Source organism: Solanum dulcamara, chromosome 6, assembly GCF_947179165.1.
Source record: "Solanum dulcamara chromosome 6, daSolDulc1.2, whole genome shotgun sequence".
NCBI lineage: Eukaryota > Viridiplantae > Streptophyta > Magnoliopsida > Solanales > Solanaceae > Solanum > Solanum dulcamara.
In genome coordinates, this window is record NC_077242.1 from 5,298,944 (window position 1) to 5,370,045 (window position 71,102).

At 35.4% G+C, this 71,102-nt stretch overlaps 7 protein-coding genes across 10 annotated transcripts in view; 5 read left to right on the forward strand and 2 right to left on the reverse strand.

Annotated features, from left to right (window-relative positions):
* The first annotated feature begins 1,155 nt into the window (after positions 1–1,155).
* LOC129891883 (protein SYM1) lies at positions 1,156–5,358 on the forward strand. Of its 2 annotated transcripts, none has more exons than XM_055967358.1 (6): positions 1,156–1,472; positions 3,375–3,530; positions 3,654–3,786; positions 3,875–3,914; positions 4,782–4,901; positions 4,981–5,358. In XM_055967358.1, exons 1-5 carry the CDS (start codon positions 1,182–1,184, stop codon positions 4,867–4,869), a joined length of 708 nt encoding a protein of 235 aa, XP_055823333.1. In that variant the 5' UTR covers positions 1,156–1,181; the 3' UTR covers positions 4,870–4,901; positions 4,981–5,358. The 2 variants fall into 2 exon arrangements, with proteins under 2 accessions (XP_055823333.1, XP_055823334.1); XM_055967359.1 differs by having other exon boundaries at positions 5,016–5,358.
* A 905-nt stretch (positions 5,359–6,263) lies between these two features.
* Positions 6,264–7,736, forward strand: LOC129891882 (uncharacterized). Of its 2 annotated transcripts, none has more exons than XM_055967356.1 (3): positions 6,264–6,673; positions 6,782–6,858; positions 6,927–7,736. In XM_055967356.1, the coding sequence occupies exons 1-3, from the start codon at positions 6,533–6,535 to the stop codon at positions 7,585–7,587; spliced, it is 879 nt and encodes a 292-aa protein (XP_055823331.1). In that variant the 5' UTR covers positions 6,264–6,532; the 3' UTR covers positions 7,588–7,736. The 2 variants fall into 2 exon arrangements, with proteins under 2 accessions (XP_055823331.1, XP_055823332.1); XM_055967357.1 differs by having other exon boundaries at positions 6,540–6,673; positions 6,765–6,858.
* Positions 7,737–8,839: 1,103 nt separating this feature from the next.
* Positions 8,840–13,419, forward strand: LOC129891234 (ATP-dependent zinc metalloprotease FTSH 2, chloroplastic). 2 transcript variants are annotated; one of them, XM_055966526.1, is made up of 5 exons: positions 8,840–9,034; positions 10,543–11,783; positions 11,859–12,172; positions 12,351–12,591; positions 12,985–13,419. In XM_055966526.1, the coding sequence occupies exons 2-5, from the start codon at positions 10,599–10,601 to the stop codon at positions 13,324–13,326; spliced, it is 2,082 nt and encodes a 693-aa protein (XP_055822501.1). In that variant the 5' UTR covers positions 8,840–9,034; positions 10,543–10,598; the 3' UTR covers positions 13,327–13,419. The 2 variants fall into 2 exon arrangements, with proteins under 2 accessions (XP_055822501.1, XP_055822502.1); XM_055966527.1 differs by having other exon boundaries at positions 10,570–11,783.
* A 562-nt stretch (positions 13,420–13,981) lies between these two features.
* LOC129891235 (pentatricopeptide repeat-containing protein At2g41080) lies at positions 13,982–16,447 on the forward strand. The gene has a single exon (XM_055966528.1). It carries the CDS (start codon positions 14,199–14,201, stop codon positions 16,173–16,175), a length of 1,977 nt encoding a protein of 658 aa, XP_055822503.1. The 5' UTR covers positions 13,982–14,198; the 3' UTR covers positions 16,176–16,447.
* Positions 16,448–16,895: 448 nt separating this feature from the next.
* Positions 16,896–23,784, reverse strand: LOC129891233 (probable alpha,alpha-trehalose-phosphate synthase [UDP-forming] 7). The gene is made up of 4 exons (XM_055966525.1): positions 23,529–23,784; positions 21,205–23,238; positions 20,415–20,688; positions 16,896–17,963 (listed from the first exon to the last, which is right to left on the reverse strand). Exons 2-4 carry the CDS (start codon positions 23,190–23,192, stop codon positions 17,652–17,654), a joined length of 2,574 nt encoding a protein of 857 aa, XP_055822500.1. The 5' UTR covers positions 23,193–23,238; positions 23,529–23,784; the 3' UTR covers positions 16,896–17,651.
* Positions 23,785–33,610: 9,826 nt separating this feature from the next.
* Positions 33,611–43,027, reverse strand: LOC129891236 (probable alpha,alpha-trehalose-phosphate synthase [UDP-forming] 7). The gene is made up of 4 exons (XM_055966529.1): positions 42,714–43,027; positions 40,389–42,422; positions 39,601–39,874; positions 33,611–34,635 (listed from the first exon to the last, which is right to left on the reverse strand). Exons 2-4 carry the CDS (start codon positions 42,374–42,376, stop codon positions 34,324–34,326), a joined length of 2,574 nt encoding a protein of 857 aa, XP_055822504.1. The 5' UTR covers positions 42,377–42,422; positions 42,714–43,027; the 3' UTR covers positions 33,611–34,323.
* A 19,121-nt stretch (positions 43,028–62,148) lies between these two features.
* The window catches only part of LOC129891731 (ras-related protein YPT3), a 9,679-nt gene continuing 725 nt past the window's right edge, over positions 62,149–71,102 (forward strand). Inside the window, exons 1-2 of the mRNA XM_055967187.1 lie at positions 62,149–62,524; positions 71,054–71,102. The exon at positions 71,054–71,102 is cut by the window's right edge and continues 725 nt beyond it. Of these exons, the coding sequence (XP_055823162.1) occupies positions 62,304–62,524; positions 71,054–71,102 (270 nt within the window). The 5' untranslated portion in view covers positions 62,149–62,303. The remainder of the gene's footprint in view (positions 62,525–71,053) is intronic.

Below are 71,102 nucleotides of genomic sequence, written 5' to 3' on the forward strand. Positions count from 1 at the left end.
GTGATGTTTCAAATGTATACGTCCGTAGATGTATCTAGTATAAAATATGTGATGTGTTCAGTGTATTTGTGCATAGATACATGTATTTGGTATCAAAGATATGTTTTAAACAACAATTAGTGTTTGGCCATGCTTTTTAAAAATATTTTTAAGTGTATTTTTTTTTCCAAAAGTGTTTTTAGGCAAAAGCTACTTTTTAAATTTCTAATAAACATCTTCTGCTACTTTCGCGTGAACTTATTTCTCTTCCAGAAACTTAATCAAACACCCCACTTTTAAAAATAAGCACTTTCTAGAATAAATAATCACTTTTGGAAAAAAAAAAAAATTGGCCAAACAAGTTGTAATCTTAAACTTGGTATTTGTTTATCTCATTGCTCAGGTGGCATAAATTAGTCTCAGCATTAATTACATGACTATAATTTGGAAGTAACTTTGTGCGAACCAAACAATTCCTAAAAATCAAAATTTGTTATGTAGTGTAATTAGTTTTAGGGTATTATATGTAATTTTTATGATTAGGGTAAATTGTGTAAAGACCTTTAGTCCATGATGTAATTGCCTAAAAATCAATTTTTTAGATTTACCGATTTATTTTGAACACATGATACTAACAAACTTAAGAAATTTAATTTATAATTTCAAATCATGTTGCATCATTTTTTTTGTTTTGGAGATTAAAAAAAAAATCTTTATGCTTTTCTATGCATAGTATTGAAGAGTAAACTATGCAAATTTTCTACTTTTGACTTAACACTCAATTTGAAGTGAAAAAAACTTCAAACAAACCTCAAACAGTGATAGACTTCAATTGAAAAAGAAAAAAAATATATAAAAAGTTCTGAAAAATGATAACATAATCCAATTGACATTAAACTCGATGGGTCCATCACAAATGAAGCGATACTTATTGCTTATCCATGATCGATATTGCTTATATATTTAAGTATATTTTGCGGTCTATTTTTCTGTTTTGTGGTTTTTATTTTGTACATTTTAGCAAACTTGGAGGATCGAAAATTGTTCAAAATTGTAAATATGGAACCATTTTGTACCTACTCTAAACATAAGGAACCATTTTGTCATTTCTCCTTTTACTATATATTATAATTCCCTATAAGGCGCCTCTCTTTTTTTTTTCCTATCAGAAAGAGAGAGAAGAGAGGAACCAAAAAACAAGAATGGGGTCATTGAGTGGTGGAAATGGAAGTCTATGGGGAATGGGATTTTTCCATTCTCAAGAATGGAATTCTGGAAGAAGAAAAAGAAGTAATGATGGAAAAGAAGGTAATAATGCATCAAAATCGTCACATACAGATTCAGTGGATGCAAATGGTGGAACTGGTTATCGTTTTCCTCTGAAGCAAGCCATGACTGCTAGCTCTCTTGCACTTACCGGTGACACCATAGCTCAGCTTCGTGACCGATGGCTCAAGAACAAAGATAATCTTCCTAACCCACCTCATCCTAAGGTCAATTTTTTTTTAATTTGGTAAAGTAAGGTCATTCTTTTAGTATAATCAAAATTTATCGAATTTTGGAGTTGTGGGGTTGAAATGTTGGTATTTATTGAAAAACCCACTTGAATTTCTTGAACCCATTTTGGGGTTATGGTTGCTGGGAATTTTGGCTTCTTATGAAGGTCATTTTGGTAGTTGTGATATTGTGAATTGTCTCTTTGTTAATTTATAACTTGGTAAATTTTGATTGCTTATATTTTTATCTTACAATGAGTTGTTTAAGAAACTTAGATGAGCTCATATTAAGTGAAATTTTAACTGCTGATGTAACAAAGTTTCGGCTGCTCTGCTTATAATAGTGTTAGTGTAGGACAGATGTGTCAAAATTGAATGATTGACAATGAAGGGAAGAAGAAAGTGGAAAGAAGGGTGGTTACATGGTAAGAGAAGTTTGAATGGGGTGAAATTTATGTACTGAGAGAAGTATGAAGAACTGATTGATATTCCGTGATAAAAGAACAGATTTTGAAGCAATTCACATTAATGTGATTATGGTAAATACGAACTAGTTCTTTTTGGCATAGTCCCTGTTCTTGGTAATCATAAAAACTAAATGTATTCCAAACTAATATTGATAGAATTAGCTTGACACCAATAGTTATGGTCTAAGAGGTAATTAGTGGGATTCAAATGAAAATGATGTAAGAAATGATGGAAAAAGAGGTTTGCCGTCTTAACAAATTTTATGGTCTCAGATGTCATTAAAATGTCATTGCTGTCAAGCAGACTATATCTGTATTGCACATAGATCCTTGTTGCTGTCCAAAAGGTAGTTCATATTTTAGGGATAAAGTATCTCCTTGAGGTGGTCCTTGCATGGAAGCATGAGTGTGGTGTCTCCCTGTGCTTTCAAGAACAGCCAAGCAAAGTGGGAGGCAAGAATTAACAATCTCCAAGTATGTGCCTACTTCCACATATTTTGGTCCATCTTATATTCTGTGCAGTTCCAATGGAACAACTTATTCCTAATCGATAGGAGGCTCCTTAGGCCTGTCTTTTTTTTTTGGCCCTATTGTATTGTGTTTATGGTTATTAGCTCAATCCATATGGGTGCTTATCTAAATTTTGTTTCATGTCTTCTCATCGTGTTGTCTCTGTATTTAAATAGGTTACATATCCTCATTGTCCGACTCTGTTAGACTTACATGACCCAAGGAGTAATTTCAAATGGTATGTAATTTTACCTTAACTAGCCCAATTAAAAAGCTTGAGAAAAAGATTGTTTCTGAGACAACCTTAGCCTCCCCTTTAGCTGGTGCTTTGCTTTAATCTCTCTTTTCGAAGATTAGGGTTCTGTCTATCAGTAGTCTCTTTTAAGGTTTCTAAATTATTTGCTGCTAAGAATTTCCTCTTTGAAGGGCATCAGGCTAAGAATATGTTTGCATAAAATGGTTTACATGCACTCTACTATGGTCAATCTCCTTGCCACGTAGAGTTTGTAATTTAACCAGTCACATGTACTATATATGTGTCTCTTCTGCTTTCCCCCTAATCAGTAACAACACTTAAATTTGTAATTAGGTTATAGCTATTGATCCTCTATAGACAACAGGCTTGAAAACAATGTATTTCTATTGACTTTTGTCTTCCTAAGCACAACATGTGGATGGACTCTTCGGTGTTCACTCTTCCGGTGATTAACTTGTTCCATTATTATATGCTTGCTAATACATCCTAACAGCTAAAGATTTTGCATGTCTTATGACGTACTCAAAGAAAAGAAGATTTTGCATGTTGTATGCTCTCTCATACAATGGCTTCCCTTTGCTATCTGATTCACTGAATTAAGAATGTAACTTTGGGAGTATTTACACACTAATTTGAATTTTGTATTTGACCAAAATGTCGTTTTAGGATTTGATTGGTGCTCTCCTATCTGAGCATGACTGGCTTCGGTCCATCCGGATGGCGTCATATGGATTTTTGTTATATGGTCCTGGTACTTACGCATGGTACTCGTATCTTGACAGATGTATGCCCAAGCAAAGTGTGGAGAATGTATTGGTGAAGGTAGTTTCGCTTCTGAGAAGAACTTCTTTCATAATGAGCTTTACGTAACGATGAAAAAAGAACTACTTTTATATGAGTTTGACCTGTCCCTCTAACCAGTACCTTTAATACTCTTTGTTTCAGGTTTTATTAAACCAAATAGTGCTAGGTCCTGCTGTAATAGCTGTTATCTTTGCCTGGAACAATTTATGGCTGGGGAAACTTTCAGATCTTCCAAACAAGTATCAGAAAGATGCCCTTCCAACTTTATTGTTCGGTAAGCACTTCCATATGACATACCTTTGCTGGTTGCTTTAATTCCTTCTCCCTAGTGAAGTTTGATTTCATTCTTCATTCTCTTGCAGGATTTAGGTTTTGGGTCCCTGTCAGCGTTTTGAACTTTTGGTATGTCTTTTACTACACTCCTTATCCCCTTCCCCAACCTCATCCCAAAAGACTGACAAATATATAATAAAAACTTTTCATGATTTCTGTTAGTCTAGCTGTAATGGAGATCTTATTATTCTCGTAAATGTTTTTCTGAGGTCATAGATGTTACTTTTGCATCATTCGCTTAGATTCTATTGCCCTTGCACACCATTCTCACTACATCAATTAGTATCAATGCCGGAAGTCACACCTAAAAATGCTCCGTTTCTGGAATTGTTTTTAAATTTTTCATCTTTACTGGTGACCAAGACAGTCAATATTTTGGTTGTGTTACAGTGTTTTAAGCTATGATTTAGCACCTACCTTCAATTTTACTGGCTATAAGCTTGTTTTCCGAGATTTTAGTGTTATGCATTTACATTGAGGACTTGTTACTGCTCCTTAGCATCATTAATGCATCTGCATTAGGTATGAACATGCATGTAAGATTATTAATTTCCACGAAGGATATGTCATCAAGTGCAGCCCTATCGCATGATCTCGCAGAACACTTATTTTGTCGTCATTTTGTGCATTGGCAGTTGTAAATTCCCTTAGTAGACTGCTGAAAGGATTTTTATTTGTGGTTTGATGTTACTAATTTTTATTGATCTTTGTCATCAGACAAACTCTTAGCAAAAGGCATATGCAAGTCGCAATTTTCTCCATTTTCATCTATTTTGCTCTGAAAGCTTGCTACAGTTAATTTCAGTTCATTCAGGTTGAATTATGTGGTTATACTAGTAATTTAACAGCTCTTAGCATGAATTATGTGGTTAGACTAGTAACTGAATAGTCTTTTGTATAATGAAATATGACAACTTCTGTGTTAAAAAATCATAGGGCGATTCCTCTTCAAGCTCGTGTTGCTTTCATGTCTATGGCTTCTATATTCTGGAATTTCTGTTTGTCAGCAACTATGAGCAAGTGACTGTCGTCGAAGCGATTGGCAGGGAAGAGCAGGTTAGTGCACACACGTAGCCCAATATTTGAGCTTTTGTATATGTCATGTCATATATCAATTTTAATTTGCTACTTTTAGGATCCCACAATTGGTATAACTGTGTGTCAAAACAGAGAAAATGATGTCTGGAAGCAACGGTTGAAACCATTCTGATTTTCCAAAGGTAGCTTGCACCAGGTTCGACATTGGCTCAGCTCGCACTAACTACATTTGATATGTTATAGAATTTTGTTTCGTCATTGCTACAAGTTCTCCAAGAATATAGTTTTCTTCAGTTTACGACTCTAGTGCTCTCATGAAAGGCATTTGATTGGCTTGTTCGAGCAATTTTTTCGTTAATTTGCTTTCTTTGTCTAATTTTTGGCCTTCTTTTCCCTATACCGAAAGGAAGATTTTGCAGTACACAATTTAAGAGCAAGTGTTGCTACATTTTATATACGAAATCATCATGTCAAATTCTTCTGCTTGTAGAGTGTGTTATTATTATTATCTTTGACAAGCATAATGTCAAAGCCATATGTACTGGTTACGCTTCGATTTTAAACTAGTTGAGCTTGACTATATGAATCGACTGTGATCATAAATTGATTATTCTTACGTTGGTCATCCACCTATTGCAACTCTCAGTCTCCTCTAGCTTCCGTTCTTTACAATTTGATTCCTTTCTCACTTATGACGGTTCTGCTGGACTGGAAAAAGTCACTTAAAGGTGTGTTCGGTATGGAGGAAAATGTTCCTTACGAAAATAAGTTGGTTTCTTATTTATTTTCAGATGTTTTCTAAGTAAGAAGGAAATATTATCCCAAAAACATTTGATATTCAATCCATTCATTTTTACTTGTCTAGTAATGACTTGATACACTCCTTGAGGAGCAATAAATAGAACGACAATTTAACTATATCACCATTTGATAAATTCAATGAAATGTATTGAGAAATGGCTATAGTTAATTAAATAGGTATTAGAAACTAAATGATAAATTATTTCGTGATTTTTCAAACTAGACAAGTAAAAATCGACATCTATTTTTAATATGGTGAATTAGTAAAAGTAGACGTAGGAGTATTAATATAGGCAAACACTATTGGGGTGGGGGTGCGGGTGGATGGTCGGAGTGTGGACGATGGTAGGGATGAGGACTATGGTGGGGGGGAGGTGGGGTGCGTTGGAGCCTGGAGAGAAGGGTGATGCAATGTTATTTATGAAACTTGTTTTTTCTAATGTATTAGGGAGATTATTTTTCTCATTTTTAAATAAAATATTATCCCATAGAAAATATTTTTAAAAAATTTTGACCAACGAGAAAATTCAAAAATGTTTTCCTCCTTATCAAACACGCCCCCAAGTTAAATTATGAAAAGAATCTATGTCCAGAACCAAGTCACTTATACCAACTACACAACTAACAGCCAAGAACAGGATTCTTTGCTTCTCTATTACTTTAATCTGTCACAGACAAGCACCTTTTGATTGGGAAAAAGAATCATATTTCACCTCAAGACACAGTATTATGGCAATTAAAGATAAACTCAAAAGCTACAATAGATCAAATATATTTTCCCATTTATTCTCCCAAATCTTAACTGAAGAAGAATACAGAGAACTAGTAATCAAGAGGAAACTAGAAACATGGGCAGCAGCAGGCCTTATAATTCTACACCATATGAAAATTGGAGCAATGGACAGTGGCATGATCCTAATTCACATGGACCTGAGCACAGATGGCAACCCAGTTTCCCTCGTCCTCCGCCTCCCCGGCAAATCCCTCAGGTATTCTCTACATGAAACATAGATATGCATGTTAATTTAAATCCTGAATCCGACTCTAAAGAGAGATCCTATAATTGATTTGATTTTGAAGTGTTTTGTGTTGCACAGAATCCTAGACGTGTCGTTCATGATCCATGGTTGCCTGTAACAGATGGACCATTTCCAGTACCTCACGGTGCAACTAGGTAAACGTTTTATTCTATCTATTTTTTTGTCAAAATCCAAGATTGATCATTTCAAGAACCACTTGCAGTTATCCATATCGAGGCCAACCACGACGTAGGCTACCTCATGCTCCTGTTCGTGTTCTAGTCCATAACGATGATCTAACACAACATGAACCATATCCGAGACCAAGCCAACTTCCATTTGATTCTCCTCCTCCTCTATGGTTTATGCAGAACAGTGAAACGTCGAGGGATGAATCCAAATTGAGCCCAAATGAGCAAAAGGAAACCTTGAATAAGCTCAAGAAAGAAATCTACAATCCTGTACAATCAAAAGTTGCAAAACAAGTAGGACTTTACTTTAGAGGCTTGAATAATATTACCACCAACGAATCGAGCAAGGACAAGGATGAGGATGGTAAAAGATGTTCAATTTGCTTGGAAGATTTTGTGCCTAAAGAAATGGTGACAGTTACACCATGTAGACACATGTTCCACGAAGACTGCATCGTTCCATGGGTGAAAAGTCATGGCTCGTGCCCTGTTTGTCGATTTGCTATCTGTGAAAGAATGAAACAGGACACAACAGACTCATCGGCGCCAAGGACTACTATTGCAACAAACACAATGCCAGCACATGAACTGATGATGGAAAGGGACCTGATTTCAATTATGAGTGCATTTGATGAAACTTTTGAATTGGATCAAATTAGATCATTTCTCCTACCAAGATTAACTAGAGGCTAAGTGGGATTGCTTAAGTTTTTTAGGCTAATGTTACTTGCCTTTGGTTTATTCACTTTCTGTTGTAGCAGATTCTACTTGTATGAACACACAATGAGAACATGTATTTGTTCTGTCTTACAAATGAAATATCTTGCTTGAATAAAACAAAATGTCTCTTTCACAGCTTGATGTATGTACATGTTTTGATAAGGTCTAGATTCTAGTAAGTGGAGATTTGTCAAGTTACTTTGCGATTGTTTGTTATCAACTACTTCCTCCGTCTCAATTTACGTGGTACCTTTCGAATTTCAAGATTCAAAGTCTTACTTTAGACTTAACTTTCTCATATATCTTTTAAATATCTTGAATTATGAATTATCCTGATTTATAGTACTTTTTATCTAGTTTTCAAATATGTAAATTTTATTTTAAAAAACTTAAAATATTAGTTATAACCAACCTCTTTCTGTCCTCCTATCCGATAAGCATGTGCTTTCCGTGCTGATCCCGCTCTTAGACTAGAATATAAAGCTTGCCCGATATAACTACTGCTTGAAGTTTAGGTAAATAGACAGAGGATTTCATGTTCAAATTCACGATCAAAATTAAACTGTTTGATTTTTGAAATTCGAATTGTATCTCATAAATTAGGATACAGAGCATATATTGAAACTAGAGTCACTTCTTCATTTGACTATATATAAAAGCAAGTTGTCCATCAAATGTAACAAATCTAATCCTTCTAGAATGATTTATTACCAATTAAAGGTCTGATTAATCATACTAATTAAATTATAGAGACTACTAAACTTAAAAAATTCACCCTACTCTTAAATAAATTCTTTTGGTAGGCAGAGGCAAATCTAAGATTATTTAAAGTTTATGTGTACTGGATTTTAGCTTTTGGAGTTATCGAGTTCTAAATTAATAAATATTGAATAATTTTTTTTCTATAAATAAATACAAAATTTAAATCAAAATTATTGTGTTCTTTGATGTTCAAAGTCAATTAAAAGAATAATCAGTGAGATTAGACATAAAGTTACAGCTCAATAGTTATAATGATTCATGAAGATAAAATTTTATCAATTTATGATGGAGTCAGAATTTTCATCATTTAATTTAGATGGCATGTTGTATTGTATTCTATTGTTTTGATCTTTTGATGAATACAATATTGAAATATATTGTATCGCAATATCAAACGTCAACAATAAATATAGGAAAATGAGAAGAAATGAAGCTTTTCATTATTACGTCAGATTGATGAAAATCTCCCATGAAAATCCAAAAACTTTGCTGAGAAAATATATCTCGGAATCACTCATTGAGATAAAGCCACGTACTCAAATCCCAAACCACATCTGTTCCCTCTAAATTAACCTTACAACCCATCATCTTCTTCCTCATCTTCTCCCTCTCCTTCCTTTCTGTTACTGAGTAATCTTTCCTCTTTCAACTTTATCAGGTACTTTCTCTTACTCTTCTACTATTAGACTAGTATTTGAATGATTTATGTCTTTACTTGAAGTTACTAGCTTCCCTTTTTTGTTTGGCTCACATACTGTTTGTTGAAATGCCTCAGTGAGCGATCCTTTACCTGTAGGCTGTAGTTTGTATATGAAAAAGACACACCCACATCAAGATTTGGTTTAGTTTTCTCTTTACCCACCACCCCACACAAAAATATGCATTTCTTGGCGCGAATCTGGATTAGTTGGGCCCTGAATTGGGTACTGGATACTGGGTGGGAAAACCAAAAAAATAGAGATTTGGGTTAGTTTCTTGAAATGGGGAAAAAGGATTTTTAACTTCAAGGTTGGTTTTGGGTTCGAATTTTTCACATAACAAAGCTTGTGTTTACTTGTCTCACTTTGATATCGTGATACCCAGGTGCCAAGCTTTCATTTTTCTAGAGGAAGTGTTACAATTGGAAATAATTGTTTGTCATGATGCCTCAGTGGATGATCCTTCACCTGTAGGCTGTAGTTTGTATATGAAAAAGACACACCCGCATAAAGTTATGTTTTAGTTTGCTATTTACCTTTGAAAATGGACTTTTTGATGTGAATCTGGATTAGTCAGGCTCCGAAGGGGTACTGGATACTGGGTGGGAAACCAAAAAGAATATAGATTTGGCGTAATTTCTTGAAATGGGGAAAAGGGATTCTTAACTTCAAGGTTAGTTTTAGATTTGAATTTTTGACGTAACAAAGCGCTTGGTTAATGTTGAGGGAAATGATACCCAGGTGCCAAGATAACATTTTTCCAGAGGAAGTGTTGAAATTGGAAATAATCGAAGGTTTAAAATGAGTGATTTTTTACTTTAGGATTGTTCTCATTCACTCTCTTGCAATTGGGCACAATTGAAACTCCAACAAGCATTCAGAATCATGTCTCTTTTTAACTACCTATGAAAATTTGAAGATTTGAGGGTTCTTTTGATATTTTATGGGTTTTGTAAACTTAAATGGAGATTCATGTTTTAAAGTTAACTTCTTTGTATTACTTGTATATAATTAGTTTATATACATGGTAAACCAATAGAGTACAGATGTGTGCAAGTATTGTTATGTATGCTTGCAGTTCCTTATTAATTTTTCGTGTACTTTAAAGAATATGCATGAATAACCTATACCTATGTCAGATCTGTTTGATACAGGTTTCCAAAGTAAATGATCCTTGTAATATAGGTTAACTTCAAAAATCAATTGTGAGGCATTTACATGCCATCAATAAAGGAAACTAGGAGTTTTTTTATTGCTAGATGAAATAAGCTTAAAATGGGTTGCAGAATTGTCATCATTGAGATCAGTGGTACTTGAGATGAAGAACAGAAAAGGGAAAAAGTTGCCATCCCAGTGTTTTCCCAATAATTTTAGAAGTAATTTAAATGGGCATGATGCCAGTCCTTTGCCTGATTGATTTATTTCCTTGTAACTTGCAGTTATCAACTTTATCATGTCTTGTTTGCAGATTTATCATTAGAAGTGAACTGTGCAGGTTCTTGCTTCTTTTCTGAGTGTATCAACATGGCTACTTCATCAGTATGCATAGCAGGAAATGATTTGTCTACCCATAGAACACAGAAAGTTTTTAAGAAGGAAATCTATGGCAGAAAAATTTTATACTCCTCAAATCTTCCATCATCTAGGAAAACATCAAGAGTAGTTGTAAAAGCATCCCTTCAGCAAAGGCCACATGAAGGAAGAAGAGGCTTTCTCAAATTATTACTTGGAAATGTTGGGCTTGGAGTGCCTGCTTTGTTAGGTAATGGGAAAGCCTATGCTGATGAGCAAGGTGTTTCTAACTCAAGGATGTCTTATTCTAGATTTTTGGAATATCTGGACAAGGGTAGGGTGCAAAAAGTAGATTTGTTTGAAAACGGAACCATAGCTATTGTAGAAGCTGTATCTCCAGAATTAGGAAACCGGGTGCAAAGAGTTAGAGTACAACTACCTGGGCTCAGCCAGGAACTCCTTCAAAAGTTCCGGGAAAAGAACATTGATTTTGCTGCTCACAATGCTCAAGAGGACTCAGGTTCTCTCATATTCAACTTAATTGGAAATCTGGCTTTCCCGCTTATTTTGATTGGTGGTCTTTTCCTGCTATCAAGGCGGTCTAACGGAGGAATGGGAGGTCCTGGTGGGCCTGGTAACCCACTAGCATTTGGTCAATCAAAGGCTAAGTTCCAAATGGAGCCAAACACTGGTGTGACATTTGATGATGTTGCTGGTGTAGATGAAGCAAAACAAGATTTTATGGAGGTCGTAGAATTTTTGAAGAAACCTGAGAGATTTACTGCAGTGGGGGCTCGTATTCCAAAAGGTGTTCTTCTTGTTGGTCCTCCTGGTACTGGGAAAACCTTGCTAGCAAAGGCAATTGCTGGTGAAGCGGGTGTTCCATTTTTCTCAATTTCAGGTTCAGAATTCGTTGAGATGTTTGTTGGTGTTGGAGCCTCTCGAGTCCGTGATCTTTTCAAGAAGGCCAAGGAAAATGCTCCCTGCATTGTATTTGTTGATGAAATCGATGCTGTTGGGAGGCAAAGAGGGACTGGAATTGGAGGAGGAAATGATGAAAGGGAACAGACCCTGAACCAATTATTGACTGAAATGGATGGTTTCGAAGGAAATACTGGTATAATAGTTGTTGCGGCAACCAATCGTGCAGATATTCTTGACTCTGCTTTGCTGAGGCCAGGACGATTTGATAGACAGGTAAGCATCCCGTCCTTGCCTCCGTTTTTTAACTGTGAATTTTGCAAGAAACTAAAATTTGAAGCTCTTATGCAGGTATCCGTGGATGTTCCAGACATCAAGGGAAGAACAGAGATCTTAAAGGTTCATGCCGGCAACAAGAAGTTTGATTCAGATGTGTCTCTTGAAGTTATAGCCATGAGGACACCCGGTTTCAGTGGTGCAGATCTTGCTAACCTCTTAAATGAAGCAGCCATTCTTGCAGGTCGACGTGGTAAGACAGCAATCGCATCCAAAGAGATTGATGATTCAATTGATAGGATAGTGGCTGGAATGGAAGGAACAGTGATGACTGATGGCAAGAGCAAGAGTCTGGTGGCATACCACGAAGTTGGACATGCCATCTGTGGGTGAGTGCTGCACTATTAGCTAGTTACTCCTGGCTCCCGATTTGCATCTATCATATAAGCATTTTTTATGACAATGTTTTGAGTTTATTATTGTGTTGTCGTTTTAATTCCCCAGATGTGATTTCAAGAGAATATCCAGGTGAGCCTCTAATGGCACTCTGTGTTCTTTGTCATGCAGAACTCTCACTCCAGGGCATGATGCTGTTCAAAAGGTCACTCTAATCCCACGTGGTCAGGCAAAAGGTTTGACCTGGTTCATTCCTGCAGATGACCCAACCTTAATATCCAAGCAGCAACTCTTTGCTAGAATTGTGGGTGGACTTGGTGGAAGAGCTGCAGAAGAAGTGATCTTTGGTGAACCTGAAGTGACCACTGGTGCTGCTGGTGATTTGCAGCAGATCACTGGTTTGGCAAAACAGGTATACATGTTCACTGCCTTTTTTGTGCTAAGGATTCTGGAACGGAATATGTGTTGAGTTAATCTGTGGATACTAGAAATTCTACAGATTGATTGGTTTGAAATAACCTCTACTCCCCCTTTCCTTCGAAAGATTATAGAGATAATGAGCAATATAGTTATTCCCTCTGGCTATAAAAATATTTATGAAGCATAAAATGAGAAGTCTAAAGTTAAAATTGCTTTCAAATATAGAAACGTGACATTCATTTTGGATAAGACTAACAACAAAATAGTGCCACGTAATTGGAACGGAGCGAGTAGTTTTATCTTCTTTTTTAAGTCTGAAACTTATCATTCTGAAGATCTTGTTCTCAATGACTTAGTTCTGTATAATGACAAACTGTGTATGCAGATGGTTGTCACTTTTGGGATGTCTGAACTTGGCCCATGGTCGCTCATGGACTCTTCAGCCCAAAGTGGTGATGTAATCATGAGAATGATGGCCAGGAACTCTATGTCAGAAAAGCTAGCTGAAGACATTGATGCTGCTGTGAAGAGGCTTTCTGACAGTGCATATGAGATTGCATTGAGCCAAATTCGCAGCAACCGTGAAGCAATTGATAAGATTGTGGAAGTCCTCCTTGAAAAGGAGACGATGACCGGAGATGAATTCCGTGCTATTCTCTCTGAATTTGTGGAAATTCCTGCTGAAAACCGTGTCTCTCCTGCTGTACGTACCCCAGCAGCTGTATAATAGCATGAACATACACTGCAACTTGTACAATTCATATACTTATCCACCTAATTGATCTAGAATATAAATAATATAGATTATAAGAAAGTTAAACGCTTTTGTGCATTTATGTTGGAAGCAATTTTCGCATTGGAAATAGAACTAGTCTTTTCTTGATTGTAATGCCATGAGTTGTTTCCCCTGCTTTGAGCATTGCTCAGTACTCAAACTCCTTTGTCACAACCCACTTCGTCGGGTTAGTTTTTAACATCAGGTACAAATAAGTTCTTACCCTCAAGCCTCACATAGCAACAATACCTAGCGTAGTTCCAAAAGTGGGATCTCGAAAGCCTCACATAGCAATATGACAATATAAAGGAAGATTAAATCCATGGCTTCTCTCAGCATAATGCTACTGTTTGTTACTGTGAAACTAATGTCCCCTCTGCCCAAAAAAAAGAAACCAATATTATCAAGATCACTTACTTCAGGTTTGCATAGCTTCCTTCATTCAGTGAGGAAACCAAGAATATAAGTGATCTGAGAGGAATTACTTCATTAAAGTTGTTCTATTTATCTGCTAAACTATCACTCTTTATATTAAACATACTTCGATGTTGAGTTGTCCTTGTTAACGAGTGAGGACAATATTTGGCCACAGGAGTTCAAAGAATGATCTTTGCAGAAATAACCAGTTGGATTTAGTGTTTGCCTTTCTTAATCAGTATACAAAAATTATTCTACTATTATATACATTTTAATTATACATATATTACACCTCCGACTACAATTTTAAATGATTATGTGAACTACTATTTATGTTAATTCTTTCGGATGATAAACAAATCAACAGACAAACTTATAAAGCTAATGCGAAAAATAAGCTCAAATGAATGGGACGGTCTTGTTTGAGACCTCTGAGATTTCTTCCCCACCTGTCAGCAAACTCTCGGCAGTTCTCGGCAGCCGCCACTGAATTTTCAATCCTATGTTCTCAAGGTTACGTAAAAGAAGCTTTCAACAAATTCTCTTCACTAATATGGGACAACCCATCTCATTTCTCTTACCTTTTACAAGCATGCATCCAAGAAAATTCTTTTTCCCTCACCAAACAGCTTCATTCTCTCATAATAACATCTGGGTGTTTCAGAGACAAATTTGTTTCCAACCACCTGCTCAATACTTACTCGAAATTGGGTCAGCTAGATACTGCAGTTTCACTGTTTGATAAATTGCCTAAAAGAAATGTCATGTCTTTTAACATTTTGATTGGTGGGTATGTCCAAATTGGCGATTTGGATAGTGCCTCTAAGGTGTTTGACGAAATGGGTGAGAGAAATTTGGCTTCTTGGAATGCGATGATTACTGGGTTGACTCAGTTTGAGTTCAATGAGAGGGCGTTGAGTTTGTTTTCGCAAATGTATGGGTTGGGTTACTTGCCTGATGCATTTACTCTTGGAAGTGTTTTAAGAGGCTGTGCTGGCTTGAAGGATTTGGAAAAGGGCAAACAGGTTCATGGTTGTTTATTGAAATTGGGCTTAGGGAGTCATTTTGTCGTTGCGAGTTCGTTGGCACACATGTATATGAGGTCTGGTAGCTTAAGAGAAGGAGAGATTGTGATCATGTGGATGCCAGATCAAACTGTGGCGGCTTGGAATACTCTTATCGCTGGTAGGGCTCAGAATGGGTGTTTTGAGGGTGCATTGGAGCTGTATAATTTGATGAAATTGGCTGGGTTTAGACCAGATAAGATAACATTTGCTAGCGTCATCAGCTCGTGTTCAGAGCTGGCTACAATAGGACAGGGGCAGCAAATTCATTCTGACGTCATAAAAACTGGTGCGATTTCTGTGGTTGCAGTTATTAGTTCCTTGATTAGCATGTATTCAAAATGTGGGTGTTTAGATGAAGCTGAAAAGATTTTCAAGGAAAGGGAGGAAGCTGATATTGTTTTGTGGAGTGCTATGCTTTCTGCGTATGGGTTTCATGGGAGGGGAAAGAATGCTGTTGAGTTGTTTCATCGTCTAGAGCAGGAAGGACTAGCACCTAACCATGTAACTCTCTTGAGTTTGCTCTATGCCTGTAGTCATAGTGGGATGAAGGATGAAGGGCTTGAATTTTTTGACTTGATGGTGGAAAAGTACAATGTGGAGCCTCAACTGGTGCACTATACATGTGTGGTTGACCTCCTAGGGAGAGCAGGCCGTTTGCAGGAGGCTGAAGCTCTTATTAGATCTATGCCTGTGAAGCCAGACGGTATCATATGGAAGACGTTGCTATCAGCCTGCAAAATACACAAAAATGCAGATATGGCTAGAAGTATAGCTGAAGAAGTTTTGAGGAATGATCCTCAGGATTCAGCGTCATATGTGCTCCTTGCCAATGTTCAAGCATCTGCTAAAAGATGGAAGTATGTTTCTGAAGTGAGGAAATCAATGAAGGATAGGGGAGTAAAAAAAGAACCAGGAATAAGCTGGCTGGAGTTGAAGAACCAGGTTCACCACTTTATTATGGGTGATAAATCTCATCCACAATCGGACGAGGTTGATGTATACTTAAAGGAATTGATTGCAGAACTGAAGTTAGAGGGCTATGTTCCTGATACAGGATCTGTTTTGCATGATATGGAACTAGAGGAAAAAGAGTACAACTTGATCCATCACAGTGAAAAACTAGCCATTGCTTTTGCGCTGATGAACACCCCGGAGGGTTTTCCAATTAGGATAATGAAGAATCTACGAATTTGTGGTGATTGTCACATGGCTATTAAGTACATATCCAAGATGAAAAACCGAGAAATTATTGTACGCGATTCCAGTAGGTTTCATCACTTCAAAGATGGCTGTTGTTCTTGTGGAGATTATTGGTGAAAAGATTGCATTTGACAATCTTACTGTAGTTAATAGTCATTCCCCCCTTTTTCACTTAGAAACTGTTTTTGAACCATTATTTCCTCCATTAGTTGTAACATTATGCAAAACTTGAAAGAGATTCACAAAGTTAGTTCACAATTAATTCTTCCATTTATTTCCATTCATAGTGAAAGGCCAATATTTGGGATTTTGTACTGGATTTCTTTAGCTTCCAAATAATTTCAAGTAAATCATCTCTATCTTCACAAGGTACGAATAAGGCATGCATACACTCCACCTTCTTCAGCCCCTACTTGTAAAATTACACGGAGTATGTTGTTATTGTTGTATTCTAACTTTGGACATAATATGAAAACTTGTTTGCGCGCATGTTCATTGCATAGGGAAACTATTAATAATGATAAGCAATTATATATCAAAAAAACAAGACATTTAATGTCCATGACTTACTTTGATGTGTAAATAGCTTTGCTGAGTTGGATATAAGTTTTTCTACTGCAGTGCTTCTACATTCCAGTACTGTATTTTGTTACTGCCTTAGTGCTGGTATTTGCAATAAAATTAATTATAGAAAGAAAATTTAACTCTAATGGATGAAGGGTTCGGTCAACAGGAATGGTAGCCAAGTGCTGATCACAGATACTTAGAATTTGGATTGTGATAAACTTGGTATCAAAGCCACGATAAGTGGCAGAGACCTTTATGAGTAGCAAATACTAGTCTGTAAAATGAAATATCTTGAATTAACTTATATCCACACAAAGCATTTGATAGGACCATCAAAGTGCAAGGAAATCTTCTGAATTCACATCATTAATCTTATACTGTACAGCAAGAAGACTACCAAAACCATTGACTCAATCCAACATAGTTGGTGCTTATTGCCATTCACAGCCATGCCCACTGGACACAATGCTAATCTAAACTAGGTCCACATGCGACCAACTTTAAAAAAGAGAACTTCAATATACTACCAATTCAGGTATCAAGTAGCCACAAAGCAGTCTTCAGTTAAAGCTTTGCCACCACAACTGGTGTAAACAGATTTCCTTAACAGCGAGAACTTCATTTAGTTCCAGCATAATTCAGGAATGATCAAATCTATTTCTCTGCCTCAATTCAGTCTTCCAGAAACCATGTCTATCATCTTTGGCTCGTCCCACCCTTCTTGTGGTTCTCCGATTCTGCATAAATGATAGTCGCCCTCCAGTACTTAATGGTTTCTTCTCAAGAAGCAGTCATAACAATCTGCATTCAATTCTGTGTTTCTCCCCTTCTCATAAATATATTACATCCAGGCTAGTGATCAAAGAATAGAATAATCAGAAAGGAAAGAACGATTGAACAGAATTTGAGATTCCATTTTCTTAAACGTCGAACCCTACTCAAATGGACAATGTGTCGTCTTCAGACCTGGAATATACATTCAGTAGAGAAGGTAACCAAAGCAAACCAAGCATCTGGTAGCTACAATCAGTCGGAGTCCTCAGGTTCATCATCGGAAGTCGCTGGAGTATCAGTGGCATCAGCAAGGGAGTCTAGCATAAGCACCACCTCAGATGTGTCATCCAAGTAATACTTCGCTTTGCTAGGTTTTTGTCCAACTGTGCAAGCAAATACCTTTGTATCATATGAAATAATATTTCTGGACAAAGCATCGCCAATGATTTCAAACATATCTTCATCTGATCTATCATCACCAATGCAAAGCACAAAATCCGCCTGTTTTCCTTTCTCCACTAAAGATGTAAAGACTTTTTCTGCAACTAAACCTTTGGTGACCCCCTAGAATGAAAAGAGAAAATTAAGATATTCAGAACACATGCTACGATCAACACATTGGTGACTGCAACCAATGCTAAAAATACACGTCAAAAAGCATTAAAGAAAAAGATGTATTTGAGATATTCAAGAATTTGACAATAGCCATCAAAATGGCGGAAAAGAAAATGCTATCACTGTTGTAAAAGTTATTACGTTAACAATATATTTTTCTAGACAGGAAATATATGCCAGGTAGTCACTTGTCGCTGGGAAAAGAAATTGCAGCTTTCAACCAATTACTTTAGTAAATACTAAAGGCTCTTAAGTTCACAAATGACCTAAGCATGGATTAATGGCACATTGTTTAAAAATAACATTTTTATTAAAACATATGCCAGGTAGTCACTTGTCGCTGGGCAAGGAAACTGCAGCTTTCAACCAATTACTTTAGTAAATACTAAAGGCTCTTTAGTTTGCAAATGACTTACGCATGGATTAATGGCAGATCGATTAAAAATAGCATTTTTATTTGCTTTGGCGATGGATGTTTTGATGCCGCACATACAAGGGGAGGTGCCTTGGGGCATGTTATTTCCATATGACATGGTACTAATTGACGAGACGCAGAGTTAACGACAGTCTGGAGGTTTGGAGACACCATGGAATCTAAAGGTTTTGGATTGAGTAGAACTAAGGCAAAGTATATGGAATGCAAATTCAGTGTTGCGACTAGTGAAGGTAACGTGAAAGTGAGGTTGGATTCTCAAAGCATCTCCATGAGAAGGAGTTACAAGTACCTTGGGGCTATTAACCAAGATAATGGGGAGATTGACGAGAATGTCACACAAAGCATTGGAAGGGGTTGTTGAAATGGAGGCTAGCATCAGGTGCGTTTTGTGGTAAAAAGGTGCCACCAAGACTTAAAAAGTAGGTTCTAATTTTGTTGTATGGGGCGGAGTGTTACCCAATCAAAAACTCTCATGTCCATAAAATGGAAGTTGCGGAGATGAGAATGTTGAGATGGATGTGTGGGCTTACTAAGAGAGATGGTCAAAAATAAAGATATTTGGGAAAAGGTGGGAGTGGCCTCCTTGTCGGACAAGATGCAGGAGGAGAGGCTTAGATGGTTCAGGTATGACAAGAGCAGTTCCACAAGACACACCGGTGAGGAGGTACGAGGCTGATGTTGGGGCTTGAGAAGAGGTAGAGTAAGGTTGGCCGAAGAGTTCAGGCATGACATGGAAAGTCTTCAACTTACAGAGGACACAACCCTTGATATGAGGGTGCAGAGGTCGAGGATTAGGTAAGAAGGCTAATAGTAGGTGCTCTCGCATTCTGCTTTTCCTTACGAGTAGCATTAGTATAGTATTTAGTATTATTGAGATGGTTCGCATTCTGCTTTTCCTTACAAGTAGCATTAGCATTTGTACAAGTCTTGTGCTTCTTATTATCAAGTTGTTGTTACTGCTTAGTGCTTATGTTTCCATATATGTTGTGTTTATGCTTGCCTTGAATCGATGGTCTATCGGAAACAGCCTCTCTAACTACACAAGGTAGGGTAGGTCTACGTACACTCTACCCTCCGAAAACCCCACTTGTGGGATTACACTAGGTATGTTGTTATTGCTTTTGTTGGACTGAAATAACCTATGCATTTAATATGGAGAATGATAAATATTGAATTACATAATAAGGATAGCTAATGGAGATTTATGCAAGCTTGAAAGCATACCATCAGCACTTAACTAAAAAACGAATATACATCATCTGTATAAGCAATATAACCAACTAGCAACCCAGAAAGCAAATGTCATACTTAGGGCATGTTTGGTATGAAGGAAAATGTTTTCCTAAAAAAAATTCTTACTTATTTTCTAGTGTTAGGTAAGTAAACAAAAATATATGATCTCAAGAACATTTATCTATAATCAAGCAAAACACTTTGAGGGTGGTATGGGGTGGAAAGTGAGGGTTTCAGGGCGGGGGCGGAGGCAGGGAGTGAGATTGTTAGGGGGTGGTGGTTAGAGGTTAGGTGGGTGAGAAGGAGACAACAAACTTGAAATGTTACTTATGAAACTAGTTTTCTCTATTAGGGAAGTCATTTTTCTCATTTTAAATGAACTTGTTTCCCAGAGAAAATGCTTTCCAAAATAACATGACCAACAAAACATAAACACACCCTTAAAGTGGACATCAGCACAATTATTGTAAACAAGCAACCAAAGGATTTATAAGGTTGTATGGTCAACACGATCATATTTCTCATCAAAACACCGATAGCTAATAAAGCTGTATCCAGATTACAGGAAACCAAACACATCCAGGTGTACTGTTTTTGGGAGAGGAGACTCATCAATACGAAAAGGGGTCATTCACTAAGGACGCTAAGTAACATTCCTTAAGTGTAAATCTTGGAATATAAGCAACAAATAAGAATGAAAACATATGGAAATTGGGATAAGTAATACGTGCCTGAGGCTTCACTTCCACAATGTGCTGACCGCTTTTAACGGCAACAGGTTCATTCGCCAAAACACTCTCCAGATGATCAAGCATCTCCTTTGCCTGAGAAAACCCAAATCCAGAATCCGCATCACGATACTGCCACACTATAGCACTTTCCTTTCTTTCTATGCAAGAACCATCTGTAGCGTCTGTATAGGATTGCATCACAGGTTCAGCAAGTTGCATCCAACCAAAATCGGAGGTCTGACTGCATACTTCCCATTTCTGTTCTTGTTCCCATCTGCATTGTCAGAAAACTATAAGTTAGCAAACACAAAAGAGAAAAAGATAGACCTGGCAAACAACCAACCCTAATTCATGCACAATAGAGATTTGAGAAGGCACTGGGATGATTGGATTAATAAATTAAATGGAAGTACTGAAATATGTGAAAGCTGCATAGAATACTATATATAATTCCAACAGCTAAATCAAATGTTAGGGGCCTCCTAAAATGATGAGATAAAAATGACCGATATCACTTTTGCTTCATTGCAAGAAAACTCCTTGTTTTTGCGAATAATGCTATAAATTCTAACACAGAGCAAGTGTTACACCTTTTACCAGAACACTAGACTTTTAGAACCATACAAAAAGTAGATACAGGAAGCAGGAATAGTCCATATTAAGACCACAGCAACTAGAATGACTGATATTTTGGATAATGTAACCAGAAAAACCACTATTCATTTAGACACCAGAATGCAGGTAATATTAATATCGGTTGACATTGTATAGGGAAATAGAAGAAACAGACCTCAAAAAGTAACCATGTTCTGCTGCAAGTCCTAGCTTTCTACAAGGAGAAAACCACTTGGTTAGGCTTTCCCTCCCTCTTCCACTAACAATGAAGACTGTGTTGTTTGGATCACCAGAAATTCTATTCAGGATGGAGATAACATTAGCACTTGGGGACTTAATGATAGAATTCTGCGGCATCACAGTTCCGTCATAGTCCAGGAATATGGCCCTGCTCTTAGATTTAATATAAGCATTCACAATATCATCAATTGACAACTTCCTGAAGTTGGGATCTAGGGAAACAACTCTAAACCCAAAGCCCAAACCAATGCCATAGCATCTTTTTCTGAAGTGATCAGCACAAGTTCTCTCCATATCTTGCAAGAAACTTCTTGACCAATAAGCAACATCGTGGGTGCTGACGTAACGGTAATGTTTCTCATGTCGCAGCTGTTTCTCTTGTTCAGCCATTGATACAGCCTCATTCATTGCCTCGGCAGTTGCTTCAACATTCCATGGGTTGATACGGATTGCCCCACTTAAGGAAGGTGAACACCCTATGAATTCTGACACAACTAGCATGCTCTTGTCGGGTTCGCCTACACCTGAATCTGTTTCTGCACCCGATACACCCTGTCGACAAACAATGTATTCATATGGAGTCAGGTTCATCCCATCTCTAACAGCTGTGACAACAACACATTCAGCAACACTATAATAAGCCATGCGTTCACTGCTTGACACAGGTCTATCAATATAAACTATAGGTTCATATCCAGGCTTGCCAAATTGCTTATTAATTCTCTTGCAGCTTTCCTGTATCTCAGCCTGTATTTCATCTAAATCTATTCCTTTACCCCTCATAGGATTGGCAATCTGAACAAGCACAGCCTGCCCTTGCCACTTGGGATGCTGTTTGAGCATGTGCTCCATCGCTAGAAGCTTTAGGTTGATACCTTTGAAAATATCCAAGTCATCAACTCCAAGCAGAACAGTTTTTCCTTCAAATTGTTGTTTGAGCTCTTTAAACTTCAGCTCTTTATCTGCAATTTTCTTCATAGACTCAATGTGACCCATATGTATCCCTACGGGCATAATCTTGATGCCTACTGTCCTTCCATAGTATTCCAATCCTATATAACCTCTTTTAGACTGGTACTCTAAACCCAACATTCGGCTGCAACACGAAAGGAAATGTCGAGCATAGTCGAAAGTGTGGAATCCAACAAGGTCAGAACATAGCAGAGCCTTAAGTATTTCCTCTCTAACAGGAAGTGTCCTGTAAATCTCGGATGAAGGAAATGGACTGTGAAGGAAAAAACCAATCCTCAATCGATTGAACCGCCTTCTCAAGAAGGTGGGCAACACCATCAAATGATAATCATGAATCCAAACAAAATCATCTTCAGGATTAAGCACCTCAACCACTTTCTGTGAAAACATCTTGTTGGCAGAAACATATGCTTCCCACATAGAACGATCAAAACGGCCTCCGTGGTCAGGTGAAAATGGCAACATGTAGTGAAAAAGTGGCCACAAATGCCTCTTGCAGAATCCCTCATAGTATTTTTCCAGAATATTAGGTGGAAGAAACGTCGGCACACATCTGAATTTATCTAACAGATAGCTAGAAACATCATCCTGTTCAATTGGATCAACATCAACAGATAAAGACCCAACAAACAATACTTCCATATCTTCAGGTAAACCATCCTTAAGTCTCAAAAGCAGTGAATCCTCATTCCAACTAAAGCTCCAGCCTTTATTGTCCGGTCTCCTCTTCGCTTTCAATGGCAACTGATTCGCCACAACAATCATCCGATCACCAGCAAGTGAAGATTGATTATCAGAAGAAACACTAACAGCCTGATCATCATCCAGTTCACATATACTCCCAGGCACTGTCATTACCCGCGACATCCGTCGCCTATCCCTCTCTCTTCCCATTACTGGAAAATTCCCAGATGCCAAATCCAAAAGATTGGTATACGATCTGGACATCATCTTGACAAAGATTCTTGCTATCCTCTAATTGGGTAATTTCACTTTTCTGCAATTATACCAAACAATTCAAGTTTAACAGACCAACCCTAGCTCAAGAACATCAAAATGGGTACATAGAACCTAAAACCAAATCACAGAAAAAAAGGGGCAAAAAACTGCTGATTTTCTTAATCAAACAGAAACCCATGTAACTAACAACATAAGCAAATGATCTTAATCATACCCAGATGAAAATAAACACTCAAAGTGAATCAAGAATCTCAAAAGTTCTACTTTCAAAACAAAACCCATCATATAAAGTACAAAAAAAACCAACATGGGGCACCCAGATTTTACCTCAGAGATTCAAAAAGCAGCAAATCTTGGATCTTTTTCAGTGAAAGACTCGATCTTTAGGGTTTTATAGAGCATAAAAACAAGAAAGATGGGGATTTGTTCTCTCTGTGAAAAGAAAAAAAAGGGTGATCTCCAAATGGATACAAAGAAAGTTGCTGGATTATGAATATCCGAAGAAATTTAAAAAATAAATATTTTTTACATACAAATTGAGTAGTTGTAGCTCTGATCTTGCAAGAAAAAAAAAATTAGATTCTTTTATTGACTCTGACCTAGAAAAATAAATAAATAAAAACGTGCAATGCATACGTGAAAGTATTTTTTGTGTTTTAAAAATCACCAGTTTTTGGATTGTATATTTTCTGTAGCTAAGCCAACCGAAAGGGGCTAAAAAAGGGAAGGGATAAGGATAAAAGAAAAAAAGCTTGAATAAAGGTACAAAAATAATTGAGTAAATTGACATTTTTATTTGTTTTTTTATATGACAGTGTTGTTCGAAACAACTTGAATCAATTATCCTTCATTATTGGGTAGTATCCTAGTCCGTTGAGATCTATCACTTTTCATCAATACAAATATAAATATCCAGGAGATAGTGAGTTGTAAAAATAGTATCTTATAAAAATGTAAAGTAAGATTGTGTAAGATAGACCATTGTAATTTGATTTTTCCTTCGATTTTGTACATAGTAAAAGTTTAATGTACTGGACTGTTCTTGTTTGTAAAATAAATAAATTAAATTGTTTGGTTCAAAATGGCTAAGGTTATTTTGTGATTTTAATTATAAGATTATAACTAAGCCTTCAATATGAGATGGGTAATTTCATTGTTTTAGTTTAGATATTTATATGATTTTAGCTAAAAATTCACAATCAAATATGGATAAATTTAATCCCAGTTTTATATTGGGATAACTCCCGATCCTATTAACCAAACATATAGGGTCGTTTGATGAATAATTTTTGACAAGATTAATAATGATGAAATCAATTAGCGGATATATTTTTATCGGTAGATTTGTGATTTATTAGACTAAAATAGGATATACAAAGTCTAATATAAAATATAAGTTTGGTTTAAACTATATAAAGTAAGACAAATATTTATTTTCAATTTGACTTTGATTTTAAGAGAAGCACAAATGTGTTGTTTTATTGTTTGAACTTTGCATACTAGGAGCAATAAGACTAGGAATGTGGTCATCCAAGATAAGATGGGAGTGGCCTCCATGATGGACAAGATTAGAAAAGTGGAATTGAAACAGGTTGTAAACGTGAAGAAAAGATGTATAAACGCCCTAGTGAAAAAGTGTGAGAGGTTAGATGTAGTAGGCACAAGGAGAGGCGGACATAAGTCGAAAAAGCATTAATGAGAGGTGATTAGACAGGACATAACACAACTTTAAATTTTTATGGACATGACCTTAGATAGCAAGGTGTGAAGGTCTCGTACTATGGTAAAATGTTAATAGGTAGTGAAGTGTTGCCTTACTTTCGAGGGTTCAAGCATGTTGGTGTCTGACTTTGTACTATATGTGTCACGCCCCGAGAGGGTACCCTAGACGTGGCCCGCACTCAGAAGCCATTGTAGGCTCCAAAGCGAACCACTTGGCTTGATCACACATTCATTCATTCAGCGGAAGGCTTAGTTTAAGGGGGGGAAAATCTTAGTGAGCTAACTCAATCAACAATCTCAATCATTCTAATCAGTAACATAGTTTGAAAGAAAACCAATCAAAAGTTAAAGACATCAAAACAAATCAATCATTATCTACTCTATGAAGCCTCTATCACTATCATTTAATGGGTGCCAATGACAGGTCCATGGCTACCTCAAAAGAACTACTAAGCAATGAAAAAAAAATGAATATGATCGCTCCGAAAGTAAGGAGGTCTCACCACTATCAGGAAATAAGTAGATCTTCAACGAAGCACCTGTTGATGATCTCTAATACATGTTCTTGCATCATAAAATGATGCAGGCCCAAATAGACGTCAGTACGTGGAATGTACGAGTATGTAATATAGCAAAATGAAATAACTATTCATCAAAGGTACTCAAGATAGAATGAAACTCACCCAACTCAATATGATATGCAAGTATAAAATATAACAATACTTTAAGAAGGATTCAGTAATATGCAACTTTTTTAAAACATGTCATATACTTTCGTGCACAATCTGGGAGTCACTCTTAATCGACAACAATCTCACCACTTATAAGTAGGTGATGTTCAACGAAACGACGTCGTTGCCACGTCCGTCCAATACTTGCCAAGGTAAAGGACGAATCTATCAATCTGGATCCACCAATCAATCAAGTCTTATCTTTTCAGGACAATAAAATAGAAAAATATCTGACTTTAACGGTTCAATCCTCTCGTACGCTGGCTAAGTAGTTATTGAGTTTTACTCTCACTCAATTCGGCGCTCGATACTACTCCCAAAATTAAATATGCTCATGCAACTTGAGCCAATCAGTTCAAGCAAAACTTTTGACTAGTCTCATTAGACTTTCATCAAGACTCGATCTCGTCTCATTCATTATGCTCTTTCAAATGATTTCAATCCAATCTAATCATTTAGATTCTTTCTAATCAACTCAATCAAATCAACTTATTGTGACTTAGTACTCAATTCTTTTAAATCTTTTTAAGACATGCAATTTCCACTCAAAATAATGCATAGCGAAATCAGGACCAAAACGGTTAAATCTTAAAGATTTTTTCAATTCAACTCGTGCTCGGCCCAGGCTCAAATCATCAAGTTCTTTCAAAAAAATATATTTTCGAAATCAATCACAAGTTATTAAAACTCTGTCTCAAAACCATCATTTATGCTCAAAATATTCATGTTCAAAATAATGAAAACTTTCAAAGACTCCTCAGACTCAACTTATGTGAAAACTCAAACTCTTGTAAAATCAAATATAATCCTCAATTAGGGTTCAAGTGAATGAATACATGAACATGCATCCAAATCAAATACTCAACCCATGAATGACATCAAAACGTATTTAAATAAGTATAAGGAACTCAATAAGACAATAGATGACTCAAGAATTCAATCCAAGAAACTCGAAAACTCCAACTCAACTCGACTCTAATCAATAAAGATAAAGGGGCACGTGGACGAACTCAGTCCAACGTTTATTATCCTTACATACCTTAAAAACTCCACAAATCTTGATGAAAAATCTTAACTTGAAGAAGAACAATCAAAAGACCCTTTCTTGAAATTCTTGGATTTGTTTTCTTGGAAATCCTATGGTTAGGATTTAAGATTTCTCTTATAAATTCATGTGTATATGAAGAAATTTGGGTTGGAAAGCCTGAAATCTATAAGGAAGAACTTACCTTGATGAAGAACCTTGAAAGAGAATCCTAACTTGATGTTTTTCTTGAAAATTCTTTAGGGATAAAGTTTAGGAGTGAATGGGAGGGTTTTTAATGAGGAAAAACTTATTTTAACATGTTTAGGAACATTAAAATAACTCCCAAAGGGTTATAGGATAAAAATACCCTTAAAAAATAAAAGGGGCATCAGTTGGCTTAGGCAGTGGAGTTTGCGTCCTCTCCGCGTTGTGGAGCCATTGCGGACTTCTGTCAAGATAGAGCGTCTACAGTAAAATGGTTATAACTTTTTACTCTTAATTCTAAATGAGGCATGGTGGCGTTGGAAAGAGGACATGTAGATCTTTAATTTGATAGGTCATAGGCCACCTAAATTTAATATACTAATATATATGATCATTTAAAATTGATCCTTATAAAATCTTATATGAAAACTTAATCGGTAAAGGATCTTTCAACTCGGGTTAGTACTAGAGGTTCTTTATGACCATAATTCACCTCTAATACACTTCAAATACTTAGGAATTGATCTTAACTCATATATACAATTAGAATTCATCGAGTTTGAATCTATACGCATACGAAGAATAGTTCGAGTCTTGGCAAAAAAATTTGGGATGTTACAATATGTATTCTTGTAGTTCTATTTTTTGATATCTATCATTATGTATTTATGAGGAATTTTCGCATATAGCCACTAAAAATACCTTAATTATGCTCCATATCTATAGTTTGGGTAATTACATTTCGTAACTATAGTTATAGTTTGGGTAATTACATTTTATACTATATGTATTCTTGTGGTTCTAGTTTTTGATATCTATCATTATTTATTTATTAGGAATTTTCACATATAGTCACTCAAAAATACCTTAATTATGCTCCATAACTATAGTTTGGGTAATTATATTTTGTAACTATAGCTATAGCAGCGTTTGTATAATTTGCGCAGCATTTGTATAATTCACGCAGCGTTTGTATAATTTGTTACACAATTCGCAGTTTTTTTATAGCATTAATATATTTTGTTATATAATTCGTGCACAATGTTTGTATAATTCACTATATAATTTGCAGTGTTTGTATAATTTGGTATACAATTCGCACACAATTCACAGTTTTTGTATAGCATTTGTATATTTCTATATACAATTCGTGCATAGTGTTTGTATAATTCGTTATACAATTCACAGTGTTTGTATATTTTGGTATACATTCGCGCACAATGTTTGCAATCGCGCACATCATTTGTATAATCGCGCACATTGTTTGTATAATCGTGCGAAATATACAAAACTCAAACTATAATTATAGCTAGATGTCAGTGGAGCCGTAATTAATTCAAACTATAGCTATGTTAGCTAATTAACTAATATATGTTTGCCTATCCGCGTAATTTTCCCTTTATTTATGGTGTTTCGAATACTGCACTATTTTGTTGTTATTGTTCATATTATATTCTTGTAGATTTTGCATTCTTCTCTTATTAGTTGTTACACTTTCTTATTCTTTATACATGAAATTGCTGGACTTGAGTCGAAGGTGTTTCGAAAACAATATATTTACCTCCATGAAGTAGTGATAAAACTTGCCCACACTCTACCATCCACACACTCCACTTACAAGATTCCACTGAATATGTTATTAGTGTTTAAACTTTAACCGCATGATTATTAATTCTGAAATTATTATCCTACAAATACTACTACAATTATGAGATAGACTTCCTTAATCACTTGGTTGAATTGCGTATTTATGTGTTCCGACCACTTACTAAAAATATTAATAGTTGTTTACCTCTAGTAGTTCCTATATCTTTCAAGCTCCTTGAATTATTTAGAAATAATATTCAAGTTTTTATTTTTGCAACGAGACTTATATAGGTGAATCCATGGAGGACCACTGGTTATATTATTGTTGTAATAGTTGGACAACCTAAGTATTGACTATTGAGGACCTTACACTTGTGTATTAAATCTAAAAATATAAATCATAAACTATTGTTAAAATTAAAAACGCACCAAAAATTGCTTAAGAGGTAATGGGAGTAAGGAAATCTTTGTTGAATGCGATTGATGTTGTCAAAATGCTCAAAGCATAAAATTATGTTTTTCGTAAAAGTGGAAAAGTTAAGAATACATGTTAAGCTTTAATATAAATTGAGAATAAAGAAAAAGGAGTTGCTCAACATATATAATTGAATAAAGTTTTCCTTTTTTGATCTCCCATTCGATATTCAATACTTATATTGTGGCTCAATTATATTTGAATTCACGTATTGTAGAATTCATTTTTAAAAACTTAAATTTAAAATCTCTAATTAAAAAATAAAAAAATCGAATTATTTCCCACAACATATAACAAAGTACTTAGTAATTGACCACCACCTCACTAAAGTGATGTCGTAACATATAATTATTGAATTTTACTTATGTCACTTGATGTTACTCAAGAGTACTCAACGTGCACTTGATGAATAATAGTGTACAATTTTTGTACGTCCAAGTGAACTGTTGAAATTTAAGGATACTATCCTCTCTTTTTTTTCATTTTATTTCATTTTAGAAATATATGTGTGTGCATGTCATTATATCATAGAGGACATGACCTTTTATAAAAAGAAATGAAGATCGCGGATTAGGGTAGAAGGTTAGTAAGGATAGAATGATGTCTTGTCTTGTGTCGGTTTAGGGTTGGTCGTAGGTCTAGGCGTGTCATTATAGTTGTGTTTTTATTGCCTTTAATTACTACTTTACTTTGTTATCGTTATTGTTCTTGTCTTATAAAATTTGTTTTGCTTTTTTTTTTTTTGCCATTATGCTATATATATTATTTTTCTCTTTTACTTGGGTCTGTGACTTTTGAGCCGAGGGTTTTTTGGAAACAGCCTCTCTATCTCCATGAGGTAGTGATAATGTCTACGTACATGCTACCCTCCCTAGACCCACTTGTAAATTTTATTGGATATGTTATTGTTGTTGTTGTTGTTGTTGTGATGTGTGTACGTGCCAGAATTTGTTATCACTAAAGGTATCAAATGAGCGATTTTGACTAAATTTAAATAGGTTAAAGTGAATTGAATTAACAAATAGACGAATCATTATTTGAATTGAAATTAGTTAAACTTGTCTAACTCTAATAAGTTTTAATTCTTATTTCTTTCTTATAATTTATTTAACAATTTAATTAAATTTTATTAGGATTTTTATATTATATAAGTATTTAAAAAAAATTGATAAGATTTTTCATGATCAATTTTAGACATATAACAATACTTTTAAACATAAGGAGTTAAAATAGATGAACTTAATAAATGAGGTTATGTTTTTAAACAGATGATATTTTCATAGATCAATTTTACCGCCCTCATACCACAAAGATATTATAGGTCGAGTAGTACTACTCAAAATAAACAATTAGAAGGACTTAAAATAAGATGTGCAAATAAAATTTCCTTCTTTTAAAAGGAAATTATACATGATGTTTAAGAATAAAAGATACATTTTTTAAAAAAATGTGATTTAAAATAGATTATAAATATTTATGTGGATATATATTAAATTATTAAAAATAAAATATATTTTTTAAAATTGAATTGTTAATAGATATAAAAAGTATCAATTTTTTTAAAGTTAAATAAAAAAAGTATTACATAAATTGAGATAAAAGGGTTTATCATATAAGAGATTAAATTCTTTTTATTTATTCTATTTTTGATGAATAAAATCATATAATATCTTTTACTAATGAAAAATAATAGGCATCTCATAAAATTAATTGAGATGGGTGAAAAATGATTCGAACACCGTCAATTATTATAAGGAAAAAAAGTCACATATGGGACTATGATGGGATACTTTATATGGTTGAGTGCCAACACATGGCAGCAGCTAGTGACTGGTTTTGGAACTTTTTATGATACTATTCATAAATAAATTAAATGTGTGTATTCCTTTTATTTTAAATTAATTGTCATATTTTATTTATTCAGAGTTAATTTATTTAATTTTAAAAAAATTTATTCAGAGTTAAGATTATCCAAATAAAACAACAACAGTAACAACAAGTTAATTGAAGAATAAGTTAATAGTACTAGTATAATAATGATACTAATAAGTATAAGAGGGTGCATACAAGATGCTCTAAGCTAGAATCACCCTCTCCCATAAAAAAATAAAAAACTATTCGACTATTTATTAATATTTTATTTTAATTTTTCACCTCATTTTTTTAATTTATAGTTATATGTTTGATGAGCCAAAGATACATATGTCATGTCTACTTTTACGAGAGTGTCATTATAAAAGTGAAAAATGCTAATAAAATTATAAGATTTTAAACGTACAAACGTGTCAGTTTTATTTAGAACAGATTAAAAAGAGTCATATAATTAGGTTGATTTTTTAGCCTGTTCTTTTTGTTCTTGGCTTTAATTAGTTTATGCTAAATAAAGTAGCATGCAAACAAAATACTATGCTTTTTTCTCTTTGTCATAAATGTAAGCAACCAATAATTTTTTTGACCTTTTTTGGATAATAAAGGAGGATGTGATTGATTGACAAAACTCAACCATGCAAGCAACCAAAAATAAAGGGAAAAGCTAAGGAAATGAAAAAAAATCTGCTAGTTCAAAAAGATTTCCCCAACAAATGCATGAATGGCAAGACGACAAAAGATATATTTAATGGTAATATATAGATATTTTTTTAGCAATAATATTTATTATTGTAAAAATATTTAATGATAATTGACTTAATGTCATTGCATTCAGAGTCGTTAAAATTTTTAGCGATATTTATACTCAGGGACGGAGCCACCTATTGCTCAGAGGTTCATCTGAACCCTCTTCGATGAAAAATTATATTATTTATACATGATAAAAATAATTTTTTATGTATATATAGTAGATGTCGAAAGCAAGTTCACATGTCTGATTCTTCAAGAACCCCCTAAATCAAAATCCTGGCTCTGTCACTTTTTATACTGAGTATTGGTTATAAAATATTCATATTTATTATTAGCGCAAGTGAAAATTATATTATTACCGCTATATAATTACAGTAAAAAAATAATTTGTTGTAGTGTTTAAACATAAATTTGATTGAAACTTTTTTTAAGACCAGGTTCCACACATGGGTGTTGAGTTTCTACACTCTAATTAGCAGACTTGTGTGTACATGGGTGTTAAGAGTTTCCAAATCAGTTCTTCAGAGATAGGCCAATATTTTTAATTACATGATCTTGAACAATTCTCATTTTATGAATTAATATTTGAGATTAATTTAAATCAATATTTTTTTCTAATCATAAATAAAAACTTGACGAGAAAACTATCTAAGAATAATGCTTACATCAAAATGAATGAACACAAGACATGTATTTTATATATGAAGTACTCTTGTACACCTATGTCATTCGACTCGCATACAGAAGTTGGGCTTGTAGTCTTCCAAGCTTGCTTTGGAGGCTTCTAGTAACAATATGTGAGTAGTGCGCATATCCGAATATATTCTCGCATGAGCATAAGAGCAAGGGCATAGCCACCCTCGGGCAAGGGACTGACACCCCTTCGTCGGAAAATTTTATTGTATAAATAGGTCAAAATTTAGTTTAATGAATATATATACAAGTGTTGACACCTCTTGACACAAGTTAAAACTTTAGTATAGTGGTTAAGGGGTTGCAAAAATTGCTTGAGGTTGTGTATTTTATTCCTAATAACAACATATATTTTTTACTTTATATTTTGACACCACTTAATAAAAATTCTGACTCCACTACAGAAGAGAGTTGGATAGACTATATAAAGGTCCGTTAATGCCTTATCTTCCTATTTATACGTCATAATCTATTACGACGTTTTCAATTTCTCATAGAGAAATTGTTTCTTACGTCCGCAACCGTTGCAATTAAAATATCAGAGGAAGGAGAAGGGGAAGGGGGCGTACATCAAAAGGATTAGAGTTTTCATTTGAATTATACATTTTTTTTTATTAGAATACATTTATCTACCAATTATCAGACAACATGAATTTATAAACAATTACTATAAATTTAGGAAGCTTTTTTTTTTAACTCTTATTGATGTTTACATTAAATTAATAGTTACATAATATGTATTTGCACATAAATTTTTAACACTTAATTATAATTAATTAATATATACATTTATTATATTAAATCACTTAACTATAATAAATTTACATAATTTGATAACACTAGAAGTACATAAGCTTGCACATAGAGAAGGAGAACATTCTTACATGGAATACTTGTCTTTTTTAAGGTAATAATATACTCAATAATTGTGAATATATATTGACCATTTATATTTCTCATTTTAATTAACTTTCCTAAAGTTTTGGACCCAAAAAAAAAAAAAAAACTTTCCTAAGTTGCTTGTAGTTCTCCTATTTCCCAATATTCATACTTTAATTCCTTTTTTGTTTAAGTGGAAAATATAAATAATTTTATTTTCTTATGTAGTTTCTACATTTATAGCATTATGATTTTGAGTTGGATATAAGTTTTTCTACTGCAGTGCTTCTAAATTCTAGCACTGTATTTTGTTCACTCGACGGGAGTGGTAGCCAAGTGCCGTTCATGGATACTTAGAATTTAGCTCATAATAAACTTGGTATCAAAGTCTACGATAAGTGGTAGAGCCCTTTACGATGGGAAAATCCTAGTCTGTAAAAACGAAATATTCTTGCATCAACTTATATCCACATAATGCATTTGACAGGACCATAAAAGAGCAGGGAAATCTTCTGAATTCACATCATTAATCTTATCCTGTACAGCAAGAAGACTACCAAAACCATTGACTCAATGCAACATAGTTGATGCTTATTGCCAGTCACAGCCATGCCCACTGGACACAATGCTAATCTAAACTAGGTCCACATGCGACCAACTTTTAAAAAGAGAACTTCAATATACTACCAATTCAAGTATCAAGCAGTCTTCCCTTGAAGCTTTGCCACCACAATTGGTGTAAAAAAAACAAACAGCAAGAACTTCATTTAGTTCCAGCATAATTCAGGAATGATCAAATCTTTCGTCTGTACTAATAAATACTCCGCCTCATTCAGTCTTGCAGAAACCTTGTCTAACATCTTTGGCTAGTCCCACCCTTCTTGTGGTTCTCCGATATTGCATAAATGATAATCGGACCTCCAGCACTTTGATGGTTTCTTTTCAAGAAGCAGACTTAAGAATCTGCATTCAATTCTGTGTTTCTCCCCTTCTCATAAATATATTACATCCAGGTTAGTAATAAAAGAATAGAACAATCAGACAGGAAAGAATGATTGAACAAAATTTGAGATTCCATTTTCTTAAACCTCGAAACCTACTCAAATGGACAATGTGTCTTCAGACCTGGAATATACATTCAGTAGAGAAGGTAACCAAAGCAAACCAAGCATCTGGTAGCTACATTCAGTCAGAGTTCTCAGGTTCATCATCGGAAGTCACTGGAGTATCAGTGGCATCAGCAAGGGAGTCTAGCATAAGCACCACCTCGGATGTGTCATCCAAGTAATACTTCGCTTTGCTAGGTTTTTGTCCAACTGTGCAAGCAAATACCTTGGTATCATATGAAATAATATTTCTGGAAAAAGCATCACCAATGATTTCAAACATATCTTCATCTGATCTATCATCACCAATGCAAAGCACAAAATCTGCCTGTTTTCCTTTCTCCGCTAAAGATGTAAAGACTTTTTCTGCAACTAAACCTTTGGTGACACCCTAGAATGAAAACAGAAAATAAATGTTATTCAGAAGACATGCTAGGATTGACACATAGTGACCAGTGGCAGAGCCACCTTGTAGTTAGGGGGTTCATCCGAACCTCCTTCGGCAGAAAATTATACTATTTATACATGGTTAAGATAATTTTTTATGTATATATAGTAGATGTCGAACCCCTTTCGACTAGTTTGTGTGTCTACTTCTTCAGATTTTGAACCCCCTTAGTCAAAATCCTGGCCCCGCCACTGATAGTGACTGCAACCAATACTAACAATAGATGTCAAAAAGAGTTTAAAGAAAACGATATATTCGAGATACTCAAGAATTTAACAATAGCCATCAGAATAGTGGAAAAGAAAACACTATCATTGTTGTTAAAATTATTATGTTAACAATATTTTTTTCTAGACAGGAAATATATGCCAGGTAGTCACTTGTAACTAGCAAAGAAATTGCAGCTTTTAACCAATTATTTTAGTAAATACTAAAGGCTCGTTAGTTCGCAAATAACCTACACATGGAGGATTAATGGCACATCACTTAAGAATAACATTTTTATTTGCTTTGGCGATGGATGTATTGACGCGGCACACGCAAGGGGAGGTACCTAGGTGCATGTTATTTGTAGATGACATAGTATTAATTGACGAGACGCGGACTTAACGATAGGCTAGAGTCTAAAGGTTTTGGATCGAGTAGAACTAAGGCAGACTATGTGGTGTGCAAATTTAGTGTTGTGACTCGCGAAGGTATCGTGGAAGTGAGGTTGGATTCTCAAGTCATCTCCACGAGAGGGAGTTTCAAGTAACTTGGGGCTATTATCTAAGATAATGAGGAGATTGGCGAGAATGTCACACATAACATTGGAGGGGTTGGTTGAAATGGAGGCTAGATCTGGTGTGTTTTGTGAGTAGAAGGTGCCACCAAGACTTAAAATTAAGTTCTAACTTTGTTGTATAGGGCGGAGTCAGGAATGTTGGTAAGCCAAGAACCCCTATGTTTAAAAGATGAAAGTTGCAGAGAAGAGGATGATGAGAACTTGAGATGGATGTGAGGCCTTTACTAAGAGAGATATGGTCAAAAATGAAGATACTAGGAAAAAGGTGGGAGTGGCCACGATTTTGGACAAGATGCGGGAGGCGAGGTTGAGATGGTTCGTGTATGCCAAGAGGAGTTCTACAAGAAACACTAGTGAGGAGGTATGAGAGGCTAATGTTGGGGCTTGAGGTAAGGTAGAGTAAAGTAGGCCAAAAAAATATTGGGGAGAAAAGTTCAGGAAGGACATGGCAAGTCTTTAGCTTACCGAGGACATGACCCTCCATAGAAGAGTGTAGATGTAACATCCCAAAAATCTCTAAGCTAAGACCCGAGCAATTCTTCATATACGTATAGGCCCGAACCCGATAATTTCAATTGTATATATGTGTTAGGATTAATTCCTAAGTATTTGAAGTGTATTTGATGTGAATTAGGTTCATAAGGAACCTCTAGTACTTAGTCGAGTTCAAAGATCATCTACCGATTAAGTTTTTGCATAATAAAATGCAAGTGTCAACTTCAAACGGTCATATCTCTTAGCATATAATGAATTAGGTGGCCCATGACCTATCAAATTAAAGGTCTATGAGTCTTCTTTCAAACGTCACCAAGTTTTCCACATTTGAAGTTCGGAGTAAAAAATTATGACTGTTTTACCACAAATTACCAGAACAGAGTTTTCTAGGTCACTTTCTACGATCCTGAACTACGGTCCGTAGATGGGTCTACGGACCGGTCTTGTTGGCTCGTGGAAAAAGTTCAGAGAGTCATTTTTTGGGTCCAAATTCCTTCAAACCCAACTACGGGTCGTAGAAAGACCTACGGGTCGTAGTTTGGGCCCGTAGAATGAAGTCCAGAACCCCGAATTTCAGTCAAGTTTCTACGATTGGCTTCTACGGACCGTAGATGGCCCCGTAGACGACTTCAACAGTGCTTTAAGAAGGGTTATTTTAGTCTTTTCCCACCCCTCCTAAACCTAAACCCCGATGGTTTTACACCTAATTAAGGTCCTAAACATTACTATTCGACCTCATTACTCTCAAATACTTTCCCAAGTCTTAGAGCAAGATTCAAGAGGAGAAATGCTAGGGTTTTCAAGCATCTTCTTCAAAGTTCTTCAAAAATCTAGTTCTTCCAGGTATGTAAGGCTACTCATAGTGTTGGACTAAGTTCTTCCTCACGCTCTACATCTGAATTCAATTAGTAAGAGTTTAAGCTAGGGTTTTAACCCAATCCTTTCTTGAATTTCGAATTCTAATTACTCCTTGTTATTCTTATTGAATGCAAAAAAAATGTTTATCATCGAACTTATGATTCCTTATATGATTCTAGTTTTTGAATTGTTGTTCACGCTTATTTTCCACATGAACGCTGAGTTGTTGAAGGTTTTACATTGTTTCATATTATGCATTGTTTTAGTTAAAGTAAGAGTATTTCAAAGCTATGAGTAAAAGAGGAGTTTTAAAGGAACTTGAGTGTCCCGAGTGCATTACTTAATTATGAGGTTTTTGCATTACTAATCATTATGCATAATTATTTTAGAGTTTGAGTAAGATAAAGTGTTATGCAATATTATTTTAAGAATGAGTTTAGAGGGAATTCTAATAGTTCCAATTGCATCATTTTTATTTTAAATAAAGCATACATCCTAGAGTTGAGAAAGCATAGTAAAAAAAATTCAGAAAAGCATGCTACTTTAAAAGAGAGCATAAGTAGTCTCAGAAGAGTTTTCATTCAAATAAGTTCATAGAGACTTAAGAGAAGTATTTTGAGTATTTACTCACAAAGTTTATATGAGCATTATTGCATGTTTTGGAAGTAGTATTGAGCACCGACTTGGGCAAAAGTTCAGACAACTGAGATCCCATAAACTACGTAGCTAGCGTAGGATAGGATAGTACCGCAATTCAACGACTCCCCACTTGGCTCTGAGAAGGCCTATTAGGTGGATCCATAAGTTAAAGTTTTGTCCTATATCCCGACAAGGTATAGGATGGCTTTGGCAATATGAGCAAGACGTATCATCACGAGGCTTATAGTGATGATTGTTGATTAGAGAAACTCTCCAAGGAAAGAAAAGTTATGATTTTAAGAATTGCATTTATTAAATTACTTCAATTATAAAGCTTTGAGGTTTTTATTACACTTGCAGCTTCACTTTAGTCGAGCTATTTTCATTATTCTCTTCAGCATAAGTATATTCAGTTCAGTATTTTCATTCAGTTTTATTACATACTGTACATTCCATGTATTGATGTCATTTGGTGTTGCATCGTTTTATGATGCAGATTCAGGTACTCACGTTCGCAGACACTTCAGTAAGATCTCTTCCCATCAGCAGATGGTAAGACCTCTTTGCTTTCGGAGGGGATCCAGTTTATTTTGTTCGAGTTCAGTTATTTTATTGGTCAGTTTATTTGATTTATAGTCAGGTATCTGTGGGTCTTGTCTTGACACCTATCATCAGGTAGTAAAGGCTTCATAGATAGTCAAAGTTAGTGAGTCAGTTCAGTTTAGTTATTCTAATGTTTTAAACATTATTGTTATTAATATTAAGAGTTATTTTAGACTTTGCATAAATTGAGTTTTGCTTAAATGTTTTAAAGGTTCAATTTTTAAAGCTTATGCATATATTTTAGTCTTGTTCAGTAGCTAACCAGGCCAAGGGTTCGCTTGGGACCAGCAATGGTCTCCAAGTGCCGGCCACATTCAAGGAGCTCGGGGCGTGACAGTAGAGGTTGAGGATTAGGATAGAAGATCAGTAGTAGGTACACTTGACTTATGTTTTTCCGTACAAGTAGCATAAGTATTAGTATTATTGAGAGATAGTTCGCATTCTGCTTTTCCTTACAAGTAATTAGAATTAGCATTAGTACAAGTCTTGTGCTTCTTATTATCATGTTGTTACTGCTTAGTGGTTATGTTTCCATATATGTTGTGTGTGTTTGCCTTGAGCCGATGGTCTATCAAAAACAACCTTTTTATCTACACAAGGTAGGGTAAGGTCTGCATACACTCTACTCTCTCAATACCCCACTTGTGGGTTTAAACTGGGTATAGTATTGTTGTTGTTGGACTAAAAATAACCTATGCATTTAATATGGAGAATGATAATACTAAATTACATAATAGGGATAGCTAATGGAGATTGATGCAAGCTTGAAAGCACCATCCGCACTTGATAAAAAAAAGAATATACAACCAATCATATAAGCAAAAAAACCAACTAGCAACCCGGAAAGCAAATGTCACATTTAAGGCGTGTTTGGTGTGATGGAAAATGTTTCCCTAGAAAATACTTTCTTACTTATTTTCTAGTGTTAGGTAAGTAAAAAAAAATGATCCCAAGAACATTTATATGTAATCAAGCAAAAGACTTTGAGGGTGGGATGGGGTGGGAAGTGACGATTCGGGGGCAGGGAATGAGATTGTCAAGGGGTGGGGCTGTGGGGATTAGGTGGGTGAGAAGGAAACAATGAACTTGAAAGTCACTTATGAAACTTGTTTTCCCTATTTCCATTAGGGAATTCATTTTCCTCATTTTAAATGAACTTGTTTCCCAGAGAAAATGTTTTCCAAAATAACATGATCAAACAAACATGGAAAAACTAGAAACCTCCTTACCAAACACACCCTTAATGTAGTGATCAGCACAATTATTTTATACAGGAAACCAAAGGATGTATAAGGTTGTAAGGTCAACACAATCATCATCAAAACACTGATAGCTAACAAAAAAGTTTTATCCAGATTACAGGAAACCAAACACTTCCTGGTGTACTGTTTTTGGGAGAGGCATTTACTAAGGACGCTTAGTAACATTCTTTAAGTGTAAATCTTGGAATATAAGAAACAAATAAGAATAAAAACATAAGCAACAAATAAGAATAAAAACATATGGAAATTGGGATAAGTAATACATGCCTGAGGCTTCACTTCCACAATGTGCTGACCACTTTTCACGGCAACCGGTTCATTTGCTAAAACACTCTCCAGATGATCAAGCATCTCCTTTGCCTGAGAAAACCCAAATCCAGAATCCGCATCACGATACTGCCACACTATAGCACTTTCCTTTCTTTCTATGCAAGAACCATCTGTAGAATCTGTATAGGACTGCATCACAGGTTCAGCAAGCTGCATCCAACCAAAATCAGAGGTCTGACTGCATACTTCCCATTTCTGTTCTCGTTCCCATCTGCGTTGTCAAAAAGTTAGCAAACGCAAAAGAGAAAACGATTGACCTGGCAAACAGCAAGCCCTAATTCATGCACAATAGAGATTTGAGAAGGCACTGGGATGATTGGATTAATAAATTAATAGGAAGTACTGAAAGATGTGAAAGCTGCATAGAATACTATAAGATAATTCTAACAGCTATATTAAATGTCAGGGGCCTCCTAAAATGATGAGATAAAAATGACTGATATCACTTTTGTTTCATTTGCAAGAAAACTCCCCCCTTCTTTTTTTGATAATGGTATAAATTCTAACACAGAGTGAGTGTTACACCTTTTACCAGAACAGTAGACTTTTAGACACCATACAAAAAGTAAATACAGGAAGCAGGATAGTCCATATCAAGACCACAGCAACTAGAACGATTGATATTTTGGATAATGTAACCAAAAGAAGCACTAGTCATTTAGACACGAGAATGCAGATAATATTGATATCAGTTGACATTTTATAGGGAAATAGAAGAAATATACCTCAAAAAGTAGCCATGTTCTGCTGCAAGTCCTAGTTTTCTACAAGGAGAAAACCACTTGGTTAGGCTTTCCCTCCCTCTTCCACTAACAATGAAGACTGTGTTGTTTGGATCACCAGAAAGTTTATTCAGGATGGAGATAACATTAGCACTAGGAGACTTAATGATGGAATTCTGCGGCATCACAGTTCCATCATAGTCCAGGAATATGGCCCTGCTCTTAGACTTAATATAAGCGTTCACAATATCATCAATTGACAGCTTCCTGAAGTTGGGATCTAGGGAAACAACTCTAAACCCAAAGCCTAAACCAATGCCATAGCATCTTTTCCTAAAGTGATCAGCACAAGTTCTCTCCATATCTTGCAAGAAACTTCTCGACCAATAAGCAACATCATGGGTGCTGACGTAACGGTAATGCTTCTCATGTCGTAGCTGTTTCTCTTGTTCAGCCATTGATACAGCCTCATTCATTGCCTCGGCAGTTGCTTCAACATTCCATGGGTTAATACGGATTGCCCCACTTAAGGAAGGTGAACACCCTATGAATTCTGACACAACTAGCATGCTCTTGTCGGGTCCACCTACACCTGAATCTGTTTCTGCACCCGATACACCCTGTCGACAAACGATGTATTCATATGGAGTTAGGTTCATCCCATCTCTAACAGCTGTGACAATAACACATTCAGCAACACTATAATAAGCCATGCGTTCACTGCTTGACACAGGTCTATCAATATAAACTATAGGTTCATATCCAGGCTTGCCAAATTGCTTATTAATTCTCTTGCAGCTTTCCTGTATCTCAGCCTGTATTTCATCTAAATCTATTCCTTTACCCCTCATAGGATTGGCAATCTGAACAAGCACAGCCTGCCCTTGCCACTTGGGATGCAGTTTGAGCATGTGCTCCATCGCTAGAAGCTTTAGGTTGATACCTTTGAAAATATCCAAGTCATCAACTCCAAGAAGAACAGTTTTTCCTTCAAATTGTTGTTTGAGCTCTTTAAACTTCAGCTCTTTATCTGCAATTTTCTTCATAGACTCAATGTGACCCATATGTATCCCTACGGGCATAATCTTGATGCCTACTGTCCTTCCATAGTATTCCAATCCTATATAACCTCTTTTAGACAGGTACTCTAAACCCAACATTCGACTGCAACATGAAAGGAAATGTCGAGCATAGTCGAAAGTGTGGAATCCAACAAGGTCAGAACATAGCAGAGCCTTAAGTATTTCCTCTCTAACAGGAAGTGTCCTGTAAATCTCGGATGAAGGAAATGGACTGTGAAGGAAAAAACCAATCCTCAATCGATTGAACCGCCTTCTCAAGAAGGTGGGCAACACCATCAAATGATAATCATGAATCCAAACAAAATCATCCTCAGGATTAAGCACCTCAACCACTTTCTGTGAAAACATCTTGTTGGCAGAAACATATGCTTCCCACATAGAACGATCAAAACGGCCTCCGTGGTCAGGTGAAAATGGCAACATGTAGTGAAAAAGTGGCCACAAATGCCTCTTGCAGAATCCCTCATAGTATTTTTCCAGAATATTAGGTGGAAGAAACGTCGGCACACATCTGAATTTATCTAACAGATAACTAGAAACATCATCCTGTTCAATTGGATCAACATCAACAGATAAAGACCCAACAAACAATACTTCCATATCTTCAGGTAAACCATCCTTAAGTCTCAAAAGCAGTGAATCCTCATTCCAACTAAAGCTCCAGCCTTTATTGTCCGGTCTCCTCTTCGCTTTCAATGGCAACTGATTCGCCACAACAATCATCCGATCACCAGCTAGTGAAGATTGATTATCAGAAGAAACACTAACAGCCTGGTCATCATCCAGTTCACATATACTCCCAGGCACTGTCATTACCCGCGACATCCGTCGCCTATCCCTCTCTCTTCCCATTACTGGAAAATTCCCAGATGCCAAATCCAAAAGATTGGTATACGATCTGGACATCATCTTGACAAAGATTCTTGCTTTCCTCTAATTGGGTAATTTCAATTTTCTGCAATTATACCAAACAATTCAAGCTTAACAGACCAACCCTAGCTCAAGAACATCAAAATGGGTACATAGAACCTAAAACCAAATCGCAGAACAAAAGGGGCAAAAAAATGCTGATTTTCTTAATCAAACAGAAGCCCATGTAAGTAACAACATAAATAAATGATCTTAATCATACTCAGATGAAAATAAACACCAAAAGTGAATCAAGAATATTAAAAATTTTAGTTTCAAACAAAACACATCATATAAAGTACACACAAAAAAACTACATGGGGTATCCAGATTTTACCTCAGAGATTCAAAAGCAGCAAATCTTGGATCTTTTTCAGTGAAAGACTCGATCCTTAGGGTTTTATTGAGTATAAAAACAAGAAAGACTGGGATTTGTTCTGTATGTGAAAAAGGGTGATCTCAAATGGGTACAAAGAAAGTTGCTGGATTATGAAAATCCAGAGAATTTTTTTAAAAAAAAAAAAAAATTACATACAAATTGAGTAGTTGTAGCTGATCTTGCAAGAAAAAAAATTAGATTCTTTTCTGGACTCTGACCTAGAAAAATAAATAAATAAAAACGTGCAATGCATACGTGAAAGTATTTTTGTGTTTTAAAAATCACCAGTTTTTGGATTGTATATTTTCTGTAGCTAAAACCAAAAGGGCCTAAAGGGGGAGGGATAAGGATAAAAAGAAAAAAAGCTTGCATAAAGGTACAAAAAAAATTGAAAAAATTGACATTTTAAAAAAAAAAAATCAAATGACGTTAGTGTTCGACCCAATTTAGATCAGTTACCATTCAAACTAATGGGTGGTGTCTAAGTCAATTCAGATATATTATCTCTTGCCGGTATAAATATAAAAAAATTCTCCTTTGATCAGGAGGTTGTGTGCTGCTGAAACGGACTATTACATAAATGCAATGTAATGTAAGTCCTTATGGTTTGATTCTTCCTCAAATTTCGTGTAAAGCGAGAGTTTAGTGCACTGAATTCTCATTTTTTGTCCTTCAAGACTTATGCAGTAAAATTATTTAAGGATTATTTAGTTCAAAATTAACTGAGGTTATCTTATAATTTTAACTATAAGATTATAACCCCGATAGATAATCTCACCTTCAATATGAGGTGGATAATTTCATAATTTTAGTATACATATTTTTATGATTGTAGCTAATAGTCACAACTAATTATTGACAAATTAAATCCTAATTTTATGTTGGAAATAACCCTCGATCCTTGTAACCAAACAACCTCTAGGGGACAAGTAAAGCTTGCTCAGTTGGTTAAGCACCTCCACCCACGATCGGTAGGTTCTGGGTTCGAGTCACACCGGAAGGGAAGTGTGAAAACACTATAAATCCTCCAAAATGGAGGGGGGACAAAAAAAAACTCTAGGATCATTAGATGAATATGTTATTTCAGAATTAATAATGATGAAATTATAATATTAGAATTAATAATGATAAAATCAATTAGTCAATTTATTTTTATCACTATATATTTGATTCATTAGATCAAAAATAGGATATACAAAGTCTAATATAAAATATGTTATAATCACCTGGCCTCCACAGGTTCTGATCACTGTCCTCTCCTTTTGGAATGTACTGAAAGACAAAGTCCTACTATCAAATATTTCAAGTTCTTACACTGTTGGGCTGAAAATGAAAACTTCATTGATACTATAAGATCTTGCTGGGAAAGACCTGTGGATGGAAATCCAATGAGGACTTTCCATCAAAACTGAAAAGAGTTTCTAATACCCTTAGCCACTGGTCTAGAAAGCAATATGGTGATATATTTGCTTCAGTTAAACAATTTGAGGAACAGGTTATACAAGCTGAAGAGAATATCATCAATGACAATTCTGAAGATAATAGAGCCAAGTTGAATCAGATAAATGCCCAGTATATTAGATATTTGAAGATAGAGCAGTCCATCTTGAAACAAAAAACTCAATTGCATTGGTTCAAAGATGGAGATGCCAATACCAATTACTTCCATGCCATCATCAGAGGGAGAAGAAGAAGGTTGTTCATCCATCAAATCAGTGATGAACAAGGAAACTCTATCCAGGGTGATGACAATATTGCAAGTGCAGCCTGTGCACACTTAAAGAAACTTTTTACTGCTGAGGAGAAACAAATCAATGAAGATGTGATTAAATGCATCCCAAGGATAGTTACTGATCAGCAGAATAAATTATTACATTTCATACCTACAAAGGAGGAGCTAAAGGAGGTAGTATTTTCTATGAGTCCTACTTCTGCTGCATGGCCAGATGGCATGAGTGGTAAGTTCTTTCACTCATGCTGGGATATCATTTGTGATGATTTGCTGAAGCTGGTGCAGCACTTCTTCAATGGTCACTGTATTCCCAGGTACATATCACATGCTTGTTTGGTTCTACTTCCTAAAACTGAACACCCCAACAAACTGTCAGAGTACAGGCCCATCTCCCTCAGCAACTTCACTAGCAAGATCATATCCAAGCTCCTCTGTCTCAGACTTGCTCCCATTCTACCTCAGCTCATTTCTGACAATCAGTCAGGATTTGTTAAAGGTAGGAGCATCTCAGAAAATATAATGCTGACTCAGGAGATTATTCACGACATTAAGAGGCCCACAGTTGGGGACAATGTAGTGATTAAGCTGGATATGGCGAAGGCATATGACAGGGTCTCTTGGTCCTTCACTTGTATGGTCATGAGAAGGATGGGATTTGGAGAAGTCTTTATTGATATGGTGTGGAGGATCATGTCTAACAACTGGTATTCAGTCATCATCAATGGGGTAAGACATGGATTTTTTCATTCAACAAGAGGTCTCAAGCAAGGAGATCCCTTATCACCTGCCTTATTCATTATAGGAGCAGAAGTGTTATCCAGGATGCTGAATAATCTTAACCAACACTACCTATATACTGGATTTCATATGGAAAGAAAGGGTCCACAAGTGAACCACTTGAGCTTTGCAGATGATGTGATCATCTTCACTGCTACAAACAACTTTTCCATGACTCTTATTACCAAGACTTTGAAGGTTTATGAAACAACTTCAGGCCAGCTAATCAACAAGGACAAGAGCCAGTTCATGCTTCCTCTTAATACCAATCCTGATATTATTGATAGGATAGGCAGGATCACAGGCTTCAAGTGCACACATGGTCCCATTACTTACCTGGGTTGTCCACTTTACATTGGACGACAGAGAATCATATACTATACAGGTATGGTGTCCAAAGTTATAAGCAAAATTAGAGGCTGGCAGAATAAAGTACTGAGCTTTGGAGGCAGAGCAACATTGGTGAAATCAGTGCTGCAATCTTTACCAATCCACTTGTTGTCTGCGATCAGACCTACTGCTACAACTATCAATCAGATTAAAGGCCTCATAGCTAACATTTTCTGGGGTGGGACAAAGAGAAGAAGAAATATCATTGGGCATCATGGGAGACTCTCAGCTATCCTGTGGAGGAAGGGGGTATTGGTATGAAAAATATACAAGATGTGTGTTTAGCCTTGCAGTACAAACAATGGTGGACTTTCAGATCCAAGAAGACACTATGGGGAGAATTTCTAAAGGCTAAGTACTGCCAAAAAGCTAATCCTGTTATAAAAAAATGGAACACAGGTCAGTCTATTATGTGGAAGCACATGATGGCTAATAAAAGTGATATTGAGCCGCATATACATTGGCACTAGGGCTGTTCAAAACCGTCCGCTATCGATAACCCAATCGCAAAATTGGCTTATTGGTTTATTGGTATTGGGTTATCGGATTAACGGGTGGGGAATGAATTTGAATTTTATAATTAACGGCTTATCGGTGTGGGGGACGGATTACTCAATTTTGTTATTGGGTAAACCGTTAATCCGTTAAGAATTTATTATATTTTAATATATTTTATTCCTAAACATATAAACTATATATAATACTGATAATTATAATTTATAAATCTAAAATAAGGGTCAAGCCCATTTAATTAAAGAGGCCAAACCAATTTAATTAAATAAGGAAGCCCATTTAAAGTAGAAACTAGAAACCCTACTTCTACAGTTCTACTCTTCTATAGAACTATTGTGTTCACTGTTCTGCCTCTGTCTTTACTCTTTACTCTTTAGGTTTAGCTAAACTACTTCTATCTTCTGCGGTTCCGCCTCTGTCTCAGTCTCTCTCTCTATGAATTCTTCAGGCTCTTGTCCTCTCCACATAATCAATTTGGTCAAGTAGACGGTGAATTGCTAAAGGTGGAAAAATAATGTAGACACAAAATGAAGAGTGTGCCAGAATGGTTATTTAAGCTATTAAATTGTGTTCGTTTTGACCTCAATACAGAGTGTGCCAGAATGGTTTTCCATTTTTGCCAATGTAAAGAAGCATTATCTTTTTTCAAAGTTATGTTTTTTATTCTTCTGTTAGCCACATTTTTTCCCCTTCTTGTTAGCCACTTTGTACAAGTGTGGAAGCTGGGAAAGACTTACCAAGTTACCATACCACCGATACACCGCCCGATAACCGTCCGATAATTGCTAATCCGATACCGAACCAATCGATATCTTATAGGTTGGCTAGCGGATTAGTACTTTTAAAAGCCGATAACCGTTAAGTCAAACCGTTAAGCATAATAATCCATCTGATCCGCCTGGTAAGCACCCCTAACTGGCATATCAACTCTGGTACATGCAGCTTCTGGTGGGATGATTGGCTGGGTATTGGCCCCCTAGCTTATCATAACAACCATCTACCTAGACTCAACAATAGTAGAGTATCTGATTACATGGAGAATAGGGAGTGGAATGTGCAGAAAATCAGAAAATATGCCCCTCATCAACTGGTGCAGCAGATACTAAGTACTGAGGTAGACCATCATTCTAACACAGCTGATCAAGCTTGCTGGAAGTTGACTCCACATGGTAACTTCACTTCTAAATCAGCTTGGGAAATAGTTAGGAAGAAAAGAGCCAAGACCCTGATTGATAGATGCACTTGGCACGCTAACATTCCCTTCAAAGTATATTTCTTACTATGGAGAGCTGTGAGACAGAAACTCCCCACTAATGATAAACTTGTCCAGTTTGGAGCAGCACCAGCAGCATGTTCTTGTTGTTACAGACCAGGATTGGACAATGTAGATCACATATTTGCCTCTGGAAACTTTGCCAAACATATTTGGCAACAATTCTCTAGCTCATGGGGGATAATACAAGGGACCTCCCCACTGAGAAGCATCCTGATGAAGTGGTGGACTGCCAAGGCCAATAATGAAGTTCATAAACTCATGTTGCAAGCCACTCCTATCTTTGTTTGTTGGCATATATGGAAGAATAGACGTGCAAGTAAATATAGAGGAAAGAAATCTAGTACTACTAGAGTTAAATTCTCCATAGTCAAGGACCTATACATGCTGATACACACTGCTTACCCCTACATTAAGTGGCCACAGAGCTGGAAGGAACTGGTTCCTATGATAGAACAGTGTCAACAAGACATGAGAGTGACCAAAGTTATGTGGGTCAGACCTCCATCTCCCATTGTGAAATTGAATACTGATGGGAGTGCATTAGACAACCCTGGGAAAATTGGAGTAGGGGGAATATTAAGAGACCACAATGGTAACTTAATATATGCCTTTGCAACTCCATTGGGAATGGGTACTAATAACCAAGCAGAGGTGCAGGCAGCAATTATTGGCCTCAATTGGTGCCTTCAACATGGATATAATAGAGTGATATTGGAAGTGGACTCTAAATTATTGACTAAGTGGCTGAAACAAGACCTCAAGCCACCTTGGAGCATTCATAGATATGTTACAAAGCTACAGTCCTTGGTCCAATATTTGGAACTCTTTCAGTGCAAACATATTTTCAGAGAAGCAAACCATCCTGCAGATACCTTAGCAAAACGCAGCCACATGTTCAATGATACACAACACTTTTACAATCTCCAGAAGCTACCACAGGAAACAAAAGGCTACATCAAGATGGACAAGCTAGGAATGGCAAGTTTCAGAAGGAAAACTCTGAAAAGGATCAAACTATCCTCTTGACTGATCTCATTCTCAATGTGTAATAGACTTTTTATGAGTATTCTGTTTTATTTCTTCTTATTCCATCTAGTTATTTCCCATTGTAAGGGGAGAGTCTTCCTTGTTTACTACTTCAGTAGAACTAAGAACATACTGCTAGAAGTAAGAGCTAGAGTAGTTATCACTTGCATATGCCACAATACAGCAGCAACAGTGACTGCAACTGATCAACAGCAACAGCCACTCAGCAACAGCAATAGAGACCAGAGGCAACCAACAACCTTCAACAAATACACCATGTTACACCAAAATGACTCCAGATTATGCAAGATTATAGCAAATACAACTCCTGCAGAACCCAAGAAGTTTCAGCTCAAAAGGATAATTGGAGACGTTAGTCGAGCGACCTTGAAAAAGTTAGCTGACTTAAGTCGCAAGATGGAGCATTTCACAAATTGGAACTTCCAGCTTGTGGAAAAGGCCTCCAAAAGTTGCAGGATTACAGAAAATACTGTATTTGCAGAGCCCAAGAAGTTTCAACTCAAACGGACAATTGGAGACGTTAGTCGAGCGACCTTGAAAAAGTTAGCCGGCTTCAAAGCACTCTTGGAGGTCCTTTCCCTTTTGTTAGCTTGTGCAAGTTCTTTCTTGTTTTTGTTTGTTGGTTTGTGCAGATACACCATAATACAAAACTTGGAATGCTTTAACAACAGTAACAACAAGAGGAGACACACCAACAGCAATTGTACTTCCAATGTTTCTGTTGTACAGCACTCTTGGAAGTATCCTGCAACTTTGAGCCTTGTGTTGGAATTGCAGCATCTGAGATTGGATTGCCTGCACCAACAACTACCTTTATACCTGCAACAGCTCAACAACATCACATGTAGATGCTACAGCAGCAGAAACTACATTACAGAGATGCAGCAACAACAACATAAGAATGCTGTAGAGATGCAGCACAAGAATCAGCAATGGGATTTCTCCTTTAGTTTGTCTATCTTGTGCAGGTGCTCTGAAGAGATGATCCTGATCACAAGGAAGGGTCTCCTCTTGGGAGTAGCTAGCAACAACAAGCATCTTAACCCCCTCTACTATGGAAGTAACATGGAGCTACCCAAGGACCTGCAGCATCCTATGACTAAGCCACAGCAGGGTATGATGTGCAGGGTGATTGGGATCATGTGGACCTGCACCAAGGCCTCCAAAGCTTGCAGGATTGCAGCAAATACTATAGGGGCAAGGCCCAAGAAGTCTCATCTCAAACAGATAATTGGAGACGTTAGGCGAGCGACCTTGAAAAAGTCAGTTGTCTTAAGCCTAAAGAGGGAGCAATTTGCTATTTGGAAACTCCAACTTGTGCAAAATGCCTCAAAATCTTGCAGGACAAAAGAAAAGCATGTTTGTGCAAGTCTCAAGGAGTTTCAGCTCAATCGGATAATTGTAGACGTTAGGTGAGCGACCTTGAAAAAGCAAACAGGCTCCAAAACACTCTTAGAGGTCCTTTCTATTTTGCTAGCTTGTGCAAGTTCTTTCTTGCTTTTGTTTGTTTGTTGTATTGTTGCAGGTTACTGGAGTGATACATCAACATGCATTAACAACAACTACATGGAGGACATCAAAGATACAACCACCAAATCAAATAGAAACTCCAAGACTGCTATAGGCCCATCCTGGTTTTTCTGTCTTGTTGGCTGGTTGTTTTCCTTTGATGGTTTTTGTGTAGGTACAATAGCTAATGGGTCACCTTGGCAAATAAAAGGCATCAACATAGAGACAGCAGCCTTCCAAGATAGGACCTCACCAACACATCAGCTCTCCACCCATGCCAATTCCTTGACTACAACACCTGCAGCAGATCCATTGCACCCCAAAACTCTTGAAGCTCCCTGCTCTTCTAATTGTTATGTGCAGGCACATAAGGTACACAAAGTCTCAGACAAAGGGAGACAACATCCACACATACCAGAGCCTACAGCAACACCATTCCAGATCAGCAAGACAACTCCCAACACATGGAAATCCATCCAGCAGACATCAAAAATGAATCTTCAATTCTATTTTTGTTTTCTGTTGTATGTCTCTATGTGCAGAAGCTACATCACAGCACCAACAGCTACATGGCTGAGATGCAACAGGCTGCAGTCACTACTAGTAACAACATTATTGGAGATCCTTGCTTGGTTGATTACTTGTGCAGGGTCACAAAGCTTCAAACAAAAGGAGGCAACAGCCATGAATGCAGGGGACTCACACCTGCAGCAGCCCCCTTGCTTCCAAGCTTCTTGGAGCACCTCTTTCATCAAAAATACCAAGGCTGCTGAATGCTCCAGTTCCATATACTTCTCCTCTTTTCACCCTCCTTAGCTGATTATCAGGTTCTTGATGGGTTACATAGTTCCTTTGGATTTACTTGGTACGACAAGACTAAAAAGGGCAAAGATGAAAAGAATTTTCCCATTCCATGCGAGATAGAAGTTTCGTATACTTGTTCTTCTTCAATGTAGCTATGTCTGATTCGTAGCATATTTGAATAGGACTAGTGTAGGTTACTTTCTTGTTTTCTCATGGAAGGGGAGAGTCTCCCTCATTTATGCTTTTTTAGTCGATTTGTACCGGGAGGAGTCCTCTCATAGGTTTACTGCTTTCTAATTATAGTTAGCCCTTTTTGTATCGGGGATGAGTTAGCCGACCTTAGTAGGTTAGCCGACTTATCAACCAACATAGGATCGGAGGTAAGGTTTTATGTCCCCCTCCTTGTACTTTTACTTTTGTTATCTATTTTAAGGCTTGGGGGTGCTGCTCAACCCCTGACTGTGCACGAGAGGTGGGAGCCTCGTGTAGGGTCTGTTCCCTTAAAAAAAAATATATATAAAATATGTTTTTCGTTTAAATTATGTTAAGTATAATAAACTTTTACTTTCAATTTACTTTTGAATTTTAGGAGAAGGACAAATATTTTATTTTAGTGTTTAAAACTAAATATTGAGGGGCTTACATTTGTGTATTAAATCTGACAAAAATAAATCATAAAATATTATATAAATGTTAAAATTGACAACTCACCCAAAATTGTTTAATAGATAATGGGAGTAAGTAAATCTTTGTTGAATGTGTGATTGATGTTTGTTCAAATGCGCAATGTTTTTCGTAAAAGTGAAGAAGTTAAAAAATTATAATTAAATGTGTTAAATTTTTAATTTATTTTAAATTGAAAATAAATAAAAAAATATTTTTCAATCACACATTCAAAATTCAATATTCATATTGTGGCCTGATTATTTTTAAATTTACATATTGCAAAATTCATTTTCAGATATTAAAACTCAAAATTTTTAATTAAAAATATAAAAAAAATTGAACCATTCAATATGAAATGAGACAAAAGTATTTGTAATTAACAACCACTTTATTATTGATTTTTACTGATGTCACTTGATGTTACCCAAGTCTCAACGTGCACTTTGGTGAATAATAGTACTAATTTTGTACGTAAAAATGAAATACTGAAATTTGAGGATAATATCTTCTTCTTTTTTATTTTTGAAATATATGTGCGTGAGAGAATGTGTTACTATTAAAAATGTTAAATAAATGGATTTAATTAAATTTAAATAGATTATCATGAGTTGAACGAATAGATGACGAGTCATTATTTGAGTTGAAATTAGTTGGCCACAACTCAACCTGTTCAATTCTATCGAGTTTTAATTTTTATTTCTTTTTTATAATTTATTAAATGATCTAATTAATTTTTTTATTATATTTTTATATAATATAAGTGTTAGTATGGTATTTTAACATTTTATTAAATTGCAATTTTAGCAATTGTCCATTGATGGCATTTAAGGTCATCTTTAGTCTATTTTGCATTAGTGCATATATTACTCAATCCATTATATTTTTTAAACACAATTATCTCTAGTAAGTGGTGCACTAAATGATAATCTCTTTTATCATAATTATCACTAGTAAGTGGTGCACTAGATGATAATTTCTTTTAACCTAATTATCACTAGTGAGTAGTGCACTAAATGATAATTGTGCACTAAATGTTAAATGATGATATTCTATTATTTTTTCATTTTTTGAATGCTTTTATCTCCTATAAATAGAGAGGTCTTCTTTGTTTTGAAATTGAAAAAAACATTAAGTGCATTAAATTTGTCAAAAAAGAGAGTTCTTTTTAGCTGAAGGGATGTGTTCTTTTTTGTGGAGCTTTAAACTCAACTCTTGTTCAGAGTTTGTTGAGTTACATTTTATGATAAGGTTGTTGTATCCTGGAGGGGATAAATTAAGAGGACTACTGCTGAATCGGTGAAAACATTTGTTGCAGTGGGCTTGAATCTACTTAAAGAGAGCGAGATATCTGCGCCCCGGCCAAGAAGTGAATTTATTTTCTTCATTTATTGTTTAATTGTAATTTGTAATCTTGTAATATCAACAACAATTTTAAGGAGATTCAATATGGCTACAATTGAAAAATCCACGGATATCAAGATAGGAGATCTAAACAAGCCATTTCGGTTCAATGGTAATTATTTCAAGAGATGAATATCAAGATGGGAGATCTAAAGGGTTTGATAGTTAGAGTTCTATTTCTAGGAAGGAAGAGACTATCGGGAAGCTCACTCTCGGCCGGGCTCGAAGCAGAGGGTAGAACGTAATATCTCTTGTTGGTTCAGCTCATCAAGCTATTACAAAAGAGTCCTCGAAGAAAGAAGCCATTTTACGGTATTTTCGCTTCCAGTCCGTAATTAGATCTTCAAGCTTAGTCCAGTCCGGATCCATCCTAAACCAAAGAGCGGGCTAAGCGAGGGGCAAGCCATTTCGGTTCAATGGTAATCATTTCAAGAGATGAAAGGGTAAAGTATTTTTCTACTTAAGTCTTCTCAATGTTTCATATGTGTTAACTCAAAAAAATTCTAATAAAGTTTACATCATCTCCATGAATAATGATGAACTTATTTCTCATCAAGATAAAGTGAAAAAGTACAATAATGATTTCTACAAGTGTCGGTATTATATTCTTAATTGTCTATCTGATAATTTTTATGATTATTATGATAGAACTTACTCTAATGCAAAAAATTATGGAAAGCATTGCAGAGCAAATATGATACCGAAGAAGTTGGAGCGAAATTAATGGTTGTCCACTTTGCATTAGTGGATAGTCCTTTATCTTTTTTCAGTGGGCAACTTATCCATTAATATTTTCCTCCACTTACTTGTATGGCTATAAATATAGCATTTTACTTCAATGTAAAGAAGATATAGATACATACATACACTGTTTTCTCTCTTTTGTTCTCCTGTTGTTTTTACTTCATCCTTCTTATTTTGTCAAGTTAATTTATTTTATAACACGTTATCAACACGAAACTCTAATTTTTCCAAAAAATTAACTTCTATATCAAGTATATCTATTGAATAAATTTAATTTTTAGTTGTCTTTGTTATTTTTAAAATTAATTTTTATCATGTCAAACTTGTCAAAATTGGAATTTACAGCACTTGATATTTCTGGCAAAAATTATTTGTCATTGGTACTTGATGCTGAAATCCACCTTACCGCTAAGGGTCTTGTGATGTATAATCAAAAGAAATACAATATCAAGTGAGAATAAAGCAAATGCTATGATTTTCCTTCGTCATCATCTAGATGTAAGCCTAAAAGTTGAATACTTGGTAGTAAAAGATCCACTTGAATTGTGAAAAGACTTAAAGGGGAGGTATAACCACCTCAGGGAAACGGTATTGCCAAGGGCTCGTTACGAGTGGATATACTTATGGTTTTAAGATTTTAAAACTATAATTGAGTATAATTTTGTTGTATTTAGAATAACTTCCCAATTAAAATTATGCGAAAAAACTATAAATGATGAAGACATATTGAAAAAGACACTAACTACTTTTCATGCCTCTAATGTGATATTACAGCAGCAATACAAAGGGTTTTCAAATGTCCTTCTGGTGGCTGAGCAACATAATGTCCTTTTAATGAAAAATTATGAAGCATGTCCCACTGGAACTGCTCCGTTACCGGAAGCAAATATGGTAGAAGCACATGGCCAGTCTAAAAAAAGACAAAAGAAAAATCATGGCCACAATATTGTGCGTGGACGTGACAATGGCAGAAGATGATATAATAATCGTCGTGGTGGTGGTCAACATAAAAGGGAGAATAATATCAGTTCTCAAAGTGGTCCTTCAAGAAGTAACTGTCATCGTTATGGCATGAAAGGCCACTGAAAAAATGAATGTCGGACGCTTGAGCATTTTGTAAGACTTTATCGAAATTCTTTCAAAAGAAAGGCAAATAGAGGTGGTGCCTCTTCTTCTAATGCTCGGATAGAGTTACACTTGACGTTTGAAAATAATGTTGAGGCAAGACCTTTGTTTAATGATAATATTGAAGCAAATCTGGCTTTGAAGAATGACGATTTTAATTACCTCAATGATATTACTCATTTGGAGGTTGAAGACTTTTTTAAGAATTATAATTGATGTTTAATTTCATTATATAATTTTCAATATGTTGTCATTTTTATTACTTTGAATTATCGTATTTTTACGTTTATGTATTTAAAAGAAAAAAAAAGGGACTTATGTTTTTCTAGCAATATTGTTACTTATTTTATTTCTTATAATGTATTTTTATTTTATGAAGATAAATAAATTTTTCAGTCTTCAATTGAATTCAAGATGAATAATGGAGATATGTGCTTTTTAGATAGTGTCACGGCTCATACGATATTAAAAAAAAAATATTTCTGTTATTTAATTATAAAAAAGGTCTATGTCAATACAATATCCGGTAGTACAAAATTAATTGAAGGCTCTGAAAAAGCGGCCTTATTACTACCTAGAGGAACGATATTGATAATTGATAATGCATTGTATTGTAGTAAGTCTCAAAGAAACCTATTAAATTTCAAGGTTATTCGTCAAAATGGTTATCATATTAAGACTCCAAATGAATGAAAGGTTGAATACATTTATATTACTATAATAAATATGGAGAAGAAAATTGTGCACAAAAAATTACCTACACTTTCTTCTGAATTGTACCATACAAATATTGGTACTGTTGAATCACATGCCATAGTAAATAAAAAAATTCACTGATTCTAATGATTTTATCATTTGACATGACCAGTTGGGTCATCCCAGTTATAATATGATGCGCAGAATTATTGAGAATTCACATGGACACACTTTGGAGAATCAAAAAATTCTTCAATCTAAGGAATTCTCTTGTGTTCCTTGTTCCCAAGGAAAATTGATTATTAAACCATCAACAACTAAGATTAAAATTGAATCCCCTGCGTTTCTAGGACGTATACAGGGTGATGTATGTGGGTCAACTCACCCTTCATGTGGACCATTTAAATATTATATGATCTTGATAGATGCATCTACAAGATGATCATCTGTATGTTTGTTATCAACTCGCAACATGGCTATTGCGAGATTGTTAGCTCAAATTATAAGGTTAAAAACACAATTTCTAGATTATACAATAAAGACAATTCGTCTTGATAATGCTGGAGAATTTACATCTCAATCCTTTAGTGATTATTGTATGTCGGTTGGAATAAAAATTGAGCATCCGATCGCTCATGTTCATACTCAAAATAGTCTAGCAAAATCATTGATTAAACGCCTTCAATTGATAGTTAGACCATTACGAATGGGGACAAAACTTCTTCTTTCGGTATGGGGGCATGCTATTTTGCATACAGCAGCACTTGTGCGCATAAGACCAACAAATTTTCATAATTTTTCCCATTACAGTTAGCATTTGGAAGGGAGCCAAATATATTCCATCTTAGAATATTTGGGTGTGCGATATATGTCCCAATTGCTCCACCGCACCGCACAAAGATGGGTCCTCAAAGAAGGTTGAGAATATATGTTGGGTATGAATCTTCTTCTATTATAGAATATTTGGAACCTATGACTGGAGATTTATTTATGGCAAGATTCGCTGATTGTCATTTTGATGAATCAGTATACCCAACATTAGAGGGAGAACATAAGCAATTGGAAAATGATATAGATTGGAATTCATTATCACTATCTGATTTAGATCCTCGAACAAATCAATGTAAGCAAGAAGTTCAAAAGATGATTTATTTACAGAATATTGCAAATCAACTGCCTGATGCATTTACTAACCTTCCACGGGTTACTAAATCGCATATCTCAACTGCTAATGCTCAAGTTCGAGTTGATTTTCCAATAGGACAACATGTTCAGACAAATGAGTCTAGGTCACGCTTAAAACGTGGAAGACCAATTAGTTCCAAAGATAAAAATCCTCAAAAAAGAAACGGAATAAATGATCAAGATGATCATAATTTGGAGGCAGGTGCTCAAAAAGAGCTCAGAGACACAACAAATGGTGATACCACCAAGGAGGTCCAAGTATCTGAAAATAATGAGAATGAAGAAATCTCAATAAGTTATGTTTCGACAGGAAAACGGTGGAACCAAAATGATATTGTGGTCGATAATATTTTTATTTATAATGTTGTCATTGAAATAATGCAACAAGATAAGGATCTTGAACCAAAATCTGTCGATGAATGCAGAAAGAGAAATAATTGGCCAAAATGAAAGGATGCAATTCAAGCAGATTTAACTTCACCCTAAAAACGTAAAGTTTTTGGATCAATAATTCGAACACCTGAAGGTGTCAAGCCAGTAGGGCACAAATGGGTTTTTGTGCATAAACGAAATAAAAAGGGTGAAGTCGTAAGATATAAAGCACGACTTGTAGCCCAAGGTTTTTTGCAAAAACCTAGCATTGACTATATGGAAACATATTCCTCTATGGTGAATGCAATTACCTTCAAATATCTAATGAATTTGACAGTTCATGAAAAGTTTGAAATGCACCTAATGAACGTGGTCACTGCCTATTTATATGGCTCATTAGACCATGACATTTTTATGAAAATTCCCAAGGGTTCAAAGTGCTTGAAGCATATAAGGATTCTCGAGAAACTTGCTCAATAAAGCTTCAGAAATCCTTATACGGGTTGACACAATTAGGGCGCATGTGGTACAATCGTCTTAGCGAATATTTGCTAAAAGAATGATATAAAAATGATCAAATTTGCCCTTGTGTCTTTATGAGAAGGTCTGAATCTGAATTTGTCATAATAATAGTATATGATGATGATTTGAATATTATTGGAACTCCGGAAGAACTTTCAAAGACAGTAAAATATATGAAAAAAGAGTTCGAAATAAAAGACCTCGAAAAGACAAAAATTTATCTTGGTCTACAAATTGAACATTTTACAAATAGAATATTTGTCCATCAGTCAATATATACTGGAAATATTTTAAAGAGATTTTATATGGATAAAACACATCCATTGAGTACCCCAATGATTGTGAGATCTCTTAATATTAATACAGATTCATTTCGACCTCATGAAAATAATGAAGAGCTTGTTCGTGATGAAATATCATACCTTAATACAATTGGTGCATTAATGTATCTTGCCAATAATTTTTTTATCAGATATAGCTTTTTCAGTAAACTTGTTAGCAAGATTTAGTTCTTCCCCAACGCGCAGACACTGAAATGAAATTAAGCATATATTCAGATACTTCTGAGGGATCATTGATATGAGATTGTTTTATTCAAATGAATCCACATCACAATTGATTAGTTATGCAGATGCGGGAGATTTGTCTGATCCCAATAAACGTTGATCGCAGAAAGGCTATTTATTTATGTGTGGTGGTACAACTATATCATGGCGTTCAACAAAGCAAATTATGGTTGCCACTTCTTCAAATCATGCAGAGATAAAGCCATTCATGAAGCAAATCGGGAATGCGTTTGGTTAAGATCATAACTCAAACATTCAAAAAATATGTGGCCTTTCTTTGAAAAGAGACGTTCCAACAATATTGTATGAAGACAATACTGCATGTATAGCTAAACTGAAGGGAGGATAAATGAAAGGAGACAAAACAAAATATATTTCACAAAAATTATTTTTTACTCATGATCTTCAAAAAAGGGTGAAATAGATGTCCAACAAGTTCGTTCAAGCGACAATTTAGCAGATATGTTTACCAAGACATTGTCGACTTCAAACTTTGAGAAAATGAGATACAAAATTGAAATGCGTCGTCTTCGTGATGTTAAGTGATGTTTTCATCGGAGGGAGTAAAATACGCACTGTACTCTTTTTTTCTTAGCCAAAGTTTTGTCCCACCGGATTTTTCTGATAAGGTTTTTAATGAGGAAACACTCAAGGCGTATTATCAGATGTGTGTACTCTTTTTCCTTCACTAGGCTTTTTTCCACTGAATTTTTCCTAGTAAGGTTTTAACGAGTCACAACATTTATGGATGTTCAGAATAAGTATGTATATTGTTTCTTGTAAAGCTTTTAATGAGGCACATTTTACGTGGACATCCAAAGGGAGTGTTATCAATCAAATTAATGGCTGTCCACTTTGCATTAGTGGATAGTCCTTTATCTTTTTTCGGTGGGCAACTTACCCATTAATATTTTCCTCCACTCACTTGTATGGCTATAAATATAGCCTTCTTCTTCAATGTAAAGAAGATATAGATATATACATACATACATTGCTTTTTCTCTTTTGTTTTCCTGGTATTTTTACTTCCTCCTTCTTATTTTATCAAGTTAATTTATTTTAGAACACTTTGAAAATTTTTAGCTTGTACTTTTTGTTCTTGGCTTTAATTAATTAGTTTATGCTAAAGTAGCATGCAAACAAAATACTATGCTTTTCTTTTTCTCTGTCATGAATGAAAGTAATCAATAATTTTGAGCTTTTTGGATAACAAAAGAGAATGTGATTGATTGACAAAATTCAACCAAAATAAAGAGAAAAGCCAAGCAAATGGAAAAATCTGCTGCAAGAGTTCAAAAAGATTTCTCCAAGCAAATGCATGCGGGCGTTTGCTACAAAAAGAGATATCTAGTAATAATAATTTTTTTTATTATTATAAAAATATTTAATGATAATTAAATTAATGTCATTATATTAAAATTGTTAAAGTCTTTAGCAATATTTATATCGAGTTATGATTACAAATAATATATTTCTTATTATCATTTAATATAATATAGTGATAAGAGTGATGATTATATTATTGACAATTTTTTTTTTTAATTTTTGTTTAAAAATTGAAGTTAAAGTTTAAAAATAGTATTTAAAAGTTGGAGTGGCACTTGAATATATATATATATATACTTTAGAAATAATATTAATTAAAGGTTTGTGAGTGGAAAGAAAAAAATCAGTTGAAATATTTTAATACTCATCTTCAAAAATTAAGCAAAAACTCAATTCATTATAACCAAACAATGTCCTAGAATATGATATCTATATGATGGTATTCATATCTGCTAATTAAATTGTCGATACTCGATAGGCTTTAAAAATAATTATATGATCACATAATGGTTGCATTATTGCCTAAAAATAATCATGATAATTTTTTAAATACAAAAACAAGAAGCAGTGTATTACAGTTAATATTAAGTGTCAATTATAGGAAAACATACAACTGGCAACATTCAACCAATGGATCCATCAATATATATATATATATATATATATATATATATATATATATATATATATATATATATATATATCAATGAATGTGTAGATATACCAAATTGAATAGTGATGTGCTGATGATGGTTGGCTCTTATCTTTAAATAGTCTTATACAATTTTATCAGCTTAGTAGCTCAGTTGATTGACTGTCGAAACTCTCAGGTGAGGATTCAATATTTCACATTGTAGTTTTCTCTCTATTTTTTCTTTCCCTGTCCATTTTGTTTTTTAAAAAGAAACATATCAAATAAAAATAAAAAAATAAAAATTAAGTTACATCAAATGTCCATTTTTAATTATGATATCTCAATTCTTAATTTACTCAATTGAACCCTCATATCATATTATCAATGTTCTAATTGACAGACTTGGGTGGACATGGTTGTTGCGTACTTGAGTTTCCAAATCGACTTTTTAGAAATAGGATGATATCAAACAATTTTATGAATAACTTTTGGATTAATTTATGTCAATATCTATTTTCTTATTAGAAATAATAAGTTGATTTGAAAAACTATTTAAGAATAATATTTACATCAAAATGATTAAACACAAGATATGTATTTCTTTTAATATATATGAAGTCTTATAATGATGTACATACGTCATTCGACTTGCGCACAAAAGATCTATTTTTGTATAAATTTGAAATAACGAATTTATCCAAACACAAACATCTAAACTTTAAACAGTTATATAAATTATATTAAACAAAATTACATTAACCAAAAATTATACAAATTTCGAATTACAAACGAATGAATTATATAAACTCGAACCCTAATTAATGCTAGATATTAATAACAAATTATAAATAAGATAAACTATAGCTATATTAACTAATTAACTAATATATGTTGACTTATTCGCTTAATTTTCCTAATAAACTAACGGGAGAAGGGTGGCGTCTAATGAATTATAGTTTTCATTTGAATTGTAACTTTTTTTTATTAGAATAGACTTGTTTACCAATAAACAATTATAAATCTACTAATGCTCTTAATTACCTTGGATAATGACCCACCCACATGCCTAACGAAACATCCTACTTATTGATGTGTGTTCTAATTATACGCCCAAACAAAAGTTTCAACATTAATTATTAATCAAATTGTTGTTCTTCCTAATTTATCCTTTCCCTCTTGAAGCTTAAATTCTCATTTATTGATTAATTTGAATAAAACAGTATATGGCAATTATATTGGTGTAAACTTACAATAGATACGTTTTAAAAAATATAACCAGACATATAGGTGATTCAAGTTAAACAACGGATAAACAAAAGTATTATCTAAAATTTGAATATAATATTTATATTTGTATAGGTATAAATTTATTCGTATTAATATTTATATTAAACTAATAGATATATAATATAATTTTTCGCATTAATTTTTTTTACATTTAATCATAATTAACTAATATATATTTTTATTTTATCAAATCACTTTAACTAAATTAAATTATACATGATTTGATAACACCACTAAATATGTAAGCTTGCATAGGATTCTTACATGGAATACTTTTTCTTAAGGTAATAATATACTCAATAATTGTGGAATATATATTGACCATTTATATTTCCCACTTTAATTAACTTTCCTAAAGTTTTGGACCCAAAAATAAAAATTAAAGAAAACTTTCCTAAGTTGCTTGTAGTTCTCCTATTTCCATATATTCATACTTCAACACCTTTTTTGTTTAAGTGGAAAATTGATGTAATTCTACTCTTTACTACCATTTTCTTTCAAAAATAAATAAATAAAGCTAGACAAAATGTATTTCAAATCAATAAAGTTGGACTAAAATGGTAAGTATTTTTTTATTTTTAATCAATAATATTCAGTTCGAGCTCTTAAAATAGAGCTGCTTTTATCAAAAAACGTTTTATTTCTTTGATATCAATTTTTTTGAAAGTGAATCCAAATTTAGACTATTAATGGGGTATCAGACACACAGGATTGAGGATATTAAATTTAAAAAAATAAAAATCATTGAACCTTAAAGGGTATTTCCGTCATTTCCTCTTATACATTTGCTATTTGGAGTTGTTCCTAGAATATAGCCAACCTCAGACCAGAGTCCTCACTCCATTTCTCCGCCTTGAAGAATTCTTTTTCTTCTTCAAAATTTCTCCAAAATTGAATCTTTTCTGTGAATTATTACTCTTTGCTCAATCAAAAAGAGAAGTAAAAGTACAGAGCAAGAAGATATACAGTTTCAGGGATGGCAGGTTATAGAGGTGATGATGAGTATGATTACCTTTTCAAGCTTGTGTTGATAGGTGATTCAGGTGTGGGTAAATCGAATCTGCTTTCCAGGTTCACCAAGAATGAATTCAATTTGGAGTCTAAATCAACTATTGGTGTTGAATTTGCTACGAAAAGCCTCAATATTGATGGTAAAGTTATTAAAGCTCAGATTTGGGATACTGCTGGTCAAGAAAGGTAAAGGTTAAATCTTTTTGACTTTTTTTGTATCTTATGGTTATGTACTTTAGATATATATGTTCCTTTTTCTGTTTCTGTATCTGGGGTTTTCTTGTTTTTGGTTTATGGCTTGAGTTTTAGTGTTTTTGTTGATTGGTTGCATAATCTTGGTGTAATAGTCTCTATTAATGCTTGGGCTTGCATTAACAGCAACAACAAAATATTGAGTGTAGTGCTGCAAGTGGTGTTCGAGGAGTGTAGTGTGTATGGAGCCTTACGCCTACTTTGTGAAGGGAGAGTGGTGGTTTCCGAAGGACCCTTGGTCCAAGTAACCGCGAGTGGTATAAGTGGTTATTTTTTTTACTTGTTTGGGATTTAGATGAGTGAGAATTGCTTGTGTGTCTAGATGTGGTATTGTTGCTTGGATGGTATTTGTTGTCTATGGGTTGCAGTATCTGTGTTCCTAATTGATTTTCTTAGATTTGATCCTGAGAGCATTTTGAAGACATAATGCAACAACAACAACATACCCATTGGAATCCCATAAGTGGGGTCTGGGGAGGGTAGGGTGTACGCAGACCTTACCACTACCTCATAGAAATAGAGAGGCTGTTTTCGAAAGACCCTCGGCTCAAAAGACACATTTTCAAGTAAGAATAAATAAATATATATATATATATATATATATATATATATATATATATATATATAGCACTTATTGTTACAGGACATTTGTGGGCATACCCACTTACATGATTAAACCTGAAGGACTTTGCAAAGAAACTATATGTGTGTGTGTGTATATATATATATATACATACACACATATAGAGCATAATGACACAAAAAATGAAAAACGATGCAAATTTTACAAGACAAGGACAATAACAATAAAAATTTAATGTGGTAATCAAAACACCGCAACTATAATGACACGCCTAGACCTACGACCACCCTAAATCGACATATGGCAAGACACCATTCTATCCCTACTATCCTTCTACCCTAATTCGCGACCTCCACTCTTTTCTATCTAAAGTCATGTCCTTGGTGATATGGAGTAGCGCCATATTTTGTCTAATCACCTCTCCCCAATACTTTTTCGGTCTACCCCTACCCTTTCGCATAACCCCCAAATCCAACCACTCGCACCTCTTAACTGGAGCGTCGACACCCCTCTTTTGCATATGTTCAAACCATCTCAGTCTCGCTTCTCTCATCTTATTTGCCACAGAGGCCACTAGCACCTTCTCCCGAATGACCTCATTTCTAATCTTATCACTCCTAGTGTGTCCAGACATCCATCTCAACATCCTTATCTCCGCAACATGCATCTTCTGGACATGAGAGTTCTTTATTGGCCGCACTCCACTCCGTATAACAACGCCGGTCTAACCACCATTCTGTAGAACTTACCTTTAAGTTTAGGTGGTACCTTCTTGTCATACAGGACTCCAGAGGCAAGCCTCCATTTCATCCACGCTGCTCCAATGCAATGCGTGACATCCTCGTCGATGTCCCCACTGCTCTGGATGATGGATCCAAGGAATTTAAAGCTTTTGGTCTTGGGGATAGGCTGAGTGGCAAGCCTCACTTCTATGCCTTTTTCATCCATTGCACCACTAAATTTGCACTCCAAGTATTCAGTTTTGGTCCTGCTCAATCTGAACCCTTTGGGCTCCAGAGTTTGTCTCCAAACCTCCAACCTATCATTAACTTTGTCCCGAGTCTCATTAATCAAAACTATGTCGTTCGCAAATAGCATACACCATAGAACCTCCTCCTGAATAAACCGTGCCAGCTCATCCATCACCAAGGCAAAAAGGAAAGGACTCAGTACAGATCCTTGATGTAGTTCCATCTCAACAGAAAAATGCTCTGAGTCAAATCCTACCGTCCTAACTTGAGTCTTGGCTCCATTATACATGTCCTTTATTGCTCTAATATACACCATTGGGACACCTTTAGCCTCCAGGCACCTCTAGAGAATATTTTTCGGAACTTTGTCATAAGCCTTTTCAAGATCAATGAATACCATATGAAGATTTCTTTTTCTTTCTCTAAATTTCTCTATCAGTCTCCACATAAGATGGATTGCTTCAGTAGTCGACTGCTCCGACATGTATCCGAACTGATTCTCTGAGATTGACACTCCTGTCCTCACCCTCATCTCTACCACTCTCCTAAATCTTCATAGCGTGGCTTAGCAATTTGATCCCCCTGTAATTATTACAGTTTTGGATATCACCCTTGTTCTTGTACAATGGAATCATAGTACTCCACCTCCATGCATCGGGCATTTTAGTAGTCTTCAAAATATCATTAAACAACTTAGTCTATCACTCCACACCTGCCTTATCAGTGCTCTTCCAAAAGTCAATCGAAATCTCATCGAGCCCGGTCGCTCTTTCCCTCATCATCTTGCTAATAACCCATCTAACCTCCTCAACCCTAAAACACCTGCAGTACCCAAAGTCTCGAAGACTATGAGAGTACGCCAAATTCCCCAGAATAATGTCTCTGTCTCCTTTTTCATTTAAGAGACTGTGGAAGTAAGCCTGCCACCTTTGCTTGATAGAGGCGTCATCTACTAACACTTCACCTCCTCGTCTTTGATGCACTTTACTAGATCCAGGTCGCGGGCTTTTCTCTCTCTCACTTTGGTGAGCATATACAATCTCTTATCCCCATTTTTTTCTCCTAACTCGACATATAAGCGTTTAAAAGTTGTTGTCTTAGCACTGGTGACCGCCGACTTCGCTTCCGTCTTCGCCTTCTTATAGATATCTTTAAGCCTACTCTTCTCCTCCTCCTCATCCACGCACTCTATCCTCTTCGTATAAGCAACCTTCTTGGCTTTCACTTTGCCTTGTACTTTTTCATTCCACCACTAATCTCTTTGACGACCACCGAATATACCTCTCGATACTCCTAGAACCTCGGTTGCTGCTTTTCTAATGCAACCAGCTGTCATGTCTCACATGTCGTTCGCATCCCCACTACTGCTCCAGGCCCCTGAACCAGTCAACTTCCCCTCCATCTCCCGAGAAAGGGCGGGAGTTAGGCCCCCCATCTAATTCTCGGTTGGTCATAGATAGTCTTCTTTCTCCTATCCCTCTTAATCTTCAAGTCCATCACCAAAAACTTATGTTGGATAGTAATATTTTGACTCGGAATAGCCTTGCAATCCTTACAAAGGCCTCTATCACTCTTCCGGAGGAGTAAGTAGTCAATCTGAGTCCTATCTACCGTGCTACTAAAGGTGACCAATTGATTATCCCTCTTCAGAAAACACGAGTTAGGAATAACCAACTCAAAGGCTTTTGCAAACTCCAGAAAAGATACCCCGCCTCCATTCCTTACCCTAAAACCAAAGCCTCTATGGACATCATCGAAACTATTAGAAGTTGTACCGATATGACCAGTGAAATCTCTACCAATGAAAATCTTTTCGGTACTCGGTATACTTTTCACTACCTCATCCAAACCCTCCCAAAAGAGTCTTTTGACTTTTTCATCCAGGCCAACATGGGAGCATACACACTAATAACATTCACAATAAGCCTATCCATAACTAGCTTAATCAACATCATCCTATCGCTGATCCTCTTTACCTCCACCACACACTCCCTAAGATCCGCGTCGACTAGAATACCTACTCTATTCCTATCTCTAGAGCTTCCTGAGTAGCATAATTTAAATCCGTCCACATCTCGAGCTTTGATGCCTACCCATCTAGTCTCCTGAACACAAGCTGTATTAATTTTTCTCCTCCTAAGACTCTTCACTAGTTCTATGGACTTCCCTGAAAGTGACCCTATGTTCCACGATTCTACTCTCAACTTAAGAGAACTCGTTCCCCTCTTACCTCTACTTCCCCTCGCCTTCAGCCCCAATCGAGGACATGACCCTAGTCCACCATTAGTTACTGAATCCACTAAAAAGATATGAACTACAAAAGTGATAAACTGGTAACAAATAAATCCAGAGAATACAAACAGGCAACTAGATAGTAATAGACAGTATAGGATGTATATTAGAGACTCTACACACTAACTAATAGGCAAAACAATGTAAACTAATCACTAAGCGTTGAAATAAAATGAAGAACAAAATCTAAAACTATAATGGTAGGAACTAAGAGACTAGAGCAGCAAGCCAACTGATCAGAGTGATACTAAATAAAAACCGGAGCACAAATAATCAGTTAAGTAAAGGAGAGATAGAACCTGGCCCGGAGAAAAATGTGACAAAGATGCGTCGCCGTAGATATTTGGACGTTGCCATAAACCGCTTGAAGCCGCCGGGCAGTGAAAACTCAAGTTCAGATTTTGAATGATCTAGACAAACCTATTTTGCCGGAAAATGCCGGAAAACACAAGAAGGAAATTTCACCGGAAAATAAAGAAAAGGAGAGAAAGAGGAGTTTCGCCGGAAAAAGAAAAACCTTACCGGAAACCAAAGAGACAGATCTTCCAGCAAACACAAGGAGACGAGGAAGAAGAACTTCGCCGAAAAATATAGAAGAAGCAGACAGATTTGGAGAGAGAGAACTGCACTACACAAAAAAATATAATAGTCCCAAAATGAAATGAAACTTACCGGAAAGGCAGATCTGAGGATACTGTATTTTCTAGCTCACCAGCGTCGGAAAAGAGGATCGCCGTTCTCTTGGCCGGAATCGGACTGCCGAGCAGCTGGGAAGGGTCTCGCCGGAACAAAATGATGGATCTCGTAGCTCGGTCGAGATTCCGGCGACCGGCCACTGGTTTCTGCTTCGCCGCCGATAGAGTGAGGAATCAATTATATAGTCATCAATGGGAAGATGAGTGAAAATGGGTGCAATATACCTCTATGGTCAATAGCATTTTGAAGACATAATGAAGTATATAAAATGTGTTGTGTCTAACACACTTTTAGATGAGATGATCAGACAATTCAATATTTGTGCAGGCTGTGTACTCCTAGTTGTTTAGATGTTATTGTGGTTCCAATCTGAAAGCTAGTTTTAGAAATTTTAGTTTCCAGATCTGTTGTTATAAGATTATTTGAACTTATTCAGTTCCCATACTAGTACATTGGCAGGGTATATTTTCTAATAAGAAAAATGAATGACCAAAGCAACTTATTATTTCCTCATAATTTTTGAAATCCTTGGCCATTTTATTGTTTGACTGATTTCTTAGCTTTTTTCATTTTTGGTGTAACCATCTGATATTCGATACCCACTGACCCGACTGGTTCAGTTTTGTGCCTCATAGGCCCCATTAAATCGAGAAGCACTCCCTATCGAGGGGTTTTCCCTCTTCAGTGCTTGGACTCGAGATCTCTAGTAAAGCGCGGAGGGATGCCTTCCATCCCACCACACCCTTGATGTTAGATTTTTTGTGTTGATTCTTAGCTTTTCTTTTGTCAAATGAAGAGATTAGGGAAAAAAGAAAAAAGAGAACTTGGTGTTATGTGTGAGAAGGTAATGAATCTATTACTGGCAAGGAATGATGCATAGACTAGAGGACTATTTCTTGCCAACAAATGCTTACACTGAATATAAAATAGCTTCACTAAACTGAGCAATGTAAAATATACTCAATTTCCAGATGAACCTATCAAAAAAAGAAATACTAGATGACACCATTACTCATTGCGGAATAAGATATTTTTTTGTTTGGTTGTAATTTTTGCAAATATTTCAAAATGTTTTTATTATAAAAAATTATGAATAATTGTATTTTCTTTTGTGGTTTCTACATTTTAGCATATATTTTAAAAATAATGGCAGGCTTGCTATTCAAATTCACGTAGAATTAAGTGCTTTGATCTCATACTTTGAACCCTGCTATTCTTTTTGGACGGAGGGAGTACTATCATAACATCAATAATAATCTTTGAAACTAGTATACTGTACATGATGATTTTGATTGTTCTATTTTTTTTTATGTCATTGATTTTTGGTTTGTAGTAGATGCTGTACATGAAAAAACATACCTCCCTGTTTAATGTATCCACCATACACTTTATACTGTTATTCTGCCTGATAGTATGTGTTTCTCCTTCTCGTTCTCCTTGATTTCTGATGGTTATAAGGCATATGAAATGGGTTAACAAAAAGGAGTGGAAGTACCGTATGGAACAAAATCAAAGTATATTTAGTTTCAAACTAGATATTCATTTTGAAATATAGATGTTTACAAGGATCCTTCGTTATCATCGACATATGTGTATCAAATGGTTGTGGATATTGGTGTAGATTCTTCCGATACACTCAAAATTAGTGAGAAGCTTATATGTACACATACAAAATACTTAACACACACCATAGGGAGTAAATCTTTGGAAACAGGTCCTACAAAGCTAGAAACTAAACCAAGCCCCTTTACAGTCAGAATACAAATAATATTTGAAAGCCATATTTGTAAGTGAGATACAGCTTAAACTACTCAGATAAAGAATCGAGATACAACTCAAAGTAAAATTCATAACTTATGTTGGATTTTTTTTTAACAACGGTGGTTTTTGGGCCAGTTTGCCCCACCGGTGTGGTTACTCGGCAATTGTCTACCGATGCTTAGGCAAATGGGAAGAAGTTTGCCTAATAATTTGTCTTTGCTAGGATTTGATCCGTGATATCGAATAGTTTTTTGTCGCTTCATTGACCACTAGGTCACTGGACTTATGTTATTTAAAGAAAAGGAGTGTAATAGCTATCTAGTATGGGAAGAAAAGAAATATCACATAAGTCATTTCTCCAAAAGGTAGCAAACATGATGAAAGAAAAGAAATTTGGTGAACCAAAAATTTTGAGGTTGGGGGGAAATTTGAGGAACCAAAACACTGAGGATGTGGTTGACATTGTTTGCTACTAGGCTTATGAATCATAAGTGTGTTTCGCATGCCTTAAGCAATGGTATCACAACATTGTTGTCCTTCCACACGTTCTATGCTCATGTTTCTTACAGAAATTAATAATAATTGGGTACAAACACACTGAAGTTTTAGATTATCAAAAGAACACAGTGCAGTTTTAATGATATGGTGATTGAAGCATATTATGAAGCTGGCATGATAAAACATGAGAACTGTATTAAGAGGATGATAAGATACAGCTATCCCTTCTTGAATGCCCTCAGGTAGCTTTCTGATCTGTTGCTTAAGTTTGTAAGCTGCCTTTATCCTATTCATTTCTTGAGAGATATGCGCAGCTATGCATGTTAGTTCTGGCAGTGTTTTTGTTGGCACAGTTCAGCTGCTGGTTCGTGGCCTTTTAGTGCCTGATTTGTAATTAATATTTTGTGCACTTCTCAATGTCAAGGACGTAATCCACTGGACGAAATATTGATAGTACTTCCTCCTTATTACAAAGCCATCATTTTGTTATATTCTCTATTGATGTTTTGCATGCAAAACCCTTTTTCTGAGATGAATAACTTTGCCACATGAGAGGTAATCTCTAACCAATTTCATATCTTATGAGGAAAACAGAATTTCTTTTCTTTTCTAACCATTCCGCTTAAGGTGCTTTTTTTACTCTGATATATTTACCCACACTTTCGTACTTAGCCCTTAAGGATAGCAGCAGAAGAAAGATGGAGTACGCCATATCCTTCTGGGGCTTTTTTTTCTTGTTTTATGGTTTCTTCTCCTATTGTTTTTTTTTCCAATTATTGTGCAGATCATGTTAGATCATCTCATATTCCGGAAGTTGTGGATTTATTTCTCTGTTTAGGAAAAAGAGTTAGAAATACTAATTCAATGAAGTATTTAGATTAGTCATTTGAACCCATTTAAGTCATCTTTGGTACCACTTTAAGAGCCTGTTTGGTTTGGCTTTTGGCTTCTGACTTATAAGCCAAAAGCCATAAGTTAGAAATTCTAACTTCTGGTTTTTGATTTGTTTTTGTTATTTTGGCTTAAAAACAGGTGCTTCTAAGCATTTTTAAAATTTTATCCAAACACTCCAAAACTGTTTAGAATCTATTTTGACTTAAAAACACCTAAAATAAGCGCTCTTAAGTGTTTTGTGACCTTTTGATTTAGGTGTCTTAATAAGAGCTGAGTTGAAAAAATTCTATCGGGAGCGCCGCTCCCAGAAATGGGCTCTGCAATGTGTGACTCCAATTAGTGTCCGATGTGGTTACCAGACATCGGGTTGGAAACCAAAGAAAAAAGAATTGATTTCATCTTTGACATAAAGTTAACTTTGTGAATTTCAAGTTTAGTTTGTGAATAAAATGGGTCACATCTTACTGGCAAACTATACAAACTATACTGTTCGTTATTTTTCTTGATCAGTAAATTCTGATATTCATTATATTCAAGCTCAATTGCATATGTAGATTTTTCGGTTACAACTAGTTTTTCTTCCATCCCACCCATATTATTGACGATCTGTGCTGATAGTGAATGGTGTAGTTTCTTGTATGCAACTTATTGCTACTGTTGTATAGAATAGGAATGTGTTGGACGCATCCTTGTTCCTTTTAGAACTTTTGTCAATTGGATGTGATCTTAAGTTGTGCTACTGCTTCAGTCTTACTTCTTCTATACCAGGTATCGTGCCATTACGAGTGCTTATTATCGGGGAGCTGTCGGTGCTTTG

Bases quoted from the DNA above. Each gene is read 5' to 3' on its own strand.
- LOC129891883 (XM_055967358.1), top strand. From the start codon at position 1,182: ATGGGGTCATTGAGTGGTGGAAATGGAAGTCTATGGGGAATGGGATTT. The intron at 1,473-3,374 runs GTCAATTTTTTT...ATGTCGTTTTAG, and splicing joins CTAACCCACCTCATCCTAAG to GATTTGATTGGTGCTCTCCT. The intron at 3,787-3,874 runs GTAAGCACTTCC...ATTCTCTTGCAG, and splicing joins CCTTCCAACTTTATTGTTCG to GATTTAGGTTTTGGGTCCCT.
- LOC129891882 (XM_055967356.1), top strand. From the start codon at position 6,533: ATGGGCAGCAGCAGGCCTTATAATTCTACACCATATGAAAATTGGAGC. The intron at 6,674-6,781 runs GTATTCTCTACA...TGTGTTGCACAG, and splicing joins CTCCCCGGCAAATCCCTCAG to AATCCTAGACGTGTCGTTCA. The intron at 6,859-6,926 runs GTAAACGTTTTA...AACCACTTGCAG, and splicing joins GTACCTCACGGTGCAACTAG to TTATCCATATCGAGGCCAAC.
- LOC129891233 (XM_055966525.1), bottom strand. From the start codon at position 23,192: ATGATGTCCAGATCGTATACCAATCTTTTGGATTTGGCATCTGGGAAT. The intron at 20,689-21,204 runs GTCTGTTTCTTC...CTGACAATGCAG, and splicing joins GAACATGGTTACTTTTTGAG to ATGGGAACAAGAACAGAAAT. The intron at 17,964-20,414 runs GCACGTATTACT...TTTTCATTCTAG, and splicing joins TTGTGGAAGTGAAGCCTCAG to GGGGTCACCAAAGGTTTAGT.
- LOC129891235 (XM_055966528.1), top strand. From the start codon at position 14,199: ATGGGACGGTCTTGTTTGAGACCTCTGAGATTTCTTCCCCACCTGTCA.
- LOC129891234 (XM_055966526.1), top strand. From the start codon at position 10,599: ATGGCTACTTCATCAGTATGCATAGCAGGAAATGATTTGTCTACCCAT. The intron at 12,173-12,350 runs GTGAGTGCTGCA...TTTGTCATGCAG, and splicing joins GTTGGACATGCCATCTGTGG to AACTCTCACTCCAGGGCATG. The intron at 12,592-12,984 runs GTATACATGTTC...CTGTGTATGCAG, and splicing joins TCACTGGTTTGGCAAAACAG to ATGGTTGTCACTTTTGGGAT.
- LOC129891236 (XM_055966529.1), bottom strand. From the start codon at position 42,376: ATGATGTCCAGATCGTATACCAATCTTTTGGATTTGGCATCTGGGAAT. The intron at 39,875-40,388 runs GTATATTTCTTC...TTGACAACGCAG, and splicing joins GAACATGGCTACTTTTTGAG to ATGGGAACGAGAACAGAAAT. The intron at 34,636-39,600 runs GCATGTATTACT...TTTTCATTCTAG, and splicing joins TTGTGGAAGTGAAGCCTCAG to GGTGTCACCAAAGGTTTAGT.